The sequence below is a fragment of the Chanos chanos genome, chromosome 15 (assembly GCF_902362185.1).
Source record: "Chanos chanos chromosome 15, fChaCha1.1, whole genome shotgun sequence".
Classification (NCBI taxonomy): Eukaryota; Metazoa; Chordata; class Actinopteri; order Gonorynchiformes; family Chanidae; genus Chanos; species Chanos chanos.
Genome location: NC_044509.1, coordinates 3,045,594 through 3,117,682, shown reverse-complemented (window position 1 = coordinate 3,117,682; position 72,089 = coordinate 3,045,594).

Here is a 72,089-nt window from a genome sequence, read left to right as displayed (position 1 = left end):
GTACTACAATTGCAAGAAACATATTGGAATGACGAATCTGTGAATGAATTGAAATCTATGTGGGACGGAGAGGTGTTTTATAATAATGGGGGAAATCAAAGAGGGAGAGGGGTTGCCATTTTAATTAGAAGGGGGGCGTGTGAAAAAGCAGAAGAGGTTTATAATGGGAAAGAAGGAAAATGCATAGCAGTCAGAATATGGAACAGGGAAAACCTGTAGTGTTGTGCAATCTGCACACACCTAATAATGAGAGAGAGAAAGAGAAGGGTTTTTTTTTATGAATTTGAGTGTTTTAATGGATGTGGGGGGGGGGGGGGAGAGTTGCTCTTGTGGGGGATTTTAACACAGTTTTTCGTAAAATGGATATTGCAGAGGGTATGGTTTTTAAAACTGATGTGGGGAGGGGAGAACTAAAAAATTTAATGACAAAACATGATGTGATTGATATATGGAGAGAACAAAATGAGGGGAAGAGGGGGTTTTTCAAGAAGGCAAATTGTGGAAAACTTTTTGTGCCAAAGCAGGATTGCTCTAGTTTTATGTCATAGAGAAATGGGAAAATATATAAAGCAGGTTTTTTTTACAAAGAAACAGCAATTAGCGATCACGACTTTTTATTTGTAAATATGGATTTTACAGAGGTGGAAAGGGGACCAGGAGTATGGGTTTTAAATACAGAGCTTTTAAAAGATCAGTTTTATGTGATGGGGTGAAGAGCATTATCGGTTGGGGGATAGAATATGAATGATCAAAGACGATAAAAGAATTTGGTGGGACAATATAAAATACGATATAAGGAGGTTTTCAATGGAGTACAGCAGGATGGTGCAGAGAGTAAAAAAAAGGAGGAACGAAGAGTGAGGGAAGATTTGGGAGCAGAGTTGAGGAAAGTGGATGGGGATGTGGGTCAGGTATTGTTATTGGAGGAGAAATTAAGAGAAATTGAGGAAATGAAGTGTAGAGGGGCGATGATAAGAAGCAGAGCAAAAAACGTGGTGGAGGGGGAACGCTGCACTAAATTCTTTTTTAGTCTGGAAAAGACAAGGCAAAGGACAGAAATGATCAAGGAGGTTTTAAATGGGGATGGACAGAAGGTGATGGGAACAGAGGGAGTATTGCGGGAGGTAACAAGGTTTTATATGGAAATGTTTAAGGGGAGGGGAGTGGATGAGAATGAAGAAAAATTTTTATTACAGCAGTTGAAAGTATCAGACATGGATAAGGATGAATGTGAACAGGAAATATCAGAACAAGAGACTGACATGGCAATAGCTCAGCTGAATAACGGGAAAAGTCCAGGGATAGATGGCTTACCGGGAGAATTTTATAAGGCTTTTAAGGACATTTTAATTCCCATATTGAGAGATCTGTATAAGGAGGTTTTTGAAAAGGGAGAAATGAACCAAACAATGAAGATGGGGGTGGTTAAACTAATTTTTAAAAAGAGGGGGGACCCGGCAGACCTGAGGAATTATAGACCTTTGACAATGTTGAATACGGACTACAAGATTTTAGCAAAAGTTTTAGCAAATTGTTTTAAAAGGATTTTACTGGACACAATCAAAACAAACCAGGCATATGCGATACAAGGCAGAGATATATCAGACATAGTAAGCAGCATAAGGGACATGGTGGCGTATATGGGAGAGAAGGGGAGGGGTGGGTATTTGATAAGTTTAGATTTAGAAAAAGCTTTTGATAGAGTTGAACATAAGTACTTGATAGAACAGTTTGGCTTTGGGGAGAAATGTGTAAAGTGGTTAAAGTGTTTATATGCAGATGCAGTAAGCTGCATTAAATGTAACGGATTCATAAGTGAGGCTTTTAAAATAACAAGATCAATAAGGCAGGGGTGTGCACTCTCAGCATTGCTTTATAGTTTAGTGGCGGAGCCGTTGGGATTGGCTGTAAAGGCAGATGGGCGAATTAAGGGAATAAGAGTGGAGGGTGCTGAAAGTGCAGAACCAATTGTCCAGTACGCTGATGACACGACATTATTAGTAGAAGACGTTGAAAGTGTCGAGAATGCAATGAGAGTCATAGAGAAATATTGTAAGGGGTCAGGTGCAAGAGTGAACTTAGAAAAAAACGTTTTTATGAGGTTGGGGGGGGGGGGGGGGGGGTAGAGCCATTGCCATTTTATTTGCCTTTTAAAGAACAAAAGAAAACAAAGATTTTGGGGATAAGGATAGAAAAGGAAGGTTTTAATTGTTAATTCTTTTAATGCTGTCAAAAATGTGGTATGTTTTAGGGGTAACAGCCACGCCAATGTGGGTCATTAAAAGAGTTAAAAGGGGTGTTTTAGATTTTTTTATGGGGAGGGAAGCCAGCAAGAATTGCATACGACACTTTAATTGGTACAAAGGAGGAAGGGGGGCTGGGGCTACTAGATCCAGCAATACGTATGAAGAGCCTCAGAGTAAAAACGATTAAGAAGTTTTTAAGCGCTGAGCAGGTAGGGATAGGGAGGGAAGTTATGAAATATTTTTTAAATAAATGTGGGGGATTGGAAATGGGAACGAGCATTTTATGGATGAAACTAAAGAAAAGTATGATAACAGGGATACTAGAATTTTATAAGGAGGTTTTATGCTCCTGGGGAGAGTTTTTACCAAACACCACCTGGGAGCTAAAAGGGAGAAAGCAGTTTTTAAATCAACCACTAAGTCCTAGGATTGTAGTTGAGGGAAAGGAGGTATATTTTAAAATTTAGATAGAAGTAGGCCTCAGGAGAGTAAAAGACGTACTGTATGAGGTAAGGGAGGGCTTTCTATCATTGCAAGCAATAGTAGATGCAGTCGAGGAAGTTGGCAGTGAGGTCAGAAGAGAGGTTTTAATAAAACAATATGATCAGATCGAAAAGGTTATACTGGGTGAATGGGTAAAGCGAATACAGGTGGGGGGGGGGGGGGGGGGGGATGCCAGGGGTTTATTGTAAAAGGAAGGAAGATAAAATACACATTGGCTCATGCCTTTTAAAAAGCTTTTACAGTGTTTTTAGAAATGTTGCTTTTACGCCACCAAGATCAAATGAATACTGGGTAAGATTGTTTCCCGGGATGGAGGTGAGCAGTATATGGAAGAACGGCAGATTCAAATACATGGAACCAGCTTTAGAGCAATTTGACTACATATTGAGACACAATGGCATTCTTACAGAGATGAGGTTGTGTAAAATTGGTTGGGTGGAGAATGCAAGGTGTCAGGTATGCAAAAAGGAGGATGAGGGGGTTTTACACTTGTTTTTATACTGTTCAGGTTTGGAGGGTTTTATGAGGAAAATGAAAGAGGTCGTGGAAGGGCTGCTGAAAGAGAAACATGATGATGTGTTATTGCAGGGAGGGTGGGAGGTCTTGTTTTTATTTGGTTTGAATGGGAAATGTGGTAATGTGTATGCTCTTAATTTGTTTTTATCTGTTGCCAGATACTCAATCTGGTGTAGAGGAAATGTCCAAAAGAACAGAGACTGTGGTATTTCACTGTGGACATTATACAAAAGGAAACTGCAACAATCAATTCAGACTCGATATGACTATTTTAACATGAATGGACAATGGGACACCTTTGACAATCTGATTACAAAAAACAATCCTTTCATTACGCAGACAACAGGAGGTTTCACAGTTAATATTCCACAGTAAAAATTATTTATGGAATATTTTGAAGGGCACAAATGAATGAATGGTTGAGTCTTGTTGAGATTGTTGATTAATAGTAAGTACAATAGTATAAGGAAGACATGAATAATATAATACTATAACTGAATAAGGGTAACAAAAGTATTGCTGAAGTGATAAAGCAATGGTTTTGAATGAAATGGATGAAATGAGATGTGAATGGATGTGAAAATGCTGGTTAACACCTTGAAATATGCAATGAGTTCTGAATGCAGAATGTGTTAAAAGGACTTTTTGAATGAAATGGTAAAAAGTGATGCTTAATAGAATGACTGATGGCATAATTGAAATTTCATTATTTGTTTTTGTTTTACTTTTTATTTTATTTATTTATTTATTTAATTTTTATGTAATCTGTAACAAATTATGTGAGGAATTTGATAGTAAGGCAAGAAATATGACATTGTTCTTCTGTTGAGGTAATGTTTTATAAATTTTGATACAATTAAAAAAAACAAACAAAAAAAGCACGCCGGATCTCGTCCGATGTCGGAAGCTAAGCAGGGTCGGGCCTGGTTAGTACTTGGATGGGAGGCCGCCTGGGAATACCAGGTGCTGTAAGCTTTTCTATTTTTTTTTCCTTTATTGTCGCTCTCTGTCCCTCTTTCTCTCTGTCTCTTGTTTGTCTTTCCTGGGCTCTTCGCTGGCAATCCGGGTGACTTTCATCTCGTCCTTTTTACTCTCTCCCTCTGTGTGTGTGTGTGTGTGTGACGACAACGAAGTATATGTGTCGCACGGAAGTGATTTGTTGGTTTGGAAGAAGAGCTGTTTGATTGCATTGTGTAATACTATATTGCTTTATGTTGGCATACGAAGTGTTGCGTGTGTGATGTTTCGGGCCGTTGGATGGGCTTGTTTGCGCTGAGAGAGCGGAGGAAAGAGCAAAGGAGAGAGTTGAAGTGCATTGTAGTTTTCTCGAGAGTGTTAAAGCTCGGCAGTTGTCGTAAGGCAAACGGGGAGCCTGTGCTCACCTTGAAATGGCGCTTGTGCCGCGGCCGCTTTCGCTTACGGCCATACCACCCTGAGCACGCCCAATTTTGGCAAGCAGGTTTGGTTTTGACTTTAGGCGCGGAAGGTGAGAGACGCTCACCAATCTTTTGTTTTTGTTTGTTTATTTTTCGTTTTTGATCTTTTCTGAAATTAGTTTTTTTGGTTTATTTGTTGTATACGAGAGTTTTCTTTGCCTCCCAGCAGTATTTACTGCTTGGGGAGCCATTCTTACTCTTTATTTATCGAAATGACGGACCAAGCTGGAAACGACCCTTGCCTGAACAACCGAGACAGAGATATGGACAACCCTTTAAAAAATAGGACGGATTTTTTTGGTAATGAATGTGGACTGGAAAATAGACAACGGCAAAAGAATAACGTTGAAGATGTTGGTGACAAAATGGATAATGGACTCGGAATGGAAAATAGACAACGAGATAAGGATAACGATTTAAACGAGGGGAAAGAGCAAGCGACTGGAGACGTACGGAAAGATAATAAAAGCAAGGATAAGAGTATGAAAAGCAATGGTTCCATGAATGTCAGTGGCCTGAGTCCAAGGGAGGCGGAGTGAGTGAAAAGGAGAGCAATATATACAAAGGAATATAAAAAGGAAGCAACGATGATTCTAGAAGTTCAAGACTTCAACGACATAAAAGCCATGGAAATTATAAAGGCAGTAAACGAAAAATTAGGAGTGGGCAAACTGATTGGTTTAAGACCACGACCTTTAAATGAGTTTGAACTGACTTTAGAGGACGAAGGAATATGCGAAAAACTGGCGGATGGAATTATTTTGAGGGGACAACTGTGCGAGATAAGGAAGCTAACAGAGATGGAGGTGGTGGTGTCGTTTTTAAACCTGCCAACATATATTACGGACGAGGCGATCCTGCGGAAGCTGGTGGGCTGGGGGGTGACCCCTGTTCTCCCGCTCAGGAGAAGATTTTACCCAGGGACAACGGTGGCCGACGGCACTCGCTTCATTAAAGTGAAGTTTCCGCGCGGGGTGGTCTCTCTACCGTACAGCGTGAAGCTGGAAACGGGCGAAGGACAACAATATTTTCGGGTCATACATGGCCGGCAGGTGAAAATCTGTCGGTTGTGTATGAGCCCGGAACATGTGATGAGAAACTGCCCGCAGTTCGCATGCAGGGAGTGCCTAGAACAAGGGCATTACGCGAGAGACTGCCCCGCCACACGGTGCCCGGATTGTGAGAGGGCGCTCATCAGATGCGAGTGCCGATCGGCAGAAGAGGAGGAAGAGGAGCAGCAGCAAGAGTCTGGGCGGGAGGATGGGTGCTCATGCCCTCAGTCTTCGGCAGATATTCTGGAATGTATGGAGGTGACCGGAGTACATGAGGAAGGAGAGCACGAGTTACTGCAGGAGGGCAAACGAGGAGCAGAGGGGGATTACAACGAGGAAAAAATGGAGGACAAGGAAGAACAACAAGGAGAAGAGCGAAATCGAGATGAAAAGGAAGAGAGTGCGCAACGGGAGGGGGAAGAGAAGCAGGGGGGAGAACCGGAGATCAGCTGGACACCATTGTCGGGGGTAGAGGAAGCGGCCAGAATGGTGAGTGACGACGAAAGAGGGAAACGACATGGTTATGCCGACGCAGGGATTAAAAAGCTGAGAAAGCCCAGCGAAAAAAAGATCAAAATAAATATAGATAAAGTACTGGAGCAGCAAAGCAGAAGAAAACAGGCGTTAAAGAAACAACTGGAAAAAAGACGATCTGGCCAGGTGGACAACAGATTTGAAGTTTTAGCAGAAAACGAACTGGAGTGATGAACTTGATTTTATGGATATTTTTAATGAACTGTTTGTCTTTGGTTTCTATTAATGCGAGGGGGCTAACGGGGGATAAGTTGGAAAGAATTTTAGTATTAAATAAGAGAGCACATATATTATGCATACAAGAGACGTTTTGGTCAGATGCAACGGCGGAAAGTTTTAAGTCAAAATGGGATGGACAAATTATATACAGTAATGGAGCCAATAACAGAGGCAGAGGTGTGGCCATACTCGCAAGACGTGGGGTGTGTGATAGCATTGAAAAAATATATTCTGATGAACAGGGGAAAATATTGACAGTGTAAAATCTCTATCCTTAGTTTTAACCTTTCCTATGTAATGTACATGCACCCAATAGCGAACAGGAGAAGGCGGGTTTTTATGGCAATTTAAACGTTTTAATTGAGGGGTGGGAAAACGTTTTATTGGTGGGGGATTTTAATGTATTTTTAAATAGAATTGACATTAGTAAGGGTATGAGATATAGACCGGACAAAGGTAGGGAAGAATTGAGGAAATTAATGAAACAACACAATCTGATTATTCCTGTGCTTGGAGACACAGGAATAATGGTGTAATGGGCTACTCTAGAGGACAGTTAGTGCAGGGGGAAGTAAAACAAAGTAGGATAGATCTGTTTTTATGTCATAGGGACTTCGAGTATATGATTTCAAAGATCTTTTACAGTATGAACTCTTTTAGTGATCACGAGTTTTTAAAATATATTTATTGACTTTAGTGAGATTGAGAGGGGACCAGGTGTATGGGTTCTAAACACGGAACTCTTAAAAGACACAGTATTCAAAGCGGAGGTCGAAAACATAATTATAAACAGTTTGAAATGTTACTTTTTTGAAAATGAGAAGAGGGTATGGTGGGACAATTTAAAGAAAGATATAAAGAGCTTTTCTCTTGAATATAGTAAAAAAGTGCAGAGAATGAAGAGGAGACGGGAGGGAAAGCTTCGAAGAAATTTGGAAGAGGAATTGCAAAAGCAAGCGGGGGGTGAGGGGGATTTGGAGAAACTTTTAACTCTGGAGGAGGACTTAAAGGTAATCGAAGATGCGAAATACAGGGGAGCTATGGTGAGAAGCAGAGCGAGGTACACGGTGGAAGGGGAGAGGTGCACAAAATTCTTTTTTGACCTGGAGAAAAGTAGACAAAGGGCTGATATGATTAAAAGTCTTTTAACTGAGAGTGGGATAAGGGAGGGAAGTACGGAGAGGATTTTAAACGAAGTGCATAGATTTTATACAAATTTGTTTCAGAGGAGGGGGGTTGATTTTAGCGATGAGCAGTTTTTATTAAGCCAGATAAAAGTGACCGTAACGGAGGACGATAAAGCAATGTGTGATGAGGAAATAACGGAGAAAGAAATAGAAACTGCGATCAGCCAGCTGAAGAGTGGCAAAAGCCCGGGGCTAGATGGTTTGCCGTCTGAATTTTATAAGGCTTTTAGGAATGTTTTAGTCCCTATTTTACTAGAGGTTTTTAGCGAAATTATTTATGAAGGAGGTTTAAGTCCCAGTATGAAGAACGGAATGATTAAAATGGTATATAAGAAAAGGGGGGATGCAGCAGATCTAAAGAACTACAGGCCCCTCAGTATGTTAAATACCGATTACAAAATATTGGCAAAAGTGATGGCGAACAGGTTAAAGAAAGTTCTACCTAACATCATAACGACCAGCCAGGCATACTCCATACTAGGAAAAGACATATCAGACACTGTATCAAGCATCAGAGATACAGTGTGGTACATGCCATATGTAAAGAAAAGCGGATATTTAATCAGTCTGGACTTTGAAAAAGCCTTTGACAGAGTCGAACACCAGTACTTATTTGACATTTTAAAAACTCTGGGATTTGGAGAATATTTTTTAAAATGCTTGAAATGTTTTTACACGGATATTTTTAGCTTGGTGAAATGCAATGTTTTTTTAACTGAGGCGATTCCTATAACGCGATCTATCAGACAGGGGTGTCCGCTGTCCGCACTGCTCTACTCCATCGTGGCCGAGCCGCTTGGCTTGGCAGTTAGTGCGGACAGCGGCATAAGAGGCATACAGGTGGAAGAGGCAGGAGAAGAAAATAAAATCTTTCAGTATGCGGATGACACAACATTGATTTTAAGAGACGAAGAGAGTGTAGAAAGGGCCATGAAAGTGATGGAGAAATACTGTGGTGGGTCAGGAGCACACATTAACAAGGAAAAAACGGAATACATGCGGGTGGGAGACGCCAATGTGTTGACAAAGGAAATCAAATTCAGAGAAAGCACGGATAATCTTAAAATATTGGGAGTAAGAATAGGGATGGATGAGATAAGGGAGAGAGATGTGGTATGGGAGGAGGTGGTAAAGGGAATGGAGAAAAGAGTGAGTTTTTGGAAAAGAAGAAATCTAATGTTAAGGGGGAAAGTCTTAGTTCTTAATGCTCTGTTTTTAGCGAAAATGTGGTATATTTTAAGTGTCATGAGTTTACCTCTGTGGGTACCAAACAGAATAAAAAGATGTGTTTTAGACTTTTTATGGGACGGCAAACCATCTAGAATTGCGTATGATACATTGATCGGGAGGGTGGAAGAGGGGGGGCTTGGTTTATTGGATCCATGTATTAGGCTGAAAGGATTAAGAGTTAAAACGGTTAAAAGATTTTTAGAGGTTGGAAATCAGCCTTGGAAGAAAACCATGAAGTATTTTTTAACAAACAGCGATCAGGGTAGGTTGGGACTTTCAGTTTTATGCATGAGGACGAAAGAACACATGAGAACGGGAATGGCGGAATTTTACCGAGAAACACTAAGAGCATGGAGTGAGTTTTTAGAGCATGTATATTTTGAACCAACGGGGAGGAAACAGGTATTAGAGCAGCCGCTGTTTTTAAACCCGAGAATCACTTTTAACGGGCAAATGATCTATTTTAAAAACTGGTATGATGCAGGTATTAGACAGATTAAAGATATTTTATACGAAGTGATACCTGGGTTTTTGCCCAAGCAAGCAATTTTAGACGCGCTGGTTAAAACTGAAGCGGAAAGCAAAATAATGGTGGGGAAAAAAATACGACAAGATAAAAGCGACAGTCCCAACAGACTGGATAGAAATTGTTGAAAGGAGTGAAGAGCCGAATGAAAAAGAAACACCGGAAATGTGTCTGAAAACAGACAAAGAAAATGTTCCGTTGTTTTTATGTGCGTTAAAGGTATTTTATTCTGTTTTTAGGAGCAAGGCTTTTTTTAAAACCCAGAGCTACTGAGTACTGGGGAAAACTGTTACCGGAGATCAGGATAAATGAATTATGGAAAACTGTGCGATGGCAATTCAAAAGCCCGATTCTAGAAAACTTTGACTTTCTTTTGAGGCATAATTGTGTTTTCAACGAAATGAGACTGTTTAAAATTGGACTGGCTGAAGACGCCAAATGTAAAGTGTGCATGGCAGAGAACGAAGGGGTATTGCACATGTTCTTCAAATGTAAAAAACTGGAGTGCTTTCAGACAAAAATGAAAAAGATTGTGGAAGGTTTCCTGCATGACGACAGTGTGGCACTACCTGTGTGGGAGACGGTATTTCTGTTCGGTTGTAGGAATAAAATGGGAAATGGTCGGGCACTGAATTTCTTTCTGGCTGTCGCGAGATACACTGTGTGGTGTAGAAAAATAATTGTAAAAGTAAAGCAGAAAGAGCTTGACATCTGTAGATTTTATTATCAGAAACTCACTCATTACCTTAATGTGCTGAATGAATATTTTACAATGACCAATCAGCCCGAGATGTTTTATGAACTGTTTGGACACGACAATCCTTACATTGACAGAACATGTAACGGTTTTACTCTTATTCTACCTGATTGTTCTTAATGAATTACGGTGTTTTACTATTTGTGTTTTAATGTTTTTTTATATTTTTGTACTTATGTATATAGTACATGTTAATATACAAACTCAGAAAGTCAATATCGTATTTTATTTGATTTTTAAATTTTATTTCACTTATTTTATCTAACCGTATTTTATTTTATTTATCTTGATATCGGTCGTGTACTTTGAATTGTTATAAATGTATAAAGGGTACAGAATGCCCATTTGATTACACAAAGAAGGGAAAAAGACAAGTGTATAATGATAATTGATGAGATTTTGGGATTGCCAAATGTACTGCAAAACTGGTAAAAGGAACACTGCAAGTAGTGCTAATGGCTGTAAATGTACAAACTGAAAGTTTGTTTTGAAAGACTGTTGGAATTCTGTACTCAATGAAATGCTACCGGCTTGGTTTGATTGAAATGTATAAAAATTATTTCTCAATAAAAAAAAAAAAAAAAAAGCACGCCCGATCTCGTCCGATCTCGGAAGCTAAGCAGGGTCGGGCCTGGTTAGTACTTGGATGGGAGACCGCCTGGGAATACCAGGTGCTGTAAGCTTTTCTATTTTTTTTTTTTTTTTTTTTTTTGAAATTTCGTTATTGTCGCTCTCTGTCTCTCTGTCTCTTGTTTGTCTTTCCTGGGCTCTTCGCTGGCAATCCGGGTGACTTTCATCTCGTCCTTTTTACTCTCTGTGTGTGTGTGTGTGTGTGTGTGTGTGCGCGTGTGTGACGAGAAGGAAGTATATGTGTCGCACGGAAGTGATTTGTTGGTTCGGAAGAAGAGCTGTTTGATTGCATTGCCTAATGCTGCATTGCTTTGTGTTGGCATAGGAAGTGTTGCGTGTATGATGTTTGGGGCCGTTGGATGGGCTTGTTTGCGCTGAGAGAGCGAAGGAACGAGCAGATGAGAGAGTTGAATTGCAGTGTAGTTTTGTGTGGAGTCTTAAAGCTCGGCAGGAGTGGTAAGGCAAACGGGGAGCCTTGTGACACGTTGAAATAGCGCTTGTGTGGCCGCCACGTTCGCTTACGGCCATACCACCCTGAGCACGCCCTACGTCTGACGTCACTCAGAGGTTTCCGGTATTCGCGCCGGCAGACGGTGAGAAAGGCTCACCATTTCTTTTCTATTTCTGTTTTTCTGTATATTCTGGTTTTGTAATACTTCTTTTTTTCTTTCTTTTGAGTTTGGGATTGCCCCCTAGTAGCTTGTCTGCTTGGGGGTTTCCCCTTTGCTGTTTTTTGAAATATGACGGATATTTTTGGCAAAGAAATTGGAACGGCAGGAGGATCAAGAATTGGTAACGACCATGGAAACGGAGGAGAACCAGAAAAGGCATTTGAAAACGGATCGAAGAGAGAACCAGAGTTGGGGAATAACGCTTTGAAAGGATTTAAGGCTACGGTTAATTATAAGAAGGAAACTACGATTGTGTTGGAACTTGATGCACTGAAGGAGATTACATCAGGAGAGATTATTAAAAGTGTCACTGGAAAAATTGGATACGGAAAATTGTTGGCATTACGACCAAGACAGAATAATGAATTCGAGATGACTCTGGCTGATCGAGAATCATGTGAGCGGTTGATGGATGGCATTACTATTAAAGGAGTAGTGTGTGAAGTGAGGCAACTAGCGTCCAAAGAAGTAATGGTTTCGTTTTTGCATTTGCCGGCATACATCGAGGACAGGGAAATCATCGCGAAATTGAATGGCTGGGGAGTGACACCGATCCTGCCAGTCAAGTGGCGCTTTTATCCGGGCACTGCCATTGCAGACGGGACAAGATATCTCAGAGTGAGATTCCCGAAAGAAGTAGTGTCCCTGCCATATAGTGTCAAATTTGAGACGGCGGAAGGAGTGCAGTATTTCAGGGTCATTCATGATCGGCAGGTGAAAATCTGTCGATTGTGTATGAACCCTGGACATGTACTAAGAGACTGTCCGGAGTTCAAATGCCGGGAATGTTTGGAGCAGGGACACTTCGCGCGGGACTGCAAGGCGGTGAGGTGCCCGGATTGCCGCCAAGTAATGATGAGGTGTGAGTGCGAGACGGATCGTGAAGGGGAGGAGGAAGACGCTACAGAACGGAGAGAGGAGGATGCAGAGGGAGCTACAGGCGACCCCCCTGTTGAGGGAGAGGGTGAAGTTGGAGATATGGAAGGTGGGGAGCAGACGAAGGAGACGGGCCAAATAGAACACGCAGGAAAAGAAAGCCAAGAGGAGCTAATGGAGAGTGAGGTCTGGACGCCCATAGATCTCACTGAAATCACAACGGAGTTGATAAAGGAATCGGATATGCCAAAGAGTATGGAGGAGAACGATGTGGAGGAGAGGCATGGGGAAACGGCAGAAAAAGAGATAACGGAGGCTAAATCAAGAAGTTTACGACGAAGAACGATGAAGGTAACCCCAAATATAGAAGCCGGGAAAAGGAGACGGAAGCAAGAGGAGGGGAAAGAAGGAGAAACGGACACGGGAGGGACGAAGCAGAGTAGATACGGGGTGCTAGTAGGAGCGGAAGAGAAAGATTAAAAGAGAAAATGATGAGGACGGTGTGTTTCCTGTGGCTCTTAATGACTCTCTGTATTGCTTCAATTAATGCGAGGGGTTTATCAAGAGCGCAGAAATTTCGGAGTTGTTATGTGAAAGAGCGGATGTACTACTATTGCAAGAAACATATTGGAATGACGAATCTGTGAATGAAATGAAATCTATGTGGGACGGAGAAGTGTTTTATAATAATGGGGGAAATCAAAGAGGGAGAGGGTGTCGCCATTTTAATTAGAAGGGGAGCCTGTGAAAAAGCAGAAGAGGTTTATAATGGGAAAGAAGGAAAATGCATAGCAGTCAGAATATGGAACATGGGAGAACCTGTAGTGTTATGCAATCTGCATGCACCTAATAATGAGAGAGAGAAAGAGAGGTTTTTTAAGAATTTGAGTGTATTAATGGATGGGTGGGGAAGAGTGGCTCTTGTGGGGGATTTTAACACAGTTTTTAGCAGAATGGATATTGCAGACGGTATGGTTTTTAAAACTGATGTGGGGAGGGGAGAACTAAAAAATTTAATGACAAAACATGATATGATAGATATATGGAGAGAACGAAATGAGGGGAAAAGGGGTTTTTCAAGAAGACAAATTGTGGGAAACTTCTTGTGCCAGAGTAGAATTGATCTTGTTTTATGTGATAGAGAAACTGGAAAATATACAAAGCAGGTTTTTTACAAAGAAACAGCATTTAGCGATCACGACTTTTTATTTGTAAACATGGATTTTACAGAGGTGGAAAGGGGACCAGGAGTATGGGTTTTAAATACAGAGCTTTTAAAAGATCAATTTTATGTGATGGGGGTGAAGAACATTATCAGCGGGGGAGTACAACATGATTTGTTTAAGGACGATAAAAGAATTTGGTGGGATAATATCAAATACGACATAAGGAGGTTTTCAATGGAGTACAGCAGGACGGTGCAGAGAGTAAAAAAAAGGAGGAACGAAGAGTGAGGGAAGAATTGGGAGCAGAGCTGAGGAAAGTGGACGGGGATGTGGGTCAGGTATTGTTATTGGAGGAGAAATTAAGAGAAATTGAGGAAATGAAGTGTAGAGGGGCGATGATAAGAAGCAGAGCAAAAAACGTGGTGGAGGGGGAATGCTGCACTAAATTCTTTTTTAGTTTGGAAAAGACAAGGCAAAGGACAGAAATGATAAGGAGGTTTTAAGTGGGGATGGAAAGAGGGTGATGGGAACAGAGGGAATATTGCGGGAGGTAACAAGGTTTTATATGGAAATGTTTAGGGGGAGGGGAGTGGATGAGAATGAAGAAAAATTCTTATTACAGCAGTTGAAAGTGAAAGTATCAGACATGGATAAGGATGAATGTGAACAGGAAATATCAGAACAAGAGACTGACATGGCAATAGCTCAGCTGAATAATGGGAAAAGTCCAGGGATAGATGGCTTACCGGGAGAATTTTATAAGGCTTTTAAGGACATTTTAATTCCCATACTGAGAGATCAAAATTAGGAGGTTTTTGAAAAGGGAGAAATGAGTCAAACAATGAAGATGGGGGTGGTTGAACTCATTTTTAAAAAGAGGGGGGACCCCGGCAGACCTGAAGAATTTTAGACCGTTGACAATGTTGAATACGGACTACAAGATTTTAGCAAAAGTTTTAGCAAACCGTTTTAAAAGGATTTTACCGGACATAATCAAAACAAACCAGGCGTATGCAATACAAGGCAGAGATATATCAGATACAGTAAGCAGCATAAGGGATATGGTGGCATATATGGGAGAGAAGGGGAGGGGTGGGTATTTGATAAGTTTGGATTTAGAAAAAGCTTTTGATAGAGTTGAACACAAGTGTTTGATTTGATTGAACAGTTTGGCTTTGGGGAGAAATGTGTAAAGTGGTTAAAGTGTTTATATACAGATGCAGTAAGCTGCATTAAATGCAACGGATTCATAAGTGAGGCTTTTAAAATAACAAGATCAATAAGGCAGGGGTGTCCACTCTCTGCATTACTATACAGTTTAGTGGCGGAGCCGTTGGGGTTGGCTGTAAAGGCAGATGGGCAAATTAAGGGAATAAGAGTGGAAGGGGCCGAAAGTGCAGAACCAATTTTTCAGTACGCTGATGATACGACATTACTAGTAGAAGACGTTGAAAGTGTGGAGAAGGCTATGAAAGTCATAGAGAGATATTGCAAGGGGTCAGGTGCAAGAGTGAATCTAGAAAAAACAGCTTTTATGAGGGTAGGGGGGGTAGAGCCATTGCCATTTTATTTGCCTTTTAAAGAACAAAAAGAAAATATAAAGATTTTAGGGGTAAGGATAGGAAAGGAAGAGAGGAAAACGGGGGATCTGGTGTGGGAGGAGATAGTAGGAGGGATGGAGAGAAGGCTGCATTTCTGGAAGCAAAGGAATTTGTTTTTAAGAGGGAAGGTTTTAATTGTTAATTCTCTAATGCTGTCAAAAATGTGGTATGTTTTAGGGGTAACAGCAATGCCAATGTGGGTCATTAAAAGAGTTAAAAGGAGTGTTTTAGATTTTTTATGGGGAGGGAAGCCAGCAAGAATCGCATACGACACTTTAATTGGTACAAAGGAGGAAGGGGGGCTAGGTTTGTTAGATCCAACAGTACGTATGAAGAGCCTTAGAGTTAAAACGGTTAAGAAGTTTTTAAGTGCTGAGCAGGTGGGGACATGGAGGGAAGTAATGAAATATTTTTTAAATAAATGTGGGGGATTGGAAATGGGAACGAGCATTTTATGGATGAAACTAAAGAAAAGCATGAAAACAGGGATACCAGAATTTTACAAAGAGGTTTTATGCTCCTGGGGAGAGTTTTTACCGAGTACCACCTGGGAGCTACAAAGGAGAGAGCAATTTTTAAATCAACCATTATTTTTAAATCCTAGGATTTTAGTCGAGGGAAAGGAAGTATATTTTAAAATTTGGATAGAGGCAAGCCTCAGGAGGGTAAAAGATGTGCTGTATGAGGTAAGGGAGGGATTTCTACCATTACAGGCAATAGTGGATGCAGTCGAGGAAGTTGGTGGTGAGGTCAAAAGAGAGGTTTTAAGAAAACAATATGATCAGATCAAAAGGGCAATACCGGGTGAATGGGTAAAGGGAATTAAGAAAGGGGAGGGGGGGGGGAGGGGAGGGAATGCCAGAGGTTTATTGTAAAAGGAAGGATGATAAAATACACATTGGCTCATGCCTTTTAAAAAGCTTTTACAGTGTTTTTAGAAATGTTGCTTTTACGCCACCAAGATCAAATGAATACTGGGTAAGATTGTTTCCCGGGATGGAGGTGAGCAGGATATGGAAGAACGGCAGATTCAAATACATGGAACCAGCTTTAGAGCAATTTGACTACATATTGAGACACAATGGCATTCTTACAGAGACGAGGTTGTGTAAAATTGGTTGGGGGCAGAACGCAAGGTGTCAAGTATGCAAAAAGGAGGATGAGGGGATTTTACACCTGTTTTTATACTGTTCAGGTTTGGAGGGTTTTATGAGGAAAATGAAAGAGGTCGTGGGAGAGCTGCTGAAAGAGAAACATGATGATGTGTTATTGCAGGGAGGGTGGGAGGTCTTGTTTTTATTTGGTTTTAATGGGAAATGTGGGAATGTATATGCTCTTAATTTGTTTTTATCTGTTGCCAGATATTCAATCTGGTGTAGACGAAATGTCCAAAAGAACAGAGACTGTGGTATTTCACTGTGGACATTATACAAAAGGAAACTGAAACAATCAATTCAGACCCTATGTGACTATTTTAACATGAATGGACAATGGAACATTTTTGACAACCTGATCATAAAAAACAATCCTTTCATTACACATACAACAGGAGGTTTTACACTTAATTTTCCAAACTAAAAATATTTTTATGGAATGTTTTGATGGGCTTTGACAGCACAAATGATGGAATGAATTAATTTCTGTTGATTAATAGTAAGTATAATATTATAATACCATTATGAAATGAATAATGCAATACTAATAATGGAATAATGGTAATATAAAAGTATTGCTGATGTGAATAAAGTCATGGTTTTGAATGAAATGGATAAAAAGGGATGTAAAAGGATGGTGAAAACGAATGCAAACATCTTGAAATATGCGACCAATTCTGAATGCAGAATACGTTAAAAGGCATTTTTAAATGAAATTGGTTAAAAGTGAGGCTAAATCAGTGACTGATGAGCAACTGGAATTTCATTAATTGTTTTTGTTTTATTTATTAATTTGTATTTTATTTTATTTATTTATTTATTTAATTTTTATGTAATATGTATACAAATTATGTGAAGAAATTGATGTTAGGGCAAGAAAGATGACATTATTCTTGAAAAAAAAAAAAAAAAAAAAAGCACGCCCGATCTCGGAAGCTAAGCAGGGTCGGGCCTGGTTAGTACTTGGATGGGAGACCGCCTGGGAATACCAGGTGCTGTAAGCTTTTCTATTTTTTTTTTTTTTTTGGAAATTTAGTTATTGTCGCTCTCTGTCTCTCTGTCTCTTGTTTGTCTTTCCTGGGCTCTTCGCTGGCAATCCGGGTGACTTTCATCTCGTCCTTTTTACTCTCTCTGTGTTTGTGTGCGTGTGTGACGAGAAGGAAGTATATGTGTCGCACGGAAGTGATTTGTTGGTTCGGAAGAAGAGCTGTTTGATTGCATTGCCTAATGCTGCATTGCTTTGTGTTGGCATAGGAAGTGTTGCGTGTATGATGTTTGGGGCCGTTGGATGGGCTTGCTTGCGCTGAGAGAGCGAAAGGAAAGAGCAGATGAGAGAGTTGAATTGCAGTGTAGTTTTGTATGGAGTCTTAAAGCTCGGCAGGAGTCGTAAGGCAAACGGGGAGCCTTGTCTCACCTTGAAATAGCGCTTGTGTGGCCGTCGCATTCGCTTACGGCCATACCACCCTGAGCACGCCCACTTCCTCTGAGCTAGTTTTGAGCGCGGTTTTGGCAGCGGAGGGTGAGAAACGCTCACCCAATTTTTGTTTTTTCTTTATTTTGTTTGAATCATATTATTATTTTTTTTTGTTCTGAAGCATACTTTAATCGTTTTTTGTTTGTTTGCCATCTTCACTCCCCAGCAGTTTTTTTTTCTGTCTGGGGAGTAGATTATTTTTTTTTCTTCGTTTCCACAATGACAGACTCACGGATAAACGACCATGGACCGGCAAATCGACCAAGAGAAATGGAAAAAGATCTGCTTAATGGCAACGAGATGAATGATTTCCTGGTGAACGACAACGGAGCTTTAAAAAGACGTCGAGAACTGAACAACGGACTAAACATAAATGATACAGATTGGACGAATACGATTGGGAATATTGAAAAGCAAGCAACGAATGATAATAGGAAGGGAAACGGAACAGAAGAAAGCAATGGAAACAGACAACAACTGGCTAATCGGTTACGACAAGAAGTGAGGTTTCAGAGAGACTACAAAAAAGAGGCGACACCAGTAATTGAAATGAATGATGTTAAAGGTATCACGGCTCTGCAAGTTATTAAATCGATTGACAAGAGACTTGGTCTGGGAAAGCTGATTGGTGTTCGGCAACGGCCAAACAATGAGTTTGAAGTGACTTTAGAGAGTGAGGAGTTATGTGGAGAACTGCTGGATGGAATATCAATTGATGGGCATATATACGATGTGCGAAGACTGTGTTCGACGGAACTGATGGTTTCTTTTCTTAACTTGCCAACCTACATCTCTGACGCGGTCATATTGGAAAAACTGACGACTTGGGGAGTGACCCCCATCCTTCCTCTCCGGCGCCGATACTATCCAGGCACCACAGTGGCGGATGGTACGAGATATATCCGGGTCAAGTTCCCGAAGAAAGTTGTTTCACTTCCCTACAGTGCCCGATTTGAGACTGGAGATGGCCCGCAGTACTTCCGAGTAATTCACGACAAGCAAGTCAAAGTGTGTAGACTCTGTATGAGTCCGGAACATGTAATGCGGAGCTGTCCCCAGTTCGTGTGCCGGGAGTGTTTGGAGCAGGGGCACTACGTGAGGGACTGTCAAGCGACAAGATGCCCGGACTGCAACAGAGCAATGATTCGCTGCATGTGCGTGAACGCGGATGAACAGGAGGCGCTGGAGAAGGAGCAAACAACTGGAGGTGGGGAGGGGGGCTCCCCTGACGTGCGGCATTCCAGCCAAGAGACCGCGGAGGAGATGGAAATGAAAGAGGAGGAGAGCCCAGCTTCGAAAGGCTCCAAAGATAGCCCACATCATAGTGTGGGCTCACAAGGCAACGGAGTCGAGGGAGAGGAGCAAGAGGAGGACAAGACAAAGCAGGTGTTGCAACGAGCGGGGGAGATTGAAATGGTGGAAAGAGAGATGGATGAGACAGACGTTATGGATATGGGGTGTGAAGCGGAGAAAGGAGGCTTAACGGATGAAGAAGGAAAAGGAATTGAAAGCGAAACGCTCAGAGAAAGACGGAAGAGAAGTAAGGTAAAGCCAAACTTGGAAACTGCTATAAGAAAACAACGACTGAGAAGAGAAAAGTTTAGAAAAATGTTAGAGGAAAAAAGGGAGGATGGGAGAGAGAATATATCTGTAACACTAGAGGAAACGAAATTAGAATGAGTGTCTGGGCAATTTTTCTAACATTTAATCTGATGAATTTGTGTATTGTAAGTGTGAATGTAAGAAGTCTATCAAATGTACAAAAGTTCCAAAAAGTAACTGAACTAACTAAAAATATGGATGTTTTATGCATACAAGAAACATACTGGGATGATGCAATAGCGGAGCGTTTCAAAGGAATGTGGGATGGGGAAATATTTTATAGTAATGATGTTACCAGGAAAAGAGGAGTTGCAACTATGGTCAAACGAGGGAGTTGTGACAAAGTGGAATTAGTATATAAAGATAATAACGGCAGAGCAGTGGCAATTAAATTCAATAAAAACGAAGAGAGAATAACATTATGTAACATGCATGCACCAAATGTAGAGGAGCAAAAACGGTTATTTTTTGAAGGCCTTAGTGTTTTAATAAATAGGTGGGAGAAAGTTATTTTAATGGGAGATTTTAATACCGTTTTAGAAAAAAGCCACATAGACGATAAAATGACATTTAGAGCAGACAGCGGACGAGAGGAACTGAGGAAAGTGATGGGGGTACACAATTTAGTTGATGTGTGGAGAAGAAAGAATCAGGGGGCTCGGGATTTCTCTAGACGGCAAATTGTGAATGGAACTTTAAAACAAAGTATAACTGATCTGTTTTTATGTCAAAGTGATTTAGAAATACATGTGATGAAGGTTTTTTATAAAAGTAATACTTTTAGTGACCATGAATTTTTGTATGTCACTAGGGATTTTCGTGGGGTGGAACACTGAGACACAATATACAGAGCGGAGGCAGAAAACATCATTTTAAATAGTTTGGAATGCATTTTATTTGAAAAGGAAAAGAGAGAGTGTGGTGGGATAACCTGAAAAAAGACCTAAAGAACTTTTCAGTGGAATACAGTAAGAAAGTACAGAAATTGAAGAGAAGAAAGGAGAGAATAATCAGGAGAAACTTGGCTGAGGAATTGCGAAAGCAAGCGGGGGGAGGGGATGAACTAGATAAAATTATACATTTAGAAGAAGAATTAAAGGAAATTGAAAATGAGAAATACCGGGGGGCTATGGTACGAAGTAGAGCCAAGTATATGATTGAAGGGGAAAAATGCAACAAATTCTTTTTTAGCTTAGAGAAGAACAGACAGAAGGCAGAGGCGATAAGATGTATAGTTACGGAGGAGGGGACGAGGGTGAATAGTACGGAGGGTATTTTAAGAGAAGTTAAAGATTTTTATTCTAATTTATTCCAGAAGAAGGGAGTTCTTTTAGAAGACAAAGAGTTTTTATTGGATCAAGTCAGGGTTGAATTATCGGAGGAAGACAAATTAATGTGGGATGATGATTTTACTGAGGAGGAAATTGAAATGGCCATAAATCAAATGAAAAATGGGAAAAGCCCGGGATTAGACGGTTTGCCATGCGAATTTTACAAGGTTTTTAAGAAGCTTTTGATTCCTATTTTACTCGAGGTTTTTAAGGAAGTATATGAAGAGGGGGATATGAGTCAAACTATGAAAAGGGGCATGATTAAAATAATCTATAAAAAGAGGGGGGATGCTTGCAATTTAAAGAATTTTAGACCTTTAAGTATGCTAAATACGGATTATAAGATTTTAGCAAAGATTTTAGCCAACAGAATCAAGAAAGTTTTACCCTCAATTATAGAAACCAGCCAAGCGTACGCTGTCCTGAATAGAGACATCTCAGATACAGTAAGTAACATAAGAGACATGATATGATATGGGAGAAAAGAAGGAAAATGGCTATTTGATAAGTCTGGATTTAGAGAAAGCTTTCGACAGAGTTGAGCACGAATATTTATTTGATCTATTAACAAAGTTTGGGTTTGACAAAAGAACATTGAGATGGCTGAGACGTCTCTATTCAGATGTTTACAGCTGTGTTAAATGTAATGGCTTTTTAACCGATTTTATTCCAATACAAAGATCAACTAGGCAAGGATGTCCACTGTCTGCACTGTTGTACACTCTTGTGGCCGAACCTCTGGGGCTGGCCATCAGTGCGGACAGGGACATCAGGGGGGTTTTAGTTGAAGGTTTTAGCAAAGAACAAACAATTTTTCAGTATGCAGATGACACTACACTTATTTTAAAGGATTTAGATAGCATTGAAAGGGCCAGCCACATTTGAAAAAGATATTGCAGGGGATCAGGAGCACATGTGAATTATGAAAAAACAGTGTATGAGGGTGGGACAAAGTAAAGAATTTACCACCAACCATTCCATTTAATGGTCACACAGGCCATCATTGAATTGATTGAGGAAGTGGCAGAAGTTAAAAACAAAAGTATAATTGAAACACAATACAGAAAACTAAAAGAAGCGATACCAAATGATTGGGTTGAGAGAACTGATAAGAATGAAAAAGAGAATGAGAATGATACACCAGGCGTGCATGTCAAGTTAACAGAGAAGCATGTCCCTTTTAGCATTTGTACACTGAGAGTGTTTTATTCTTATTTTAGAAGTAAAGCATTTATTGAACCCAGGGCTAACCTCTACTGGATGAGAATGTACCCAAACCTTAATCTCAGGCAGCTATGGACAACTGTACATCATAATTTTAAATGCCTGGACTTAGAAAATTTTGATTTTTTATTAAGACACAACTGTGTTTTTAATGAGAGATGATTATGTAAGATTGGTTTGATTGCTGATGGACTATGCAAAGTATGCAAAAATGAAGAAGAAGGAATGAGACACATGTATTTTGATTGTGAGCGGTTACAGTGTTTCATAAAAAAATTGAAAGAAATTGCGAATGGTCTTTTGTCAGATGGAACTGTGGTACAGACTGAGTGGGAAACCCTCTTTTTATTTGGTTTCAAAGGAAAAGCTAAAAACTCTTATGCGCTGAATCTGTTCTTAGCTGTGGCAAGGTATACTGTGTGGATGCGAAGAACGATTGTAAAACAAAGAGGGAGAGAACTGGAACTATGCACATTCTTCAAGCAAAGAATCACACAGACTACTGGAACTTTGTATTAGCACTTTAATGAGAGAAATGAACAGGATATGTTTGAGGAACTTCTGGTTAAAAACAATCCTTTTATACAATTGACGTGGAATAGGTTTAAAGTTATCTTGCCTGACTGTTTTTAAGCGGTTATATTTATTTGTTTTTTAATGTACTGATTTATTTATTTATTTATTTATTCATTCATTTATTTGATGTATTTATCTTTTGTATATTTATTGTACACTTTGAATAGAAGTGAATGTCTAGAAGGAACATAATGAAGATGGATAATGCGCACTGAAGTAAATGTCTAAAAAAAGGAGAAAAGATCCTAATATAAAAGGGATTTTTTATTGTATGCAAAAAGTTAATCATAGAAATGTAATAGCAATGTAATGATTATGATGACAAAATTTGTGTAACGACAGCTCGAATTTTAATTGAATGGAAATGTAACACTGAGAGAATGTACTGTTGTGAAATTATTTTTCAATAAAGACAAAAAGCACGCCCGATCTCGTCCGATCTCGGAAGCTAAGCAGGGTCGGGCCTGGTTAGTACTTGGATGGGAGACCGCCTGGGAATACCAGGTGCTGTAAGCTTTTCTATTTTTTTTTTTTTCTTTCGTTATTGTCGCTCTCTGTCCCTCTTTCTCTTTTCTCTTGTTTGTCTTTCCTGGGCTCTTCGCTGTCAATCCGGGTGATTTTCATCTCGTCCTTTTTACTCTCTCCCTCTGTCTCCCTGTGTGTGTGTGTATGTGTGTGTGTGACGTATATGTGTTGCACGGAAGTCATTTCTTGGTTTGGAAGAAGAGCTGTTTGATTGCATTGTGTAATACTATATTGCTTTGTGTTGGCATAGGAAGTGTTGCGTGTGTGATGTTTCGGGCCATTGGATGGGCTTGTTTGCGCTGAGAGAGCGGAGGAAAGAGCAGAGGAGAGAGTTGAATTGCAGTGTAGTTTTGTGTGGAGTCTTAAAGCTCGGCAGGAGTCGTAAGCCAAACGGGGAGCCTTTGCTCACCTTGAAATAGCGCTTGTGTGGCCGCCGCATTCGCTTACGGCCATACCGCCCTGAGCACGCCCGACGTCTGACGTCACTCAGAGGTTTCCGGTATTCCCGCCGGCAGTCGGTGAGAAAGGCTCACCATTTCTTTTCTATTTCTGTTTTTCTGTATATTTTGGTTTTGTAATACTTCGTTTTTGGGATTGCCCCCTAGTAGCTTGTCTGCTTGGGGGTTTCCCCTTTACTGTTTTTTGAAATATGACGGATATTTTTGGCAAAGAAATTGGAACGGCAAGAGGATCAAGAATCGGCAACGACCATGGAAACGGAGGAGAACCAGAAAAGGCATTTGACAACGGATCGGAGAGAGAACCAGAGTTGGGGACCAACGCTTTGAAAGGATTTAAGGCTTCGGTTAATTATAAGAAAGAAACTACAGTTGTGTTGGAACTTGATGCACTGAAGGAGATTACATCAGGAGAGATTATTAAAAGTGTCATTGAAAAAATCGGATACGGAAAATTGTTGGCATTACGACCAAGAGCTAACAATGAATTCGAGATGACTCTGGCTTATCAAGAATCATGTGAGCGGTTGATGGATGGCATTACTATTAAAGGAGTAGTGTGTGAAGTGAGGCAATTGGCGTCCAAAGAAATAATGGTTTCGTTTTTGTATTTGCCGGTGTTACACCGAATTCTGTGACCATCGAAATCTGTGACCCTAGAGGGCGCTGTTGCTACTGGGCAGCTTCAAATCGCTCGCACAGACAAGTTCGTTACGCAAATAGCGTAAACTCAGACTGTAAACAAATAAAGGTGAATGCAGTGCGAAGTTTTTTGTTTACAAATGCTGGTTTATCACATCATGAAGTACGGAAGCCATGAGATGCTGTGGATTTATATTTAATCCCGTTTTCTCGTGATAACGTGTTCTTTTTCTTCGTTTCCTCCAACATCTCGAGATGTCGACTTATTGATGTCATTATCACGAAATGACGAAACTAAATAAACAATTCACCGTTTTCCCGAGATATCGCATTAATCATGTCATTATAACGGGAAAACAAAGTTTCGTTATTTCGTGATAATGACTTAAATACTCGAGATCTCGAGTAAACACAGAAGAATAACGCGTTATCACGAGAAAACGGAGTCAAAATTTGAATGTGAACTGATGGCATCTTAGGGCTTCCATATGTTACGTCCTGAGACGTATTTATGTTTTTATTTCGTGTTTTGTTTACTGTTGTATATGTGTTGCTGTTGTACTGTTGTGTCCTCTCTCTTTCTCTCCGCTCCTCCCTCTTTCCATTTAACAGGTCATCAAGCACCATGGAAACGAGGGAGGGTCTATTTGTCAAACAGCACTCCCATTGGCTGAGAGGAAAGAGGCCAGGATATATAAACCAGCCAGTCCTCTTCACTAGAGACCTTTTGTTCCTTCTCCTTGCTGAGACTGTGTTGGTTGTAGGTTGTTGGTTTTGATGGTTGATGAGTTGTTATTGCTTTATTTGCTTCTTGTTTACTATGTGTTCTTTTTTTCTGTATTGTATATAGACCCGTATATAGCCTTCTCTAGAGTGTGGGAAGCCCTGTAGGGAGGTTGGGTGCCTTTTTGTTTGAAACTGTTTTCTCCTGTTTTTTTGGTTAGTTAGGGAGTGAGGTTGGTTTGTGTTGTTAATTTTGTTTTCTTTTTAACGGTAGGTAAGTTAGAGTCCACTCCTCGTAGCTAGACTGTTTTGTTTGTTGTTTTGGCACCTCCCCCTCCTGAAGTCTCTGTTTGTTTTGTTTGATGCTTCCTGTTCTCAAGTTTGATAATAAATTCAATTATTTTCCTCTTAAGTTGATTTTTGTTGTATGGTGGTGTGCTTGGGACATTCCTTTACTTAATTTAGTCAGTTATTTATTGTTACATTCCCTTACCCCCCCCCCCCGGAAAAAAAAAGGGGGAAGGTAACACATAATAAAGGCTTAGCTGCTTGTCAGATTAAATGCTGTTGATCGTGAACCCCAGCTGAGCCCCCTGCTGTTTTGTCATTCTTTATATTGTCTACTTCTTGTGTTCTCATTTTCATTATGGCTGTGTTGTTTGTAATTTGGCCACTGGGTTGGCACCTATTGCACACCTAGCTGGCCTAGAAGGGGTCTCCTCTCTCTGTGGTCCTTCTCAAGATTTTTCCCTGGCATCCGGGTTTTTTGAGGAGTTTTTTCTTGCCCGCTATGAGGATCAAGTCAGGGAGTGCCACCCTGCTCTGGTTGTTGTAATCCTGTGGGCATGTAAAGCCCTTTGAGACTGTAAACTGTGATATTGGGCTTTAAATAAACTTGAACTTGAACTTGCAGAGTAGCCTATTGTTGCAGTTCTTACGGAACCAACAACTGATTAAGCTGACCTCACGCTGACAACTTTAGGCCATCAGAATATGTGACCCCACTGTAACTTGGGAGAAAATGCCTGACACACCACCCAAACCATTTCAGGTGACTTCTTTTACCTCCCCATGTATGACTAAAAACTTGTCATCACTCTGGTCAACAGTCTGACCTTGGCACGAGGGGTCACATATTCTGATAGCTGTCGTCAGAATATGTGACCCCACTGTAACTTGGGAGAAAATGCCTGACACACCAGCCACCCAATTACAGATGACTTTTTTTTACCTTGTAGAACGTACGCTCTTCAAGTCGGAACATGTCATGTTCTGACGACACTTGACCTTTGAAGAGCGTACATTCGCTATTGATTGTCACGTATCTACCACAGTATCTCGTTAATATACTAATAATATCTGCGCGTAATGGATCCGAAAATGCTTGCGGAACTGAAGTATCTTCTTGAGGGGGAATATCCCAAAGATGCCAATAAACATTGGCGTTACATCCTGAAAAGGAAAGCCTCGAACTTCTGCTTGATTGGTAATGTAATCAGCACAGCAGAAAAAAAGTAGCTCGCTAGTTAAGGGAATACCCTGCACACGAAAAAAAAGTACATATATATAATAGACACACACAAACATATATTGCACAGAAAGTACCCAAAGTACACTAAGGTAATTTAGTAACGTAATTCTAAGGTAATTTTCATAGTGTTGAATACATAGCTCGGCTTACGGTACTACTGCGTAACAGCTTAATCGTAAGCTTCTATCTGCTTATGTTTTAAAATATGTTCTGATTATAATCAGTGGGGGGGGCTGATCACGCTGAGGGGGAGGGGGTCATTAACTAAGTCGCTCGACTCTTTAGGATAGGTTACACATTAAATTCTAGCATTTAGTGCAGTATTTAAACTCTTCTGGTCTTTTACATTCTGTTATTTTAATGAAACGAAAAGGGAGTGGGAAAAAGGTTCTCTCTTTACAATCTAGAGAGGTGCTATGTGCAGGGGATGATGGAAATATGTGTGTTACTTTGTTACTAAAGTTCGCACACATATTAACATTTAAGTAATACATTAACGCGAAATAATAAGGTGACTAGGCTACTGTTTACTGTAAAAGAGAGTGGGCTACGGAAACGCATGACTCCGGGGAGGGGGATGGGGGGTCCCTCGAAGTGTTGCGGTAAGTCACGGTAGGGTGGAGGGGGGTCGAAAAATCCTCAAAAATCAGTTTATGGACTTATGATGGCCCCTTTCTTTGTACTCCGTGCACATTGTCAATTACTTAATGAATTCAATACAGTTTTATCGTATCACAACATATAATATACAATTAATTCATTTGATAAACGTTTGCAGGTATCATAGTGTACAGTGTGTCAGAAAAATAAAAAAGACATAAAGCAAGAGATGGACTACAGACCAATCAAGGTACCAACTCCAAATTTATATATTAGGCTTTCATGAAATATGCAGATCTATTAATACCTTACATACTTTGGGCTTTTTTAAAATAATAAAATACATTTATTTAATTTGCAAATGTAAAAATATTAGTGTGTTAATAACTGTAACTTCTTGTTTGTTTTGACAGACCAAGCTTCCATTCGAACTGGTTGGAATGGACCTAATTGGAAAGTTGGTCAAATCTGACCAGCAGAATCAGTATATATGTGTAATAATTGATTATTGCATCAGATGGGCACAGGCTTATCCGATGAAATCAAAGTCTGCTGCAGAGGTCACACAATGCATTCTAAAATTCGTATATCAGTTTGAAGTGCCAAAACGGATTCTTACTGATCAAGGGAAAGAGTTTGTCAATACTGTAAGTATTTTCACTTCTGCTATACAAGGGGTTTTATGTGTTTCATAATGTTCATCTCTGTGTAAACAGTTTGATGGAAAATGACAGAAATCTATGTTAGTCACATTATTAACACATACTGTATACATATATAAATATATATAAATATATATATATATATATATATACATATATAAATATATATATATATATATATATATATATATATATATATATATTTACATAACTTCTGTAGATCAACACTGAGGTTTGCAAAGTGTTTGGCATCAAAAGAAGTCTCTGTGCCCCATACCACCCTCAGACAAACGGATTGGTGGAGAGGCTCAATGGCGCCATACAGAGGTGAAAAATGCATCAAACACAGAACATATATGAGCAGTATGTTATAAGCTTTTTTGTTTACATCATATAGCCTCAGAAGCACTTTGCTTGCACAGCTGATGAAGGAGTTCAGTCTGTTTGTATGTATATATATATATATTTGTGTAAGCCTTCCCATCATATTTCGATATTTTGACCACTTAATTTTTTAGAACTCTTGCAAAGCTGGTGGAGGACAAGCCCAATACCTGGGACCAGTATTTGGAGGCCGTCATGTTTGGGCTGCGCACAAAGAAGCAGCTCACAACACAGTTCTCACCATATTATCTGACGTTTGGGAGAGAAGCACGGTACCCATCCGAGGTCCCAGAAAATAAGGTGAAATTGAAAAATTGCATTTTTTATGTTTCCTAATTTTGTGTAAATAATATGGTACATCATTTTAAAAAATGATGTCACATAGTTATGCTATGTACAATAAAATCATTACTAACATGTTTCCATAGGTTGATGGTTCCTTTGAAGATGACTACACCAAAGAAGAGGTGGCCATTGACATTGAACGGCATGAAAAAATTATGAACATTGTTGAGGGCAATGTCGAAAAAGTGCATGCCAGAGCCAGGAGAAGGCTCTCTAAAAAGGGACACCAAAGCCTACAGGTGGGGGACATGGTGTGGAGAAGGAACGTCCGCACCGAACAGCGCAAAGGGGAAAAACTGGACCCAGATTATTTTGGTCCCTCCATGGTAGCAAAAATAGAGGGGAAAAGTGTTGATCTTGTGGATAAAGACGGTCGGTCCATATGCAAGGTCAACATTGACCACCTCAAACACCACCATGAGGAGACCCCAAGGATACCTCACAAATTAAAGAGGCATCATCAGTTCCCCCCCTCTCAGACACCTGATGTCACCTCCTCTCCACCCCCAGCTGTGGAACCCTCTCCACCCCCAGCTGCAGACCCCTCTCCATCTCTGGCTGCGGAACCCTCTCCACCTCCGGCTGCAGAACCCTCTCCATCTCCGGCTTCGGAACCCTCTCCACCTCCGGCTGCAGACCCCTCTCCACCTCCGGCTGCAGACCCCTCTCCACCTTCAGCTACAGAATCATCCTTTCATGAAAAGTGTATGTAACTTGGATGACCTATCACTGAAATGCATTTCTGTTTAAATAAAGGTAACCATTTCCATGTGAAGTTCTTGTACTTCACGTAAGTGTAAGATTTCAACATTTTTTCACATTCAAACAGAAATAGATTTCATATGCTTAAATAGTAACTGACATTGTGATACACCTCATTAAAGTTGTTTTAATTATTGTTTTATGTCACACAAAGGCATGAAAGACGCCTGGGGAGGCAAAAATTCACACGTCCTCCTATCAAAAATGGGTCCCTATAAACTGTTTTATTGGGACATTGCCAGGACAGCTCCCAGTCAAGAGCTCGAGAGTGAGGTGAGCTGTATTACTGAATGCAATGGAACATTTGTCTACTTGAGTTGTATCTAAATTTTCTCCAGCGAAATGCTAGATATCCTTAAGTAATTTGTATACTCATTTACCTGTCCCTCAGGTGATCAATGCATAAATGGCCCACACAATCAGAACAAATAACCAGTGCAGTGTAAATATGCAGTGTTGAGGACATTGATATGTTAACTGATATATAGAAAGTAGTCCTCGTTAACGATTGATTGAAGGAGACAGATACAGTAAAGTCAAGGTCAACTTTATTTCTGTGTCCTGCGTGAATGTTGTGTATGTGTGAAAACACAACAATTAATACACTGACACAACTTATTGATAAGTCATATTGTCTTCAATGATGACCAGATGACCTGAGTGAGCTGTGCCACTATTGTGGGGAGAAAGTGACTGTGGAGGAGCAAGGAAAGACAGTGGGAAAGAAACAGAGAAAACCACTGTCAAATACTTGGGTAAAAAAGCTCTTTTTAAAATAAGGCATTCCATCACTGGGCTCTGATCACTCTGAGACCTCTTTACATGGCATATCTTTCTTATAGTAGGAAATATACATACTCTCTCTCTCACTCTCTCTCTCTCTCTATATATATATATGTACATATATACATACATACACACTCACACACACACACATATATGTATATATTTATATATATATCATAGCTATATGTTGTACTGTATCTCAGATATTCACCCTGAAAATGTTGCTATGACCTTTGTTTTTACAGATCCAGTGTGACATGTGTGACCGGTGGTTCCACATGCAGTGTGTTGGAAGGCCTGACCCCATGAAGTCGTACAGCTGTGCGGCGTGCCGATCCTGATCTCTCCCTCCCCTCCCTTTTTGATGTTTAATGTTAAAGTTATATAAAGTTATAGTAATATTAAGTTATTGTTAAATTGTAAAGTTAAAGCGTGAGGTTAAGTTAAAGTTAAGTTAAAATGTTAAAGTTGTACAGATTTTTTGCGTTATCATTATATAATTTGTATCACAAAACTTTTGTAACAAAACATTAAAACACCTCATTGTAAGAAAATGCATTGTTTTTACTAATATCATAACATGTCTGTTGCACTATGCAGTGGTACTAAATGGTGCATTTATATTACATTTGTGGTAAAATTATTTTAGTTATACATAAGAAGGGCAGATGAGTCACCTGAAATGGTTTGGGTGGTGTGTCAGGCATTTTCTCCCAAGTTACAGTGGGGTCACATATTCTGACGACAGCTATCAGAATATGTGACCCCTCGTGCCAAGGTCAGACTGTTGACCAGAGTGATGACAGGTTTTTAGTCATACATGGGGAGGTAAAAGAAGTCACCTGAAATGGTTTGGGTGGTGTGTCAGGCATTTTCTCCCTAGTTACAGTGGGGTCACATATTCTGATGTCCTAAAGTTGTCAGCGTGAGGTCAGCTTAATCAGTTGTTGGCTCCGTAAGAACTGCAACAATAAATGCAACAATAAATAAGATGCCATCAGTTCACATTCAAATTTTGACTCCGTTTTCTCGTGATAACGCGTTATTCTTCTGTGTTTACTCGAGATCTCGAGTATTTAAGTCATTATCACGAAATAATGAAACTTTGTTTTCCCGTTATAATGACATGATTAATGCGATATCTCGGGAAAACGGCGAATTGTTTATTTAGTTTCGTCATTTCGTGATAATGACATCAATAAGTCGACATCTCGAGATGTTGGAGGAAACGAAGAAAAAGAACACGTTATCACGAGAAAACGGGATTAAATATAAATCCACAGCATCTCATGGCTTCCGTACTTCATGATGTGATAAACCAGCATTTGTAAACAAAAAACTTCACACTGCATTCACCTTTATTTGTTTACAGTCTGAGTTTACGCTATTTGCGTAACGAACTTGTCTGTGCGAGCGATTTGAAGCTGCCCAGTAGCAACAGCGCCCTCTAGGGTCACAGATTTCGATGGTCACAGAATTCGGTGTAACACCTGTTTACATCAAAGACAGGGAAATCATCGCGAAATTGACTGGCTGAGGAGTGACACCAATCCTGCCAATCAAAAGGCGCTTTTATCCGGGCAGTGACATCACAGACGGGACAAGATTTCTCAGAGTGAGATTCCTGAAAGAAGTAGTGTCCCTGCCATATAGTGTCAAATTTGAGACGGCGGAAGGAGCGCAGTACTTCAGGGACATTCATGATCGGCAGGTGAAAATCTGTCGATTGTGTATGAACCCTGGACATGTACTAAGAGACTGTCCGGAGTTCAAATGCCGGGAATGTTTGGAGCAGGGACACTTTGCGCGGGACTGCAAAGCGGTGAGGTGCCCGGATTGCCGCCAAGTAATGATGAGGTGAGAGTGTGAGACGGATCGTTAAGGGGAGGAGGAAGACGCTACAGAAGGGAGAGAGGAGGATGCAGAGGGAGCTACAGGTGACCCCCCTGTCGAGGGAGAGGGTGAAGTTGGAGATATGGAAGGCGAGGAGCAGACGAAGGAGACGGGCAAATTAGAACACGCTGGAAAAGAAAGCCAAGAGGAGCTAATGGAGAGTGGTGTATGGACGCCCATAGATTTCACTGAAATCACAACGGAGTTGACAAAGGAATCGGATATGCCAAAGAGTATGGAGGAGAACGATGTGGAGGAGAGGCTTGGGGAATCGGCAGAAAAAGAGATAACGGAGGCTAAAGCAAGAGGCTTACGACGAAGAACGATGAAGGTAACCCCAAATATAGACGCAGAAGAAAACGAGAGGAGGGGAAAGAAGGAGAAACGGACATGGGAGGAATTAAGCAAAGTAGATATGGGGTGTTAGTGGGAGTGGAAGAGAAAGATTAAAAGAGAAAATGATGAGGACTGTGTGGTTTCTGAGTTGTTTAGGAGTTGTTTAGTGCTCTGTGAAAGAGCAGATGTACTACTATTGCAAGAAACATGTTGGACTGATGAAGCTGTGAATGAAATGAAATCTATGTGGGATGGAGAAGTGTTTTATAATAACGGGGGAAATCAAAGAGGGAGAGGGTGTCGCCATTTTAATTAGAAGGGGGGTGTGTGAAAAAGCAGAAGAGGTTTATAATGGGAAAGAAGGAAAATGCATAGCAGTCAGAATATGGAACATGGGAGAACCTGTAGTGTTATGCAATCTGCATGCACCTAATAATGAGAGAGAGAAAGAGAGGTTTTTTAAGAATTTGAGTGTGTTAATGGATGGGTGGGGAAGAGTGGCACTTTTTAGTAAAATGGATATTGCAGACAGTATGGTTTTTAAAACGGATGTGGGGAGGGGAGAACTAAAAAATTTAATGGCAAAACATGATGTGATAGGTATATGGAGAGAATGAAATGAGGGGAAGAGAGGGTTTTTCAAGAAGGCAAATTGTGGAAAACTTTTTGTGCCAAAGCAGGATTGCTCTAGTTTTATGTCATAGAGAAATTGGAAAATATATAAAGCAGGTTTTTTACAAAGAAACAGCAATTAGCGATCACGACTTTTTATTTGTAAACATGGATTTTACAGAGGTGGAAAGGGGACCAGGAGTGTGGGTTTTAAATACAGAGCTTTTAAAAGATCAATTTTATGTGATGGGGGTGAAGAGCATTATCAGTGGGGGGGTAGAACATGATTTGTTGAAGGACGATAAAAGAATTTGGTGGGGCAATATAAAATACGATATAAGGAGGTTTTCAATGGAGTACAGCAGGATGTGGGTCAGGTATTGTTATTGGAGGAGAAATTAAGAGAAATTGAGGAAATGAAGTGTAGAGGGGCGATGATAAGAAGCAGAGCAAAAAACGTGGTGGAGGGGGAATGCTGCACTAAATTCTTTTTTAGTTTGGAAAAGACAAGGCAAAGGACAGAAATGATAAGGAGGTTTTAAGTGGGGATGGAAAGAGGGTGATGGGAACAGAGGGAATATTGCGGGAGGTAACAAGGTTTTATATGGAAATGTTTAGGGGGAGGGGAGTGGATGAGAATGAAGAAAAATTCTTATTACAGCAGTTGAAAGTGAAAGTATCAGACATGGATAAGGATGAATGTGAACAGGAAATATCAGAACAAGAGACTGACATGGCAATAGCTCAGCTGAATAATGGGAAAAGTCCAGGGATAGATGGCTTACCGGGAGAATTTTATAAGGCTTTTAAGGACATTTTAATTCCCATACTGAGAGATCAAAATTAGGAGGTTTTTGAAAAGGGAGAAATGAGTCAAACAATGAAGATGGGGGTGGTTGAACTCATTTTTAAAAAGAGGGGGGACCCCGGCAGACCTGAAGAATTTTAGACCGTTGACAATGTTGAATACGGACTACAAGATTTTAGCAAAAGTTTTAGCAAATCGTTTTAGCAAAAGGATTTTACCGGACACAATCAAAACAAACCAGGCATATGCGATACAAGGCAGAGATATACTCTTGTATCGCACTACTCTTGCAACTTTCAATACAAAATTATCTATAAAATAATTTTCCTTATTTCATCTGTTAAGTGCCGCTACTCTAATAATGCTCACCTTCCGTCCCTCTTCTCCTGCATGGCTGTGGCTCATCAGTTTGAGCACGAGTGTCTGGCTTGAATGTGGCTACTTTCTCTTAGGTGTGCCCCCCCCCCCACCCCCCCCACCCCCCGTCATCTCTCTTCACCGTCATCCCGATGGCTGCTGCAGCTTCGTGTCTTCCTGCGCTGCTACAGCTGTGCCGTCCACCCCAACTGAGCCCTATGCTGTTTTGTCATTCTTCATACTGCCTACTAGTTGTGTTTTCATTTTATTATCACTGTGTTGTTTTGTAATTTGCCCTCTGGGCTGGCACCTACTGCACGCCTGGCTGGCCTAGAAGGGGTCACCTCTCTTTGTGGTCCTTCTCAAGATTTCTCCTATTTTTCCCTAGTGTCTGGGTTTTTTTGAGGAGTTTTTTCTTGCCCGCTATGAGAATCAAGTCAGGGGGTGCCACCCTGCTCTGTTTTGTTGTAATCCTGTGGGCATGTAAAGCCCTTTGAGACTGTAAACAGTGATCTTAGGCTCTAAATAAACTTAAACTTGAAACTTGAACTTGAGATATATCAGACATAGTAAGCAGCATAAGGGATATGGTGGCGTATATGGGAGAGAGGGGGAGGGGTGGGTATTTGAAGTTTGAAGTTTAGATTTAGAAAAAGCTTTTGATAGAGTTGAACATAAGTACTTGATTGATTTGATAGAACAGTTTGGCTTTGGGGAGAAATGTGTAAAGTGGTTAAAGTGTTTATATTCAGATGCAGTAAGCTGCATCAAATGTAACGGATTCATAAGTGAGGCTTTTAAAATAACAAGATCAATAAGGCAGGGGTGTCCACTCTCAGCATTGCTTTACAGTTTAGTGGCGGAGCCGTTGGGATTGGCTGTAAAGGCAGATGGGCGAATTAAGGGAATAAGAGTGGAGGGTGCTGAAAGTGCAGAACCAATTTTCCAGTACGCTGATGACACGACATTATTAGTAGAAGACGTTGAAGGTGTGGAGAATGCAATGAGAGTCATAGAGAGATATTGTATGATGTCAGGTGCAAGAGTGAACTTAGAAAAAACAGTTTTTATGAGGTTAGAGCCATTGCCATTTTATTTGCCTTTTAAAGAACAAAAAGAAAACATAAAGATTTTGGGGATAAGGACAGGAAAGGAAGAGAGGAAAATGGAGGATCTGGTGTGGGAGGAGGTAGTAGGAGGGATGGAGAGAAGGCTGCATTTTTGGAAACAAAGAAATTTGTTGTCAAAAATGTGGTATGTTTTAGGGGTAACAGCACTGCTAATGTGGGTCATTAAAAGAGTTAAAAGGAGGTACAAAGACGACAAATGCTGAGAGAAAGAAGAACAGAACAGAAGGTGAACAGATATGATGTTTTAAATGAACCACAGTCAGAATGATGAGTACAATAGCAGCTTTGATGTTTTATTTAATGAGCTGCTTTTGTTTGATATCCATTAATGTAAGAGGATTATCCAAGAAGACAGAAGAGAGCTTTTTTTTTGGAGGGTAAAATAATCTAATTGATGGGTGGACAAATGTGCTTTTGATGGGAGACTTTTTTCCCCCTTTATTCACTGATTTTCACAAAAAGATACAATGGGATCATACACAACACATACAAGACTTGAGTATAAAAGAAGAAAGTAACAACAACAAACACACAGAAAAAACGCCACCACTAGGACAAAAGGATAATAATCTGCAGGGATTATATCAGCATACATTACTTGGGTCTTGATCAGTCTCAGACCTAAGAGACTCTTCCAATAAGCAGGGTATACATCTGAATTACACAGTATAGCTAGCTTGACAGGCTGACATTTATATAATGAACATCCCTTGGAAAAAAAAAACAAAAGAGGAAAGGGGAAGAAAAGAAAGACACACAAAAAGAGAGAGACAGATAAATAAATAAATAACCCACGCTGAAATACAGTTAAACACAGCAACAACAACAATAAAACAAACCCATAGAAACAGGACACAACACTCAAACAGACCTACGGTACAGAGCCCAACGCTTGCTTCAGCAAGTGATGTGAACAACCAGCCTCACCAGATCATAACTGATTCACCAAATAATTAATAAACGGTTGCCACACTGTAAAGAACCTATTGCCAGAGCAATGCAAAGCAAATCTGATCTTTTCCAAATATAGAAACTGCAGAGTCTCCCTCACCCAGTGATTAAAGGTTGGGGGGGGGGGGGGGCAAATTTGGAATTCAATAAAATGATTCTCCTCGCCAAAAGAGTGAGAAAAGCAATACAGTTAGATTGTGTTTTTGTGAGGGGGGCCTCTTCACAATGGATACCAAAAAGGGCTGTGAGAGGATTGGGGTCTATAGGTCTCTTGAATATCGTGGAAAAAGCTTTAAAAATTAAAGACCAGTAGCTCGAATTGAAGAGGAATGCATCCTTGATAGTACGGAAGACCATTCACCATCTGAGAGTTTCACATGTAAATCGGCTTCCCATGCCTCCCTCAGTGCAGTAAGAGACTCAGTCTGTACGGATGACAGTCTCATATACATGACAGAGATTGTGCTTCTGGGGGAGGGGTCTGCTGGAAGTAAAAGGTCGAGTGGTTGCTGTTCAGGGATTCATGGAAATGATTCTGTAGTCTTGAGGATAAAATCCCGAACCTGTAGATATCTAAAGAAATGTGCTTTTGGTATGCCGTACTTTCCAATAAGTTGCTCAAAGGAAGCAAAAGTGCCATCAACACACAGGTCTTTCAATGAAAGAATGCCCTTCTCCTGCCACATAGAACAAGCATCATCATGAAGTGAGGGGGGAAATTGGTGATTTGCTGCAATTTGGGCACGGATTGAACCTCTCTGCCATGAAAAATATTTCCGCATCCGAGACCATATACGTAGTGATTGTTTGATTATGGGGAGAGAGAACGTGCGATTCAGTGTAGCATCAGACAACTCTGAATAGAGCAGAGCCGAAAGAGATACCGGTAGAGTGGAATAAGTTTCAATCTGTACCCACGTAGGAACGTCATCATCACAGTATTTCCAAAGCCAAAATGCCTATGATCTCAGGTTGCACACCCAATTATAAAACTGAAAATGTGGAAGTGCCATACTCCCAACCAACTTAGGCCTCTGCCAGATTTCTTTGCGAATACGAGGTGGTTTCTTATTCCAAATAAAAGCTGAAATCATTTTATTCAGATGTTTAAAAAAGAATTAGTTATATAAACTGGAAGTGCTTGAAACAAGTAGAGGAATTTGGGTAAGGTGTTCATTTTAATTATATTAATTCTACCTGCTAGCAAGAAAGGAAGCACAGACCATTTGTCAAGGGCCACCCCAGTACGTTCCAAAAGGGGAACGAAATTAAACTTAAAAACGTCTGCGATTTTCCGAGTTACCACCACAACTAAATAGGTAAAGTAGTCCGGTGCCACCTTAAAAGGAAAAGTACTAAAGGACAATAATTTTGCAGAGTGGTTAACTGGGAAAAGCTCACTTTTAGAGAGATTAAGTTTATACCCAGAAAGTTTACTAAAGCAATCTAAAATGGTCATAATGTGGGGCAGAGTGTTACAGGGGTCTGTAATATGTAATAGGGAGAAGGTTTCCCCCTAATGGCATGTTCTGTTTGTCAATACTTTTACCTTAGGAACGCCCACCCAATTACCCAATTTTAACTCCACTTTATAAATAGCCACACCTCATCCAGTTTATGGAATGTTTCCTGGGTTTCCGGTGCTCTGGATGGTGTTTTTATGAACAGTCGGGTTGCCAGAAGTTTAACTAAGTAACGTCGTGGTTTTGGTCGAGCAAGTTTTACCGTAGGTAGGTGCTGTGTAGCCATTGTTTTTATCTGAATGGGGTTTATTGCTTTAGCTGACCACTAATGTTTTGCAGGATCCGTGAATCGGTTTACCTCGTGGTCCGCGCTGGTAGTCCTGTTCGAGGAGGTATGTCTTAAGGTTAATTGAGTACCTCATGCTGGCCAACTTGTTACTTACCATGGTTTCGTTTTAGCCGACCTAGTTTTATAGAGCGGTTGCTCATGAAGGCGAAGCACTACCCGCGGCACCCAGGTAAATGAGGTTTAACCATTTCAGTGTTTATTTTTTTGGGATTGACTAAGTTTTAATCAGAGTTTCGTTGTCTCCTAAGGTCACAGCCACTGCTGTTTTTGCGTTACTAAATGTTTTGCCTTCCTTGTACTTCATTTGTCCTTTGCTTTCTGTTTCGCTTCTTAAATGTTTGCTTTGACGGCTAATTGTTTGGCCGTTAGCTTACGGCTTTGCTCTTAGCTTTCTGTGTGCCTTGGGTTTATTTCTTTCTTTTTTTTTTTCTTTGTTTGCCTGTAGCATTTTGTTTCACCTTTAGTTTACTTCTCATTACGTTTTCGTTTGGCTGCTTTAGCTGATCAGACAGGCAGCCCTGCTTACCTGAGTTCGAGTTGGCTGGTTTCGTCCTGCGTGCTTTGGTTTACAGTTTTGTTTGTTTTGCTTGCTTGCTTTACTGTTTTGCTTGTTTGGATTTATTTCTTTGACTATTTTACTATTTATTTTTGCATGCTTTACCGTCTACTGCATTGCTTGAGTTTTATTGTAAATTTGCCTATTTGGTAAACCAGCTGCTTGTTTCTTTAGCATTAGTTCGTTTTTCTATCTGATACAAGTGTTCAGTGTCGTCTGGCGGTCGTGCTGAGGGGAAGTTCTATCGTTGCGTTCCCCAATATTAACCCTTGCCACTGCATGCTTAACTGATGTGCTTTTCTTGCACCTAACCTTTTGTTTGATCCCTCTGCAATTAGGTAACTCCCCCATTAGTCCCCTCAGCGGCCGGCCTGCCCTTTTTTTTGGTGCCCCTCTTGTAGCATTCTGGTAACCTTAGTGACAATTGTAGGCATAAACACTTTAATAAACCAATAAAAGTTTTACAAACAGTAAATTAAATTCTTTAGCATTTGAATAAATCCAGGGGGTGCCCTTTTACCTACCTATCTACCCTGGCCTCCTCCTCCTCACCCGGTCACATATGGACCCTTGTCCCTCTGAATGTGAGCTCGCCCCGCTTTCTGGAGACTTGCAAAATCTTCTCCTTATCTGAGTAGTAATGCAATCGTATTATTACAGGCTTAGGGCAATCGCCAGGTTTAGGTCTAGGAGCTAGTGATCTATGTGCACGATCTAGCACCAATGTGTTGCCAATTTCTTCACCGAGGACCTCCAAAAGAAAAAGTAGCCAAAAACGCTGTAGGACTGGGTTTCTCCATACCTTCTGGAAGACCGATAATCCTTAAATTCTGACGGCAGCTCCGATTCTTCAGATCATCATTACGGTCCTTAAGTTTGTCAATGTGACGGGGGGAGGTGTTCACAGTAGTATGTCTTAGGTGTGTTCTACTGCGGTCACGTGACATGACGCGACACCGGTAGCTCACGGCGTTTAGGACTTTCCTTTGTTTGTTTTAAATATCATTCACGCGGCAAACGAAAAGCAACTGTGTTTATAGCTGTGCTGGTGGTGATAAAACAGCAAGCTAAGACGGGGTTGGTGGCCTATTGGATTATAACATCAGTGGGAGAAGTAGCGTCTTCAAAAGTTTCCTTGAGGCGACATCAGAACAGAGGGGGGACAGTAGTATATATCCTACACTTTCTGTCAAACTGTCAATCAAAATGATTGATGAGCTCTGTTGATCGATGACCCCCACCTCCCTCCCCCTCTCCCTCCCTCCTTTCCCGTCCTGTCAGGGGTCTGTATGATTGACAGGCACATGTGAGGAAAACACTGTTTGTATGGCTACAGGCGTGTTGTGTGACAGGGGCGGGTGTGGTTGACAAGAGGGTGGTCAGGATATGTGATGGTCGGTGCTGTTGAATATAAACGTGTTTGACCGGGGGTGATCGTTCCGTTCACGTGTTTGTGTACAAGACAAAGTCTATCTCGTGATCTGATTAAACATGTCTCCATCTACGGTGACAAATAGTGTAAAGAGAGTCCCTCTCAGCGCAATTACTGCTACTTATGCTAACGACGAAAACGCATTAGCACCAAGAAAGAAGAAGAGATCTGAGAGTTTAATTCATTTTCTTCAGAATGAGAAGGAAAAGTTGGAATATGAATGGCCGTTGTCTGACGGTCGTGTTGGCGGATATGTGTTTGACAAAGTCGCACGTTCGGTGAAGCTGTACACTATTTAATCTGGGGGAACGTTTACGGAGGACGTGACACACATCATTCCCTGCGAAAGACTGGCGTTTGTTTAGAAACAAAGTGTGGAGAGACCTTGAAGTCCCTGGTCTGGATCGTATCTACAGCGCGGTGTGGAATAGCGTCACACCGAACCTAAGCTACTACATATTCGCTAATCGTCATGAAAAAGATCCTGATGATTACATTTATATGTGCTGTAGCGAATACACGATTATGAAAGGGGGTGAACATATAGATATTGAGCGGATCGTGCACGGCCTGAAAGTGATATTTCTTTGGAAGGACATGACCGCTCTACACGCGGTTTTCAAGAAGATAGACGGTTTGTTTAAATGGTGTGAGGCGTTGGACAGATACCAAGACATCAAAGTAAATCTTTTTCAGGCTTGGAGGTCCGACAGCGAGTGTGACTGTGGGATGGTCCATTCGGAATCACCACCCATTCTCTACAAGCATTAAAAAGGTCGGCGCGCCCCAGACAGTCACCATCTCAAACACTTGACACGCGGACTAAACATGTCGCTGGTAAATGACACTGCAATACCTGAAGACAACAATTGGCTTGACACAGTTTGCGAGAATCTAGGGAAGATGTATCGGACTTACTTACCGACGGCCGAGACCACGGAAACACTATCTGCCTGGTCTTTTCCACAGGACATGGAGACTATGGCCGCACATCCACCCTCTGTCGAGGAGGTGGATGGATGTATTCCCCCGCAGGGATTTAAACTCATAAAGGCCGTTGTGGGGGCCATACTCGAACAGATCATACATGTCAAGCTGCGTGATGTTTGCCTGGGGTGTGAAATGGATCATCCGAGCCAACTACGGCATTCATGCCTCTTTGAACCCGACCCCTACTTTTTTCAAACACACATCGAGGAAATAAAACGGCAACTTTTTAAACCGGAGTTGTCACCAGCCATCGAGCGTCTTCTGGACGCAAACGGGCTACGTTCAAATCCACAAAAAATTCGCGGATCCGTGGAGGCTATCGTCTACGAACTGGAAGAAGAACCGTACATATGTGAGAAACTGCAGGAAATCAGGGAAAAACTTGTCGTTCCACATTGTGAAAAAGCTGTTGTTGACGCGGTGGACTGTTGGCGGGGGAGAAGCGGGTGACTCGCTGCAACATGGGGGGTGTCTGTGGCAGGGTCTGGCAGAGTGTGTCACATGAAATTGTAAAATATCGTGTGAAAATTGAATTAAGAGCTTTGTTGTATAACATGATAGCTACCGAGGTTGACAATTTTAACGCTGTACAAACGGTTGACGTTCATCGTTTGAATAACTTGAAAACCCAAATGGCCTTAGTCAGGAATGCATCCGACCAATGGCATGATCTGTTGCACATGCGTGCAAGCGCTACCAAACCACGTCACACGGTTGTAAAGGCTCTTTTAGATCGTATGGACTCGTGCCAAAGGGGTCTCGACACCGGCCTCATTATTTGTATTTGTACATACGTCATAGATGTTTGTGTAACGAAACTGGAAAAAGTGAATCAGTAAATGTGTGTAAAGTAGTTCAAATATTAGTTGATTTTCTGCTTGAGAGAAACGTCGATGCATGCGTCACATTTTTACACCAGCTTGATACTTTGTGAGTTTGTATTCTTGTTGAAAAGTAAATGTGTAAAGTAGTTGAATGATGAGTGTAATGATCTGTTTATAAGTGTATTAAATGTGTACAACACCAGGGGGCGTATTTCAGAAAGGGGTTTAGTGAAAACTCAGAGTTAGTTCACTCAGAGATCTAACTCTGAGTTTTCACTAAACCCCATTCTGAAATACCCACCCCGCTTTCCGATTACCACTCCCCTTGTATTCTTTATGAGTATGTATTCTGTTGAAAATAAAAGGTTTGAAACAATACATTTCACATCATTATTTGGTCCGGTATTCGGTCACTAGGCATCATGACAGAACTATTAAAATCTGTTTACTATACACCCGCTAACGCCGGTTCTTTTGGTGGCAAAAGACGTCTAAAAGAAGCTGTGTTTAGTGACACCGGCGTACGTATCTCTGACAAACAAGTGTCTGATTGGTTAGCAGGAGAAGATGCATATACACTTCACAAACCTGTACGTATTAACTATAAGAGGAATAGAGTGATAGTGCACGGTGTTGACGTTCAGTTTCAAGCCGACTTGGTGGATATGACGGCGTACTCGAAGGAAAATGACGGCTTCAAATTTATGCTGACTTGTATAGATGTGTTCAGTAAATACGCATGGGCGCGTGTTTTAAAAAACAAGACGGGGTCGGAGGTAGCGAGGGCGTTCGAATCCATACTGAGGGAAGGCAGAGTCCCGCAAAAGTTGCAGACGGACCGAGGAAAAGAATTTTTTAACACACATTTTCAAGACGTAATGACCAAATACGGGATTCACCATTTCGCCACAGGCAGTGAGTTGAAAGCTAGCGTCGTTGAACGTTTTAACAGAACGATTAAGGGTAGAATATGGAGATATCTCACGGCCGTCAACTCTAAGCGATATATAGATATTTTACAAGATTTAATCACCTCCTACAACAACAGTTATCATCGGAGCATTAAGATGAGACCTGTCGAGGTCACCAGAGAAAACGAAAATAACGTATTTAAGACTCTGTACGGTGTGAAAGATGCTGAGGACAAGAGCGTCGTATTTAAATACAAGACCGGAGATGTGGTGAGAGGGCCCTTTACAAAGGGGTACGAGCAAAACTTCACGCACGAATTTTTCACCGTAGCCGAGTGCATTCCACGGACGCCGCCCGTCTACAAACTGAAAGATTATGACGGCGATAATATAGAAGGATGTTTTTATGAAGAAGAGTTGCAAAAAATAAAGGTTGGTAAGGATAAATGTTTCAAAGTAGAGAGGATTTTAGAAAGAAAGAAGCGGGGGCAAAAGAGCATAGTTCTGGTAAAATGGCTTGGATGGCCTTCTAAGTTCAACAGCTGGGTTCCTGAAGAAGATGTGGTTGACGTTTAGAATCGCTTTTAAAAAACGTGTTTTCCTACGCATCGTTTCATTTGCCGGCGACACAGACCATGGGTGATGATGGGTTTTACATATTGTTACCTTGCAATTCCTCTCGGTCGGTGTATCCTGACAACGAAATATCCAGGTACAGAACCAAACTAGCCAGGCCCGTAATACTAAAAGGCGATTGGGAGGTAGGTTTAATCGAATTCCAGTATCCAAGAACGTGGGATACTTTTAGCGAGAAAGATGGTACTTTTGTCCTCATTGATAAAACACATAAAGGGACAAGCGGATACAAGCTGCGCCTAGGGCATTACCCGAACATACCGGCTGTCGTGGAGGAGATTAATGCGCACCTAGTGAAGCACCATGTAAAGTGTAATTATGACGCCGTGCAAAACAAAATTTACATGCAGACAAGGCGTAACATAGCGCTAAAATTCTATGGAAAACTCGCGATCATTTTAGGGTTAAATACGTCAGGTGTTCTCGACTCGGCCGATGCCCCCGAGTCGCCGGAAAGACATCTGGAAAAGGTTTACGCGCCGCACCCCGCAGACATATACGGCGGCTTCTACACTCTTTTTGTCTACACCGACATCATCCAGCATCAAGTTGTGGGTGACTATTTCGTCCCGCTGTTGAGATGCGTACATATATCGGGGAATAGCAACGAGATAGTCACTGTTAGATACGAGAAGGCACACTACGTACCTGTGTCTAAATCACACATCAACGACATCGCTGTAGAAGTAAAGACCGATCAAGACGAGAAAGTGGCTTTTAGGTACGGTAAAGTGGTTGCAAAGCTTCATTTCAGACCTGTGAAACGTGCGCTCAGATTTTAAAACGATGAAACCGTTTAACCCTTACGCTCAGGATCTACAGCGTTATGTCGTTTATTGCCCGGCTATGCGGGTACCCCTACCATGTATGGTGCGGGAATTGGTGGTATTTTTCGAGGCCTTTTTCGATTGGCAGCGCCCCTACTTAAAAAAGGGTTCAGCATTGCTAAACCGCATCTTAAGACCGCCGCTAAAAACATTGTGAGTGAAGTGGTCGGTAATGTCTTGAACCGGGTAAACAACACAGCCGACCAGGATGGTTCCGGTCTGTTGGTGATGCCCCGCAAATCTGTGAAAAGACCACCCGGTAAGAGGTCTCACTCTCGTGCAAAGAAAAACAAAGGAACACGTAAGAAAGCGCCAGTGTCAAAAAGAAAGGCGAGAGGTAAACACCGCGGTCGCGTGTCGGTTGGAAGGACATTTAACACCATCTTTTAAGCATGTCGCTAATACATGATATGTCGGAAGAGTGCATTAAGTCAGAACTGGATTTGTTCACCGTCCCCTTGACGCAGACGACGATAGAAAAAAATACATATGTAGAAGTGCCGCCGATTTCGGCCATATCCGACACCGCACCATTGGAATTTTTCATCGCGGGAAATGGTGAAGACTATATCGATCTGAACAACACGCTACTGTACATACGACTCAAAATTACAAGACCCGACGGAACAGACATAGCTGACGGAGCACCCGTCGGTTTGATAAACTACCCCGGGGCCACCATTTTTTCTCAGGTCGACGTGTCCTTAGGCGATAGGTTGATCTCGCAGAGTTCAAACACATATCCGTATCGTAGTATCATAGAATGTTTGACCAACTATGATCGACACACCCTAGAATCACTTTTCTCCGCCGGACTCTTTTACAAAGATACAGCGGGGCATATGGACGTGACAGACCCTGGTGGCGAAAATCATGGACTGACAAAAAGAGCCGCATTTACAAACGCCAGCAACGTGGTGGAGCTGTTGACACCGATCCATAGCGATATATTCTTTCAAGAAAAGCTGATGTTAAACGGTGTGGATATTAAAATACGATTGACCCGATCAAAGGCCGAATTCTGTCTGATGCGCAATGACAACGTGGCCTACAAAATAAACGTTCATACGGCATCCTTATTTGTTAAAAAAGTGTCTGTCTCCCCAGCCATAAGATTGGGTCACGCTCAGGCACTACTTACCACAACGGCGAAATATCCTATTGACAGAGTGCATGTAAAAAATTTCTCCATACCTGCTGGGACACGCGTTTCTAACCAAGAAAATTTATTTTTAGGAACGCTACCCAAATCTATCGTAATAGGTATGGTTGACAATGACGCGTTTACTGGTGCTTACGACAAGAACCCCTTTGCATTCAAACATTATGATTTAGAATTTTTAGCCGTCTACGTAGACGGACAGCAATTTCCTGCTAAACCGCTTCAACCCGAGTATCGGGCGGGGGCTGCCGTGCGTGAGTTTTACCAGTTAGCTCTAGCCTCCGGAAGACATCTGAAAAATCACGCATTAGCCATTGACAGAGAGGATTTTTTGAACGGGTACACACTCTACGCATTTAACCTCACACCCGACGAAGAATGCGGTCGACATCTATCTTTAATTAAGTCCGGAAATATAAGACTGGAAACACGTTTCAGGCAACCACTCCCGCACACTATCAATTTGATAGTTTACGCTATATTTGATAGCATCATTGAAGTGTCCAACCGTAGACAGATTTTGGTGGATTACTATTAACACCATGAATACTGTTCAACTCACGGCCGTGATGGATCACATTTCTGCACATACGCATTTTCTTGGTGTGCTAGCCAGTGATCAGTTACCAGATAGACCTGTACAAAAATTACCTTCATCTCTAATCATCAACATGCACAGTTCGGATCTCCCCGGTGAACACTGGTTAGCCGTCTACATCAACGGGGATGGTGTGGGGTGCTTTTTTGACAATTTCGGAAACAAACCCAACCACAAGCTGTTTCCTCCATCCATCTATGGGTTTTTAAGGTCTACGTGCACGAGGCTGCTATTCTCAAACAAGCAGGTTCAAGATGTGATGTCAACCACGTGTGGTGAACATTGTGTATTTTTCCTTTATCACATGTCAAGAGGATTGGACTATGAAAGCGTGATGTCAAAATATTCTGATAATTTGATTGAAAATGATAACATGGTATCGCTATTTGTGAAACACTTACAACCTTGTGTGTGTATTTCTAATATGTTTAACTGTGTTCAACATGTACAAATGGGGAAAATGTTTATGAACAAACTGTAATGCGCTACGCTGAAGCAAAATAAAACAAGACGTGTAACAAGTTTCTGTTCAAGTCGCATTTATTAACAAAACGTTTAAATACACAACACAGCGAGTACAGAACGTATTTTCACAGTAAGTTTGAACATAAAAAAAAAAAAAAAAATAATAATAAAATCAAAATAATATTTCTATATATAATACAAAACAAAAAACAACACATTTGCAACGGTGTACCATTAAAAGTCGAACCATGAGGTACTGTCCAAACGGGGTGATTTAAACACGGGGGTTTCAGGACTTTTTGAGGGTGTTGCGTGGCTATACGATCCAGTGTTTTTTTTAAATGAATTGATCTCCTCTTTAACACGCTGGTTAGGCACTGTGGAAAGGGGTATGTTTAGAGTCGCGATCGCTTTCAGAAATTCCTGCCATCCATGCGGTCTACGCTTGACACTCACAGTATGTGGCGCTGTGACACTTTTTACTAAATCAAATATGTGTGAGCCAGGAATCACGGTACCGTTTAAAATAAATTCGCCCGATTCACTCCACGCTGTGACGTCTTTCGAATTTAACATCTTATCTAAAATGTACTGAACGCTCCTTCTGTTTCTCGATGGCACATTTTTCAACACTTCGTTCATCACGCGATCGCCCCCGGCCTCAACCACGGTAGAACGACTTTCTGTAGACACGGGCAGGTCCTCCTTGTCGAAAGGGGGTGCTGGTAAGGACAGTGTTAAAGTACGGGTTTCGTTCTCCGCCTGCTTCACCAAGGACAAATATCTTTGCAATAACGCTGTGTACAACTTGGCCTTCTCGTGCGGGTCCAAATCGTGTCTACTCAAAACATTCTGTATGGAAGCATCCAAATCGTTTTCTACATTCTGCCTTATAGATACGGGGGTATAGTCATTCTTTAATCTATCCAACTGACGTTGGGGGACTAAAAACATTTTCTCGGCATACTCCATCAACATCAGCTGTGTCTCGAAGCAATGAGACTACTGATAAACGGAACCGCTACGCTTAAGAGCGGAAGAAGAAAGCCACCCTTTTGATTAATAGCGCGTTTCTTCCTATGTACGCCGATCTTTTTGTCCGCGACCAATTTGATTTCCTTTTTCTTCTTTTCCAGCTTTTTATACTGTGCATGTGTAAGAGGTATAGTACCGCGAAGTAGGTTAAGAGCGACTTCACACAGGGTCAAAATTAACTCGTGTGATGCCGATTGCAAAATGATGCGTCTCTGTGCCGGTTTAGCTTTAAGTAAAAGTTTCAAAATCGGTAAGTTTCTACGAACCCTTACCGACATGCCGCCGCCTTCAATTCCTTTTCTGGACATACACAGCCGGATACTCTGAAAGCAAGTCTGTTCTGAGGCGAAATACATCCGGGGTTTTCGCTTTATAATCAATCAGTAGGTAACCGTAAGGCTTTTCGGTAGCATTTTTAAAACATTCCATGAAAAATTTTGTGTTACCGGGGTACATCTGTCTAGCCAACACGTTGATCTGATTGTTGTCTCTCGGGTTCTTAAACAACATTAGATAATTTGTGTTCAGACTGATTGTTCTGCTAGATTTCCCCTGGAAAAACAAATTCTGAACCAGATAGATGGCGCTAAGGTTGCGGTGGTGCACGTATTGCGTAAACACCTTTTCTACCTGTCCGTTACTACTCGCATCCTTCATGACATCGTCAATGATTAACAAATTATTTTTGGTTACCGGTAAGAGATCGTCGTCGTCTAGAGCGCTGGGTATTCCTTCAACGAATGTGATGTCTCTTATCTTCATTAACTCGTCGTAAAGAGGTTGCCAACAGTCATAAATGTACACAATATTTTCAATTTTATTAGAAATCAGCTTGTCAGCATTCACAATCAACATTTTTACAAAATATGTTTTCCCAGAGTTCGAAGGTCCACTTATCACACATGAGAAAGGATGTTGAAGTCTGAAATCAAAGTCCTTAACATCTCTTAATCCCCGGTTAGGGATGTCCATATACCCCTTAGTACCCATAAGGCAGTGTCGAGAAATCAGAGAGCAGCACACGTTTGTTGTACACAACTTTAAATTGTTTAACGACTGATTTGTTTTTCAACGTGAGTTGCTTTTTATTTCTCACAATATTGTCTGTTCGTGCGAGTATGTATTGGGTGTTGTCTCTATTCACTACATAATGGTCGACCAGACCAATCAGTGTGTCTAGCTTAATGACTTTTGAATTCTCAGCGTTCAGCGTGATACCTTTGGCCTTCATGCATGTTTTACCGTTAGCTGTTCGATACCCGTATGTCTTTGGACCGCCCGAGCAAAAATCTGTGATGTAATCCCCGCTTCCTATCTCATCCGTCAGATCTCCTAGATACGGCCCTAGTGGCGGTTCCCAGTCACCCTCCCTAGAAACAAAAATAACGCTGTCTGTGTCACTGTACAACAACCTATCTCCCAACTTATCCATAAGAGCGTACAGTTTTAAACGCGCGTGTGCCGTTGTGAAAGCGCCGAGAAACACATTGATGTCGCGAGCTTGTTCACCTTTACCGTCCGCATAACGCCACTGGATCATCGCCACATCCTCCGAGACAAACGAAAAGTGTGTAACATCATACTCCTCACCATAAATGTATCTGGCAAACTGTTCGGGGTCTGTCAACATTTCTGACACGGGTAAATTTTCCCTCATGGAAAAACGCCCCCACAAGCTGTTTAATAACAACTTATTGATGGCTCTCCGAGCTTGGTTCACACATATTTTTTCGGGGTCCAACCTAATATGTTCTTTCTCAAAATAATCGTCAATATAGGCTCTCTTGTCAGCCTCTGTCAAAGCATGCGCTGGATAACCGCTAGACTCCTGTTTGTACTTTAGGAATGTTTTCACATAATCACCAAACAAGGTGTCAGATCTCTGCGGGAAATGCCACACTTCATCTATCCTTACCACGACATACCCCTTTTCAACAGCCTTCATCAGTTCGATGGTAACCCAACACCCCGAAATAGACCTTTCCTCAACGCTGTGGGAGCAGGGTGCAGTCTGATTCTCCTGTTCGGCGCATGATCGACAAAGAGGGAACATTAATTTCCCATTACAACGACAGGGTAGGACGGGGTGAAGGAGCCCTCGCGGCGGATGCACAGTAGCTTTGACTAGACCGTAGTAATGTTCGAGAGGTTCAAAGTCCTTGAAAATAATCTGGGGGTGTCCTATGGGATAACTTTTTCTTGCCTGGCAGTATGGGTATAAACTGGTGAAATCCAGATACCTAATTTTCTCACCCTCCTTGGCTTTGTAGTGCAACTTGTAAGCATTTGTCCTACCGCCAAAAAGAGCGTCTCTAGGTCTCAGTCGAGACGGTGGGGTGTACGTAGTCATAAACGCTGCGACGTCAGAATTGTTTTGCTTAGCGAGCTTCCACTCACATTCTCACATCACTTCGACCCTCAACCCATACGCCCTTGTAAGAATTTCCAGCTTGTCATCGAATCGTCTCCTTAACACACTGTATGGTATCTTTGACAAGGGGTGCGTGTGGTTTGGGTTATAACCACAATCGTGCCCGTGATGCATGCAGCCGTTAAATTCAAGCGCGTTCCTGCAACCATCTTTTTCATAATAACCATCCACATAGTATTTCCCAAACACCCTCTCCCCGTGGGTCAGGGCGTGGTGCACATCGACATTTCTGGATGTTTTCACAAATTCTAACCATTCGATGGAAATGTTTGAATAGGCCTTGTGCTGGTTAATGTAGGCGTTGTTATGAGTCAGGGCTAGTGTGTCTTTGGGGAGAAAATGGGTCTTGTACACGGCCATACAGCAAGATGCCAGCGTGGTGTAATTAAATGGATCAAGACCCGTGCATTGAATAAACTCGTCGCGGTATTTAATACAAGCCTCTCTCAGCAGAACAACGTCATTTCTCCCATAAGTGTACAGTTCTTTCTTAAAGTCGAAAACACCACCAGAGACTTCGTTGTACCACGCGTCAAACTCTGCCTTGTCCTTATCCGACATGGTCTCATAACCATAGTAGCTTTTGTCGGGATAAGCACCGCAATAGTTGTAGTTTTCCCATTTGTTAAACCAGTGTGGGAAATGTCCTTTCTCGACATGGTTCAGATTTAAGGCCGCGGCCGTTTTAGCAAGACGCATCGGTATGAACGAATAGCTGTCTATGTAGCGTTGCTTGAAAGCCTCGTCGTACATAAAAATCAACCTACACCCCACCATGGTGATTTTCGGAGTGACACCTATTTTGGAAAAATATTCCAAGAGAATGAAATTGTCAAACCCTGAAGCGTTGTGCGCCAACCACGTGTAACCTTTATACACAGGGCGTCTAAACCTCTTCATAAGCTTTTCAACACAGTCATCCCCTTCAGCCGTAAACTCCCTACCCTTAAACGTAATGGCACACACAAAATTGGCTCTATGTTTACCATTCTCAAACCGGGTCTCAAAGTCAAAGAAAATATATTTGTGCTGTGATTTTTTCAACGGGATGGGCTGAATGTAACAATTGTGCACGGCGTCTGGCGACAAATCTACACTGCAATGAACACAACGCCCTGTAACACATTTATGCACCGTTGGTTTTTTCACACTAACGTGATAACGACGGTGACACTTCTTACAATACTTTGTGACATCACAAGGCGCCGCTACCACACCTCCCTCAACCGTGGACACCGCCTGTTTGTGTCTATCGAAACAATACTTGGATTTACAGTACCTTGAACAATCACGGCAAAATGTAGACGGCCCACTCTTTTTGTAACATTCAGAGTCATTGCACACGTCACAACTGAATTTACAACGGTGATCTCTACGATTACTAAAACCCCCGTAGCAAAACTGACATGCATAAGGTTCTCCAAGGAACGCTTTGAGATTTTCAATCTTGTAGTAATGATTCTCATGAAGGTACAAAAACACGGTCTTGTTGTGCGGGGTCTCGCTTGTTTGGTACTTTTGCAACATCCTTGTACTGGACCTATAGAACACAACAATCTTGATCCCTAAGGCACGCTCAAACTTGGAAACATCTTTAAAACCTATTTTCTGTTGAATCGTGAAACCTATGCCTGTTTGTATGTCTGCGGCTAACTGCTCTAAGGTATTGGTGTGTACTTGCGGGTTCAGATAGTGTGCTAGACAGATGGCAAAACACAGGTTGTTTGAAACGTTAGAAGGACAAAACAAATTCATTTTGTTCTTACTAATCACTTCATCATGGGCCAGGTCGGACAATTTTCTATACGCGCCACCGTTCTTACTCCGCGTGATAGAGACCGTCAGCTCCAACTGATCGTCCACCATAATTCGCTCGTTACTCTGCAGCACTCTCAATAGCATCCAAGAAACGTTCAGTCCCGTAACCATTTTCTGGAGATAATATAGCATTTACATCCGATGTTAGGTTAGACCCTCTCAAACTAATATTGAAAATGCCATTTTCACCAGCCAAGCGTTGAGAAAACTCGACAACGTCACTTAGTGTGTTGTGTAGATACCGGATGTATGCAGCTATGTCAGTGTCGGGGGCATCTCTGAAATTAAACGTTCTGTGTAAAACCACACTATTAAATCGGGGTCTTGCCACTACCGTATAATCACCAACCACACCACCCTCTCTAACCAATCTTTCTATTGTCCTGTCATTTAAACCATGAATAGCTGATTCACCAACGTCGCCTGCACCGTTCTGCAGAGCGTGCAATGTGTTATTAAAACTCATGACATCATCAGACATGCGGTAAATGGAATCATCGTTTAAAAGCGTGTTTCTACTCGCGGCCGTGTCTTGTGCACTATGCTCTGCCGCTAACAGAGTGTTAATGGTATGCAAAGTGTTGTTGAAGTCTGTAATGGTCCTGGTGTGTTGACCTCCCCCATCTACGCTATCAAGTCTTCTACGCTTGTGTGGGTGCGACATCGTGATGGTGTCAAATTGAACGCGTGTTGTGTGCTACTGTTCTGACACTAGGCAATTGTTTAGACTTTTAATGATTACGTAAATGAAATTCACACGTGGAAATAGACTGAAACACACATATTAACACATTAAATGAGATTGTGTGACAAACATCATCTACGGGCCATGTTTGAAAGACGGGTTAACACTTCTGACAACGCACGCCAATCCACATGACACAAATTGAACACCCCCTGGATAACTTTGGTTTGATTGTTCAATATGTTAACCACATTATCGTATCCACGCTCCCGCTTCTCATGAGCGTCAACCAACTTATGCAGAGTATCTTTCACTTCGGCCACAATCTCCACTATCTGTTTATTGACCTCACACAGAGACCCAAAAGCATGTACATGATTGTTAAATTGGTCTGATAAACACCTCAATTCAGCAACAAGAGTCCTACAATCATCTTGTATACAATGGGGACAATACCTCCCGCGATCACAGTGTCCCGAGCATACTTCATCTGCTGAATCTCCCTCAGGGTCTCCGCCGTTTTCACCCCGCGATGGATCTTCTGCGGACGGACTCGATGTGTCGGTAGGCAATCCTATACCAACGTTGTCCCCCGAGGTTGTGTCCGGGGCTGTAGGGTCTGCGGACGGCCTCGACGTGTCAGTCGCCAACCCTATACCGTCGTTCTCCCCCAAGGTTGTTCTTAGATGTGCTGGGTCCGCGTTGTCGTACTTTTCAATTTGGGTATCCGTCCACTCTCCGATGTCCTCTAAACCCGTTAACTCGGCTTGAATGACTTCTTCTCCCCCTTCAGTCAAGTGTGGCCCGGCTAGCGTTGTATTCTCATCCGTGTAAAAGTCTGCCATTCGGTGAAATAATTCAACGTTAGTCGTAATAGGTGTTTAAATGAATTCTTTTCATTCATTTCGACATGTAGAAACGGATGAGTAAGAAGTGATTTAGTTATTTTTACCTATGACGCTATTATAACACGATCGCTTTTCCGAAACACGGTTCGCATCACGGATCACTTCAGGCTCCTTACGCTTAGACCCCCCCGGCGCGGACTTCACAACCCCGCTGCGGCGACTCGAACCCCGGCTGTGTGATTGGTATGGATTCGACCATATGTTGCAAACCTGCTGAAAAAAACCCTAATGTTTGTGAAACACTTTTCAGCGAAACGATCACTCTTGAGAAATTAAAATAGGACGGCTAAGAGAATTGTAGTCATAAAGACAATGTTCTTACCGAGGGATTGCTCAGCCGTACTTTGACCCTGTGGTGCGGTCGTGAGTATTTCGCCCGACACTAATAAAACATCATCGATGTGATTAAATATAAATTTATATATGTATATATACGATTCGTATTATAACTCATTTTGGACACTCACCAAGTTGCGACAGACCTTGAATCTCGTTGACGTTGTCGATAAACTCGTGTTCTGCAGGACCTAGATCAGATACACGCCTGTTAAACACAATCAAAACAACATCACGCATGAAAATGTTGGTAACACAACGCAAAACCTAAATAAACGTTTTCTATAAGGTCATAATCAACTCACTCAGAGCAAAGGGGGACCATGCAGTCGTCTCAAGCATCTTCTGGGCCATCGTCCGACTCGGAAAATAACAAGATGTGTGACGCTCACAGATTTCGGCCCTGCTTTTACACAGATTTTGGCGGGGGCCGTCAGGATTGGTCAAGACGTCCCCAATGGGTGTCGAGACCTCATACCGCGACCTAGGCTCGACGTCATGGTGAGCCGGGACCGACTCCTCGATTACGAATCCTCGTAATCTTTGTTTTTGTTGTTGTTTTTTTTTTTTTTTGCCCCCACGTTTGACCGGTGATCTGTCATTCGGATCGATTAGGCTAATTTAACAGGGTCTGCAGAACACATTTTTCGAATACCTGTAGCGATACAAAGAGTGTTTTCGTACATGTGCCTGTCAAACCTACAGGCCCCCCTGTGGGAAAGGGGGGTTGTAGTGAGGGTCATCAGTTCATGGAGATTACAGATTTTTTTACACCCTGCCCAACATAATGAATCACCAGTGTAACCACCCCCACATATGGCCTAACAGTGAGTGTTCCAGCCTTTCACTCTAATGACCTAGGCACACCCTTTGGTGAGCTAGGACTGACTCCTGGTATTATAGGCTGTTTGTTTTTTTGCCCTGTGTTTAACCGATGAACTGTCATTCGGGACAAATAGGTTATTTTGTCGTGTGTTTCCCATAACACATTCTCTCACGCCTGTGGCCATACAAGAGTGTTTCCTCACATGTGCCTGTCAATCATACTGGCCCTGGCAGGGCGGGGAAGGAGCAATGGAATGAGGGAGGGAGGGAATGGGTGGGGAGGGAGGGTGATCAGTTATTGGAGACCTCCTCGTCCTCAGACTTTCACTCTGGTAACCTAGGTATAGACTGTTTGTTTTTTTACCCTGTGTTTAACCGATGAACTGTCATTCGGTACAATTAAGCTATTTTGTAGTGTGTCCCCCATAACACATTCTCTCACGCCTGTGGCCATACAAGAGTTTTCCTCACACGTGCCTATCAATCAAACAAGCCCCTGACAGGGCAGGGACAGAGTGTTGGAGGGAGAGAGGGAGGGTCATCAAGTATGGCAGACCGCCTTGCCCAACATAATGAATCACCAGTGTAACCACCCCCCCCACATATGGCCTAACAGTGAGTGTTCCAAACTTTCACTCTAATGACCTAGGCACACGCTTTTGGGGAGCCGGGACCGACTCTGGTATGGCATGTTTGTTTTTTTGACCTGCGTTTGACCGGTCAACTGTCATTCAATACGATTAGGGTGTTTTAATGGGTTTGACATAACACATGCTCTCACGGGGGTGAGACGGGCAAGGAGGGAGGGAGGGAGGGAGGGAGGGAGGGGGGTCATCGATCAACAGAGCTCATCAATCATTTTGATTGACAGTTTGACAGAAAGTGTAGGATATATACTACTGGGGACAGCACGTTAGTAACTTATGTGGCACTGAGAAGTTTATACAATGTGTATTTAATACATTTATACAATGTGTATTTAAGAAATCCTTTATTTATAAATGTATTTATGGCTACTGTGTATATTTAATGGATTAAGTGTGTAATGTTTATTGCTGCCATTAGGCTACAAACACTCACGTCGGCCCTGCCTGACCGGACAACCAGGGCAGACTACAAGAAGTTAAGGTAGTCTGGTTATTTATATATATGTATACTTGTCTTTTAAATTTCCATTCAATGGGCTTGAAGCTGATTGTGTTTTGTTTGCTTTTGCTCTTATTTTTGTTCTCCAGACAGTTGATGTAACCACTGGTTTTCCCACTGCTGTTTTGCCATACACATGAATTAGCCTAGGCCTATTCATATCACATTGTGAAATGTATGATAGGCTAGTAGACTACCAGGCGCTTGCTAGCTGTTAGCCTGTTGCCTTAGTAAAGTATGAACCTGTAAAACCACCCCCAATTTTGTTTGGTATTTTGGTGAGGTTTTCTTTTTTTCCTTTCTTTATTTTTTTTTTTGGGTCTACGCTGTGGCTGAGGGGTAACTTATAGGGGGAAGTACGCTAGGCCTTTGCACCTCTTATGTGTGTTGTGAGTTGAGTGTATGGGGCCTAGACTAGTTTGGCTCCTGTTTGATGTGTAGTGAAAAGTGTCACGAGAGGAAGGAACCACCAGTTCCCTTTAGGCTTTAATACACCTGGAGATCAGAACACCCAGGTGCCCAATATCAACTAAGACTGCCCTCCCACTCTGACACCCAACACAGATACAGAGCAGAGGCCGTCACACCCTCCTAAAAAAAAGGATTCCACCAGGAACCTTAATAGAACAACCACTCAATTTTAAACAAAGTCAACCCAAAATGTTTAACCTAAATCCAACACCACAGAATTCAATAAACCAACTAACTTACCTTGCTTTACCCTGAAACATGAACCTTATAGTTACCAAAATTTCCCTTTTTTTAGCGCAAGATAACAGCATCAATCACACATTTTAATCTACCTTAATCTAAGGTTATTCAGTCAAATAAAATAACAGATATCCCCCAAACTCCCCTGCAACAATTTTACTCCGGCACAAACCACCAAGCCATGAACCACCTGCACCTTGTACCTGCACTTTCTCCACTGGCCATACTAACCCCCCAACTCAGCAACCTCGGTACCTCAGGAAGCAAATTAAGAGACTGGAAGATAAAGCATCCAACAGGAGATGAGGAAAGACCAAAACAGGTCAGAGACGGGCAATACAATGCACTATGATAAAGGCGCGCGAGACAGAGCATCCGCGATGACATTATCGGCACCCTTAATATGACAGATATCTAAACAGTAAGGCTGAAGAAATAAAGCCTAATGCATCCGTCGTTGGTTTGGATTCTGTAAAGAACGAAGAAAAGTTAAAGGATTATGAACGGTATAAACAGTCAAGGGAGTAACACCAGAACCCAAATACACGTCAAAATGCTGAAGCGCCCAAATAAGAGCCAATGCCTCCTTTTCAATGATAGAATAGTTTAACTGGTAAAAATTGAATTCTCTCGAAAAGTAACTGACAGGATGCTCCACGCCCAGGTCATCGGTCTGCAACAACACAGCACCTGCCCCTATGTGGCTAGCATCCACCTGGAGACAAAACGGCTCCTCCAACCGCGGAGCGGCCAATACCGGGGCAGAACAAAGAAGTACCTTCACATTGTCAAAGGCACACTGGAATTCAGAAGACCATATGTATTTTGACTGTGATTTCAAAAAGGTTCGTTAATGGGACAACTATGGACAAAAAGTTTTTGCAAAAACTGATAATAACCTACCATCCCATGAAAACGCATCAGCTCTTTCTTGGTGGCGGGTGGCGGAAACTTCTTTATAGCCAGAATTTTCGCATGCATCGGTCGTACCTCGCCTTTACCCACATAGATCACGATAGCTTTTGCAAACTCGCACTTGGCCAAGTTCACCGTCAAATTAGCCCAATACAACCAATCAAACAATGCACAGATACGTTGAACATGCTCAGTCCAAGTACTACTGTAAACAACAACATCGTCCAGATAAACAGCACAACCCTCCAGTCCTGAAAATACGTGATTCATTAAACGCTGAAATGTAGCAGGTGCGTTTTTTAAACCAAAAGGCATTACAGCATAAGAATACAAGCCAAAGGGAGTAATAAAAGCACAAATCTCCTGAGCACGTTTAGTCAAAGGAACCTGCCAGTAACCTTTCAGCAAATCAAACTTGCCCACATATGTAGCTGAACCAATCTGATCAACACAATCCTCCATCCGAGGAAGTGGATAAGAATCTGTCTTGGTTATGCTATTAACTCTACGATAATCTGTGCAAAGTCTAAAAGTGAAATCGGGTTTCCTCACCAGCAGACAAAGAGACGCCCTACCAGAATGAGATGGTTCCACTATCCTGTTCTCCAGCATATACTGGACTTCGGCTTCTAATAGTCTCCGTTTCTCTGGGCTAACTCTATAAAAACGTTGTTTTATTGGCTCAACATCGCCGACAATCACATCATGTTCAATAAGATGTGTCCGAGAAGATGTATTTAAGAACAAAGTTGGATAACTTTGAATAAGAGCAACCAATTCACTGCAACGGGGCTCCTCCAAATAGCACAGCAAATCATGCAACTTTGCAAGCGACTTTAGTCGATTTTAGTCGACCCCGCAATATGGCATCGTCAGGCGCCGACAACTCGTCCTCCTCCCCATAAAATTCCCCTGAATGAGGGATATGAGCAGAACCTGCAGCAGAATGAACCGGCAACACCTTTACGGAGTCCTTCTGTTCAATAGGCCCAAATTCAGCTGAACGTATATAATAAGGCTTCATCAAATTAACATGACAAAACATGGTGGATTTCTTACGGGAGGGAGTCGCAATCAAATAATTCTGATTCGAAATCTTACAAGTGATGGTATAAGGACCGTTAAATTTGGCTTGAAATGGTAAACTTACAACCGGTAATAAGGCCAGGACTTGATCACCAGGACTAAACTGTCGCTGGTCAGCGCGATGGTCATACAAATAGTTTCATTTTTCATTGAGAATCCTCAAGTTTCTGTTTTGCCAACTCCCCAGCTGCATACAGTCTATAACGAAAACCGTTAACATAATCAAGCAAATTTTTAGGGGTTCTGAAGACTTCCAATCGTCACTCAATACTGCTAGGAGACCGCGCACCGTATGCCCAAACACCAAATCATTTGGACTAAATCCTGTGCTCTCCTGAACAACCTCTCTACAAGACAACAACCATGGCATACCCTCCTCCCAGTCTTGGTTCAACCCTGTGCAATATGCTTGTAACAACGACTTAAGATTGGTGAAACCATTCCAGGGCGCCTTGACTTTGCGCATGGTAAGGGGAAGCTTTATTATGTTTTACACGCAACAGTTTTAAAATTTGTGCAAACAAGTGTGAAGTGAAATTGGAACCTTGGTCGCTCTGAATGGTTTTGGGTATTCCAAAACACTGAAATGAACTGAGACAAAGCTTTTACTACTGACCCCGGCTTCCCGGTGAGTTGACAGGTATGACAAGTTTTAATATATGCAGAAACCTCTCGTTTGAGCGGAGGCCAAAAGAACTGACGCAAAGTGCGATCATACGTTTTCCTAACACCCATATGTCCTGCAAGACTTCCATGCGCAGTCTGTAATACTAGATTTCGAAATGTAACCGGCACGACAATTTGCCAAATTGGGTCGCCCGCAAAACTCTCAGACTGAGGCAACCACTTCCTTACCAATAAACCATTATGAAGTGTATACCCCTGTGCACAACTATCAACTTCTTGAGGAGGTAGAAGGCCATCATACAACAATTTTAAGGAGGGATCATTTCTTTGCTCCTCAATCAATTCCTCATGAGAAATTGTAGAAAACTCTGGAGGTAAAAGCAGATTAAACCGCTCCCGAGCAAACTCACATTTCGCATCTGGGCCTGATTTTATTCGACTCATAGCCCTAATCACTGCACAAGCGGGAAACAGGTCAGAAGAACCTAGAACATTTTCTAATTCTGTGGGACCCAACGGGGAAGACGGCACCTGGGCAACAACATCTGGTGGTGGAGCATCAGGCCAAACACACCCCCCAGCAAGATCATTCCCCAGAATCATATCAACACCCGAAACTGGCAACAAGGGGCGCACTCCAACCTGTACCACACCCTGTACCAAATCCGAAGAGAACCTTATAGTATGCAGCGGAACAGACAAAGTATTTAAACCTATACCTTGTATTAAAATCTGAGCACCTGTAGCAGACTACGACGAAAAAGGCAATATCGACTCCCGCAGAAAAGAGTTTGAGGCACCTGTGTCACGCAAAATAGTAACTGGCACTTGTTTATCATTGCAGAGAAGTGAGACGTAAAATGTCGAGACAAAAGCAGAGTAATCCGGATCCCTAGTAACTGGACAGGAATGTTCAGATTGAATCTCAGGACGAATTAATCCGAGGACAGGTGCAGCCAATACCACAGGTTTAACGTGAGTGCCCCCACTGGAAGATTTTAACTTTGCTTTTAAGACCGGACATTCATTTTTCCAGTGACCACTACAGCGGCAGTAATTACAAGTGCTATCAAAAGCCCTTCAGTCCGATGGAACACGGACAGATTTGTGTGCTGCTGCTGGACCCCCGGACCTAAATCTCCTTTCAACCATCGAAGAACTGTCCACATAGTTACCTTCAGTGTACCCAGCACTGACAAACTTACTTTTATGAGTTAAAACATACTCATCAGTGAGGACAGCAGCTTCACTAGGGGTTTTTACTTTGTTCTAGTTAATATACACAGCAATACACCCAGGAACTGAATTCTTAAACTGCTCCAGTATCACCAACTCGCTAAGTTCTTCAAACGTTTTAACGTCTGACACAGAACACCAACGATTGAATAGCGAATTTACGTCTCTTACAAACACCAAGTGTGTCTGTTTCTCACCCCTTTTCCAATTACGAAAACGTTGCCGATACGCTTCTGGAACCAGCTCATAGGCTTTGAGTACAGCAGCCTTCACCCTCTGAAACTTTGGCGTCGCCAGGACTTAACGCAGAATAAGCCTCCTGAGCCTTACCTGTAAAAACACATTGCAAAAGAAGCATCCGAGCATCGTCAGACGGGAATCAGCTATCCGCTCAAACAAAGAAAAAAAAGTATCCGGATCCCACTCATTAAATTTAGGCATCAACTTCAAATAACCAATTATACCAGTACTAGTTCGCCCAATCAAAACTGAACCCTCGTCAACAGAGTGATCAGAAAACCGTCCCTCTTGGCCTAAGGTAAGATTATATCATTCTAATTCCAGTCGTGCTTTCTCTGTTTGCAGTTTCATATGTTCCAATTCCAATTCTTTTTGATGTTTCAATTTTCCTAACTTCAACTCCTGCTGCTGTTGTTCCAGCTCTAACATTAAAAGCTCCTTTTGTTGATTAAAATTTAGTCCAGGAGAAACGATAGGCACTGAAGGGCCAGGACTAGGTGGGTTTGATGAAATTAAAACACCTGCCTCTACCAAATTTGCACACAAAATAGCCTGTGTCATCTTTTCTTCTCTGTGTTCCAATTTCAATTTTATAGTGCTCAGCAATTTAACAACTGTTGTTTCTTACATTTCTCTAAAAGCTCTTCCGAGGGGGACTGAAAAAATTCATCCACAGCAGATTCCATGGCCCAACCAACAAACACCAACCCTGATCCAAAAGACTACGATAACACAACACTTTTGCAACAATAAAGCACTTTACCTGGAGCATCCCCACCCCTAACTCACTAAGTGGTGTGTCCAACTAACTAACCTCAACCCTAGTCTTCATACGATTACTTGTGGTGGGTACTTACGCACTAAAAGCGCGCTGGCACGGGAAGCAACCGAAAAACGGCGACTCCACACAACCATGGAAGTGCTCCCAGGACAACTGCCGCATCCACGTTCACCGGCACACTAATAAAAACAACAAAGAACAATGGAGTCCATAGGGGACAACATGGTTAAACCTAACGGGTATATAGCTCCAGATTACAAACCAACAGTCGCACAACAAAGGACCAGGCTTACCTCCAGGCCTGCCACAACTCACAGCTTAACTCCACAAAGCACAGGCCACAAAACAATGGAGGTCCAAAAGAGCTCCTCGCTCAAGCACCACAAACAAATTCCCCACAAATCTTGAAACAAAAGAGAAAACAAAACCAACTATGTATGACCTGCCCAACGAAACCAAAGGCCAAAATATACAAAACACCCTAAAACCTCAACATTGTACCAATTACAACCAAAAAATAAACGAGCCCCCATTTTGTCACAACTCTGCTCAAAAGAGGTGACAAAAAGAAGGGCAGACCACGCACAGATCACATTAAGGACAAAGCAAATTTATTATCAAGGCAAAAAACACCAATAATTTAACAATTAGGCTGGTAGTCAGCAGTATCAGTAGTGTAGGCAAGGTATGGATGTGTGTTAAAGAAGTGCGGGGGTGTTGAAATGCAGTAACCAAAAATCCTCATGAAACACATGGTGGAGGCCTGAGGAAGAGAGAAACAGAAAAGAGTTAGAAGGAAAGGGAAAGGCAAGAGAGGAGGGAACCGCCAGTTCCCTTTAGGCTTTAATACACCTGGAGATCAGAACACCCAGGTGCCCAATATCAACTAAGATGGCCCTCCCACTCTGACACCCAACTGCACCCAACACAGATACAGAGCGGAGGCCGTCACAATAGCCTTTGTGATTTGGCTCCTGTTTGGTGTGTAGTGAATAACCCTTGCCATTTGGCTCTTGTTTGGTGTGTAGTGAACTGCCATTGTGACCCAGCTCCTTTTTGGTGTGTAGTGAATTGCTAGAGAGGTTTGGCTCTCCTTTAATGTTTAATGAATTGCCCATGTGGTTGACTTATTGCAGGTTATATTGCAAGTGTAATCTCTAGTCTTTCCTCTGGGGGATCTTAGCCACAGCTGACCTGTTGGAGTTCACCTTATGATTTATTCCATAAATCTTTGTTTCTTTGTCATCTCTATTGTGTTTTGTATTATAAATAAATATACCGTGACTTCATAACTCTGAGCCCATATTTCAACTTGAATCGTAATTTATTAAAGTGACTTAATTTTTATACACAAGTCTACTCCCTTCCTTTAGTCATTTAATTGAAATATCACCAGACTTATACGATGAATATAATTACAACGACAAATATCACTTAAATTGCGGTTGACTCAAAATTAAGGAGAGCGTATTGGACTTGCGACTGCTCCATGGAAAGCGGGAACTGGAAGCACGATAAACTGTCATTTTATCTAGGGTGTGGAGAGAGATGTTATATTATTGAGAGAGTGGGCCAAAAAAGGGCGAAGAAAAGTATGTGAAGACGGTCAAGTGCAGTGTGTGCTTTGAAGAAGTTGTTGCAGCCCTGCAGGTGCTCTGTGACATCATCGCATGGCGTCCCATGAATGTTAAAAACAAATTAAAGACATTGACTGCAATCAGGTAAAATAAGAGTAAATCCATTCCATGTCACACTGCTAAAAGGGTTGTTCTTCACAAACAAATTTTCAAATCTGTCAGGCTCTCCAGCAGTGTGAAAGTACTCATGCAAAACGTAAATAACCTTCAGTTTTTGACTGTAAAAAGTGCAGATCCTTAGCTTCTTCCTTCTTGGCTTAACAATCACCCTCCTACTCCAGATTACATATCTAGCAACTGACAGGAACAAGTTCAGTGTAAGGGTGTTTTCTGACTTTCCATTAAATCCAAATAAAAATAATGTCTCCCAGTCTGGCTGTATGCTTTCACTTTCATATAACAGGCCTTTAACAATCTCTTTCAATTTTGTAATAAAACACTGCAGGTCTCTACACCTGAAAAACGTGTGTCTCAGTCCTTTGTCCTCAGCAAGACATACTTTGCATGTTGCATTTTCAGAAAGTCCAATTTTTATCACTCATTTCATTTAAAATACAATTATGCCTCAATAAAAAATAAAGATTTTCAAAAACAGGGCTCTTAAAATTAAAACGAATATTCTTCCAAATGTGTTTGACATTAAAATTTGGGTACAGCCTGGTCCAGTACAAATTAGACCTGGGTTCAATGAATTCTTTAGCCCTAAAAAAGGGATAAAAGGTTCTCAGTGCACAGCAATTAAAAGGTACATTTCCATCTGTAGTTTTTAAGAACACTTCAGGCAAGTCCTTTTCAACCTTTTGTTCATTTTGCTCAATTCTTGTAATCCAGTCCTTTGGTATCGCCTCCTTCAGTTTCCTATATTGATTGTTGATTGCCGCTTTATTTTTAACTTCTTCAGTTTCTTCAATAAAATCAACTATTGCTTGTGTTGGGAGGAACCCAGGTCTAACCACGTATAAAATGTCCTTCAATTATTTTAGCCCTGCATGAAACCAGTTTCTGAAATAGACTTCCTGATCATTGGCTAAAATCATGGGATTTAAAAACAAAGGCTGTTGTAAAAGCTGCTTTTTCCCTTTCAGATCAAAACAAACATTTTCTAAAAAGTCCCTCAAGCCCTAAAAACCTCTTTGTAAAATTCAGGTATGTCACTAAACATGTTCTTCATTTTCATCATTAAAAAAGCTGTCCCCATTTCTCCTTCACACTTCCCAACAAAAATATGTTAGTATTCCTTTCCAACCCTGCAAATCATCATTAAAAAACTTTATTGTTTTCACTCAAGCTTTTCATTTGAATAAACACATCCAGTAGTCCCAGTCCACCCTCCTCCACCCTCCCAATCAAAGTATTATAGCTTATCTTTGATGGTTTACCATTCCACAAGAAATTTAAAACAGCCATCTTAATTCTTTTATATGTCCATATTGGCAAGCTTACCACACCTAAAACATACCATATATTTGCTAAAAACAAAGAGTTCAACACTAAAACCTTCCCCCTTAACTGCAAATTCCTTTGCTTCCAAAAATGTAATCTTTTCTCCATGCTCTTTAGTATTTCTTCCCACACTGTGTCTCTTATCCTTTCTTCATTCATGCCCAATCTAACTCCTAATATTTTAATACTATTGGTCTCTTCTTTAAAAGGTATGCCTCTAGGTAAGCTTCCCCTCTAACTCCAGTATCTTTTCTAAGTCACCCTTTCCCTCTGTGACCCTTTGTAATTCTTTACCCAAGTTTCTTCTAATACTCCTTTCTTTCCCCCTTTTCAATCTTTGAATTCTCTTACTGTACTCCCCGGAATAATTTCTAATATCACTTTTCAAATTGTCCCACCATACTCTCTTATCGCTGTCATATAAATTACAATCCACGCTACTAACTATTATATTCTCTACTTCTAATCTGTACACCTTATCTTTCAGCAACTCTGTATTAAATACCCATACCCGCTAAAATCCATTTAAACATATAAAAATTCATGATCACTCACACTAGTTTTCTTATGAAAAGCCTTAGTGACATTCTTCTCCATTTTATCATTTCATATACATAAATCTATTCTGCTTTGCTTCAAATGTCCCATTACCACTTGTCTTCTTGAAACGTCTCTTCTGTTTTGGTTCTTAGTTTTCCATACATCAATGAAATTAAATTTTTTGAACAGTCTGTTCAATTCTTTTCGTCCTTTATCACTTTTATAAACCATTGTGTCATCTATATCCTCTCTTCCCATTATTGTATTAAAATCTCCCATCATAAGCACATTTGTCCATCCATCAATTAGATTATTTAACTCTCTAAAAAAAACCTTCTTCTGTCCTCTCTATTTGGTGCATGTATGTTGCACAGTGTTATTTCTTCATTTTTAATAAATATTTTAACCACTAAAATTTCCCCCTTGTCATCTTTAGGCGCTTTCGGACCGAACAGTTCTAGGGTCTAATTTAATAGGAACTACCCCCTGGGGAGCTTCCCCTAGAACTACATACGTTCTAGGGCCTTTTTTCTGTTTGCATTCGCACCGCCATTAGGAACTCTGAAGTGGCGTAAGGCGGCCGATGGTACAGCAGCTAAGAGATGTTGTTTACGACCAACCAGGATAGATGCAGATTTTTAAATACAAATGTAATGACTTTTAAGACCTTTTAAATACCTCCAAAGGGAAAAAATACCGTTACTGCGGCAAAAGAAATCGACAAACTAGACTACAGTATACACAATTAATGAGTTTTATTGAATTTGAATGACAGAAATATTGAGTGCACATTAGATAACATATAATTGCCTTCTCATTGACAAAAATAAAACTGTATGGCGATAGACCCAGTCCAATGGAAAAAAATGTCCCCCTGCATTTATGCATTTACCACGGCAGTAGCAGTGAGTGACTCAATGGGCAGTGCTTTTCGGGTGCTAGCATAGCGCCTGACACTTGCTCGCAGCATCTTGTTTTTTTTTCCCTTTTTCCCTGCCGCAGCCCTCAAATCGTAAGCTGGATAAACACACTCTTATTTTAGGTTAAAATGCGGATCACAGCCACACAAGCAGACACACAAGCACCTACCGAAGCGGAGTGTACGCTACCTCTTCAATGTACAAATATACATTGGACGTTGCAAAAATGGTCATTGTTGGGGGATATAAAATACCGGTAAAATAAAACATAAAACCATGTTTCCCCTCCTACAATTCCAGACAGTTTAAAACATTTTAGACATGAATACCAAAAACTAAATGTAATACGTTCTAAGACGTATTTTGCACGGATCTTTAAAAATGGTGATTGCAATCATCTATGCCTGCGTCTGGACCAATGGCTGAACACCTACGTCACAAGGTTCCTATTGCACTGCGAAGGTACCTACCCTGAAGTAGGAGCTAAAAAGGCCCCTCGAAACGACGTTCTAAGAACTATAATCGTTCTAAGTTCCTGCGGTGCGAACAAGCGAAAAGGGGTGTAATTTCTCCAACAGTTCTAAGAACTATGGAAAAGTTCCTCCGGTGCAAAAGCGCCTTTTGTACACAAATTCAGTTCTGTCACACATTCCTCTTCTTATCATGATGGCTACACCTTTTTTCCTAGATTGGTTATTACAATAAAATATTTGTCCATCCCATTCAGTTTTCAATAGCTCTGCTATTTCATTTGTCCAGTATGTTTCTTGTACACAAATCTGCTTCTTTTGGTAATGTATCAATCTTATGAAATTTGCCAACATTGGATAATCCTCTTACATTAATGGATATCAAACAAAAGCAGCTCATTAAATAAAACATCAAAGCTGCTATTGTACTCATCATTCTGACTGTGGTTCATTTAAAACATCATATCTGTTCACCTTCTGTTCTGTTCTTCTTTCTCTCAGCATTTGTTGTCTTTGTTCCTGCCTTTTAAGAGCCATCTCTACATTAGGCTGAGCCTTAGTTCTTGTTTTGCCTATTTCCCCAGTCTTTTTTCTTGTGCCTTTTCTACTATCGTCTCTTTTTTCCCCCTCATTTGTTGGATGATCTCCAGTCAGTAGTAACCATTCAGCCTCCGTTTGCTCGTCCCGAGCATTTCTGGGCAGCATCTCCCCAGCCCTGCCTGCAGCTCGTTACTCATCCACATCGTGGAACTTGTCTGTTTCCTGCTCTTTGGGACGGTTTAGAGAAGCATCCCTTGTCACGCTCTCTGCCTGCACCTGCTGATTGGTCTCCATCTCCTCAGCACCATCCTGGATGATTGGAAGAAGTTCAGGGGAGCTCACCCCATCCTCTGATGTCTCTTCCATCGCTTGCGCTCTTCCCTCCTCCTCATGTACACACTCGCACCGCATGGTGACTCTGTTGCAGTCCGGGCACCGAGTGGCAGGACAATCTCGGGCATAATGCCCTTGCTCAAGACAGTCCCTGCATGTGAACTGCGGGCAGCTCCTCGTTACATGGTCCGCACTCATGCACAGTCTGCACACCTTTACTTGTCTATCCTGTATCACACGGAAATATTGAGGGCCATCTCCCGTATCAATCATCTTTCATCCCCCTGTCAGCCTCGCCATCCCCTTTGTTCATGCCCTAATTTACTTGCAATTGTAACGGCCTGCTGGGTCCGACTCCTGCCTCGCTTTAACACTCGAGATAAAACTGCAATGCAATTCAACTCTCTCCTTTGCTCTTTCCTCCGCTCTCTCAGCGCAAACAAGCCCATCCGACTCCTCCAATGGGGCAAAACATCATACACTTCATATGCCAACAGAAAGCAATTCAGCATTAGGCAATGCAATCAAACAGCTCTTCTTCCGAACCAACAAATGACTTTCGTGCGACACATATACTTCGTTCTCGTCACACAGACAGACAGGCACTCAGAGAGAGTAAAAAGAACGAGATGAAAGTCACCCGGATTGCCAGCGAAGAGCCCAGGAAAGACAAAAAAAAAAAAAAAGATAGAGAAAAGCTTACAGCACCTGGTATTCCCAGGCAGTCTCCTATCCAAGTACTAACCAGGCCCGACCCTGCTTAGCTTCCGAGATCGGACAAGCTTTTTTTCTTCTTTTATTGAATATAATAAAAGTACATTACAGCCACTGAACAATTTCCATTACAGTCCTTTAAATTGCAAACATTTGACCTTTAGCACCACTGTTATAAACGCTCTCTTGCCTTTTATTTTGGGTAATTTTAAATATTTAACATTCCAAACAGTTCATTTCTTTTCCTTCATGATTTTAAAAGGAAAACAGATGGGCATGTGCAGTAGCAACATTGTTTTGTTTCCAATTAATACTTTCGCTTATTTAATGTACATTTATATAAATAAGAATTAAATAAATTAAGATAAACATTAAAAACAGTGAGGTAGCTATAGGTTAAAACCATTCCATGATGTTTCAATAAAAGGATTGTTCATTATAATGTATTCTGTAAAAACCTCTGGTTGTCCAACAATATAAAAATAATCATAAAGAACACAGAGTACATCAGATAGCTTTTGTTTGTAAAAGCCACAGATTGGAAGCTCTTTTTTCTTTTAGCAATATTTCTTCTGCTCCACACCGTGTATCTTGCTATCGCAAGGAATAAATTAAGTGCAAAGTTGTTTTTCCCTTTCCTGTGAAACCAAATAAAAACAAAGCTTCCCATTCATCCTGTATGGCACTCCAGTCACATACAAATCCTTCTACAATTCTTTTCATTTTTCTCATAAAACAGTCCAGTTCTTTGCATTTAAAAAAACGTGTAAAATGCCCTCATCCCCCTCATAACAAACTTTGCATTTTGCATCTTCAACCACACCAATCTTACACAATCTCATCTTGGTGAAGATACAATTATGACACAATAAAAAAATCAAAATTGTCTAAAATAGGACTCTTAAAATTCATTCGTACTGTTTTCCACATCTCCTCCACTTTCAAGCATGGGTACAATCTTGTCCAGTAGCTATTTGCTTTTGGCTCCACAAAGGCCTTTTTACAAAAGCAAGAATAAAACACTTAGAGGGCAAGCAGTTAAAGGAACCTTTTTATCCGTAGTTTTTAAAAACACATCAGGCATATTACTTATATTTCCTTGTTCATTTGTTTCAATTTTCCTTATCCAGTCCTTTGGTATCGTCTCTTTCAGTTTCTCATACTGGTTTGTATTGTTACTTTGCTCTTTATTTCCTCTTTCTCTTCAATTGTATCAATAATAGCTTGCAGTGGCAAAAACCCCGGTTTCACTTCATATAAAACATCCTTTATTTGCCTTATGCCTGCATCAAACCAATTTTTGTAATACATTTCTTGCCCATTAAAATGAAGGAACGGATTTAAAAATAAAAGTTGCTGTAAAATCTGTTCTCGTGCAATTGGTTCAAAATGTATTCAGTAAAATCTCTCCATGCTTTTAAGACCTCCTGATAAAACTCTGGTATTCCAACCATCACATTTTCTTTTAATTTCATCCATAATATATTATCATCCATCCCTCCCAGTTTGTTAAGAAAGAAACTCATGACTCTTTTCCAAGCAAAGTCCACTTTATCAAAATACTTTTTCATAGTTTTTATTCTTATGCTTTTCATCCTAATAAAAGGATCTAAAAGCCCCAAACCTCCTGCCTCCACCTTCCCTATTAAAGTATCATAAGATATCCTGGATGGCCTGCCATTCCATAAAAAATCCAAGACTATAGACTTAACTTTCTTTAAAACCCACATTGGCATGCTGACAGCACTGAGCACATACCACATCTTTGATAAAAACAGAGCATTTAAAACCAAGACCTTTCCTTTTAGTTGTAGATTTCTCAATTTCCAAAAATTCAGTCTTCTCTCCATCCCCCCCACCACCTCTTCCCATGTTATGTCCCTCACCTTTATTTCGTCCACCCCTACTCTGATTCCTAAAATCTTACAATTATTTTTCTCTTCCTTAAAAGGTATGTGCTCAGGTAAAACTCCCACCTGTCCCACCCTCAAATAGACTGTTTTCTCTTGATTTATATGTGCCCCAGTTCCCTTACAGTATTTACTTAAAACCAATATAGCTCGCTCAACACTGTAAGAGTCTTTTAAAATTAAAGTAGTCTCATCCGCATACTGATATTTTCTCCTCTGTTCTAAAACTCTCAATAAAAACACCTTGAATGTCCCTGTCTGCACTAATAGCGAGGCCTAAAGGCTCGGCTACTAAAGTGTACAGAATTGCAGACAGGGGACATCCCTGCCGAATAGATCTAGTAATTGGAATAAAATCAGTTAAAAAACTATTACACTTAACACAGCTATATGCATCTGAATAAAGACAACTCAACCATCTGATTAAAATCCGCCCAAATCCAAAACTCTCTAAAAGATCAAATAAATAATCATGCTCAACCCTGTCAAAGGCTTTCTCCAGATCAAGGCTGATTAAATATCCATTCAGATTCTTTTCTTTCATATACAATAAAATGTCCCTCACACTACTTACTGTGTCTGTGATGTCTCTATTTAAAACTGCATAGGCCTGGCTTGTTGTGATGATAAAAGGTAATACTTTTTTAATCCTATTTGCTAAAATCTTGTAGTCTGTATTCAGCATGCTTATGGGTCTAAAATTCCTCAAATCACTTATGTCCCCTCTCTTCTTGTATTTTAATTTAATCATACCTTTTTTCATGCTCTCACTTAGCTCCCCTGTCTGGTAAATTTCCTTATAAAATTCACCTGGCAGGCCATCGATCCCAGGGCTTTTGCCACTGTTCAACTGACCTATTGCCTCTTCTATTTCTTTTTCACTTATATCATCATCGCACATTCTTTTATCTTCCTCTCCTACTTTAGCCTTAATGTGTTTTAATAAAAAAATGTTTATCATCCTGATCTGTCCCTTTCTTAGAAAATAAATTAGTATAAAAATTTAATTTCTTTTAAAATCCCCTTTATATCTTTTACTCTTTCCCCCTCTTCTGTCACTACACCTTTCACCTCGTTGGCCTTCTGTCGAACTTTTTCCAAGTCAAAAAAGAATTTTGTGCACCTTTCCCCTTCCACCATGTACCTTGCTCTGCTTCTTACCATTGCCCCTTTGTATTTTTCCTCCTCCACACCTTTTAATTTCTCCTCCAACCCCACAATTTTCACAAGGTCTCCCTGCCCCTCTGATGCTTTATTCAGTTCAACGCTAAGGTTTTTCCTTATTCTCCTTTCTGTTCCTCTCTTAATTCTTTGAATTTTCTTACTGTACTCTTTGGAATATTTCTTTGTTTTGTTTCAAATAATCCCACCACAACCTCTTCTCAGTTTGAAATAAATTGTTGCCCAAACTGTTTACAATAATTTTCAATATCCATTCTATACACAGAGTCCTTTAAAAGTTCTCTGTTTAAAACCCACACCCCTGGTCCTCTTTCAATCCCACTAAAATCAATAAACACCTTTAAAAACTCATGATCACTAAAAGTTCATTTCATAAAAAACCTTTGCCACCTTATACTCAAAATCCTGATTACATAAATAAATCTATCCTGCTTTGTTTTAATTCACCTTGGACTTCCTGTCGTCTTGAAAAGTCCATCACGCCTTGGTTTCTCCTTCTCCATACATCAATTAAATTGTGTTTCTTCATTAATTTTTTTTTTTTAACTCTTCTCTTCCTTTGTCTTGACTATATACCATGCTTGTATCAATATCTATAGTAGTATATATCCTACACTTTCTGTCAAACTGTCAATCAAAATGATTGATGACCTCTGATGATCGATGACCGCGCCCCCCCCGCTCCGTTCTCGCCCTGTCAGGGCCAGTATGATGGACAGGCACATGTGAGAAAAAAACCCATTTGTATTGCTACAGGTGTGAGACAGTGTGTTATGTAGAGCCCATTTAAATATCCTAATTGTACTGAATGACAGTTCACCGGTCAAACGCAGGGCAAAAAAAATACAAACATTCCCATACGAGGAGTCGGTCCTGGTTCACCAAAAGGGTGTACCTAGGTTACCAGAGTGAAAGTCTGAGGGCAAGGAGGTCTCCAATACTTGATAATCCTCCCTCCCCCCCTCGCACCTTTCCCGCCCTGCCAGGGCCAGTATGATTGATAGGCACATGTGAGGAAAACTCTTGTATTGCCACAGGCGTGAGAGATTGTGTTATGGGGGAACATGCTACAAAATAGCCTAATTGTCCTGAATGACGGTTCTTCGGTTAAACACAGGGCAAAAAAACAAATAGTCTATACCAGGAGTCGGTCCTGGCTCACCAAGAGGTCGAACCTAGGTCACGGTATGAGGTCTTGACACCCATTGGGCACGTGTTGACCAGTCCTGACGGGTCCCTGCCAAAACTGTGTAAAAGCAAGACCGAAATCTGTGAGCGTCAATATCTTGTTTTTCCGAGTCGGACAATCGCCCAAAAGATTCTTGAGATGACTGCATGGGACCCCTTTGCTCTGAGTGAGTTGATTATGTACTTATAGAAAACGTTTTAT